The sequence below is a fragment of the Ambystoma mexicanum genome, chromosome 5p, assembly GCF_040938575.1.
Source record: "Ambystoma mexicanum isolate Mex_15411 chromosome 5p, UKY_AmexF1_1, whole genome shotgun sequence".
Taxonomy (NCBI): domain Eukaryota; kingdom Metazoa; phylum Chordata; class Amphibia; order Caudata; family Ambystomatidae; genus Ambystoma; species Ambystoma mexicanum.
In genome coordinates this window covers 257,109,790-257,181,878 of record NC_090930.1, presented here as the reverse complement: position 1 = coordinate 257,181,878, position 72,089 = coordinate 257,109,790, and positions in this window count along the sequence as shown.

Genomic DNA, 72,089 nt, shown 5'->3' with positions numbered 1-72,089 from the left:
TGATGACCACGCTGTGGAAAACCTGAAAATCAGCACAATACATAATATTGACTTGAACAAGCCTCAGCACCCACGAAGTGATGATCAGGCCAGTGTGTTTGGAACCTGATTGATTTGGCTGAGTTTACACTAACTAGTTTGACCTACTAGTATAAGGTCTTGGGCTTACCAAGGTTTATTCAGCCATTTTCATCTGAGTTAGACATGGCTGTGGAGGAAGGAGAATGTGTGTGTAGGGTGATTGAGTAATGACAGTCGATCAGGCAAATGTCTTCTGGTAAAAGGACTGCACCAGGGCCCAGAGGGGGGAGCAATGACAGATTACTAGTATCAACATGCCTAAGCTGCCCGGTGTCCGAGACTCGGAACCGTTTCTCTGACTTGCTGCCCTCATCCGCGTATTGGCGACATGGGCCAAGTCTAGTGTCTATAAACCTTGCTCCATCTGCTCGTCAAGGTAAAAACCATGCTGTTTCTGAAAAAGAGCAGGGTGCATTATATAAGCTGATAGCAATTGCATTTATTTACAATATCTATGTTATTTATATGTACGCTATTATGATGAAAGTCGCACTTAACTACAGAAACTGCAGCTTTACGTTTTAGGGACACATGTACATTATTAACATATTTAGGTTAATCATCTTAGATGGATGTTTGCAGTGTGTGCCTTGAAGCTGCTCTTCCCATTATGGAATTTTAAATGCTTAAGGCATGGTGAGAGTAATCAAGGGATATTGCGGAGGATGATACATTAAGGCCCCTTGAGAACTCATAATCTGATTCCTGTCTGGAAGGTGTGGAATTATGCAATGCCCACACTATTGTTGGTTAATGGGTTCCACAGTTATGAGGCTAGCACTTAGAGGGGTGTTCCTCACATATGTCTTTTCTCTTAGAGCAGAATGTCTACCGGACACTCAAGATATTGCCAACACTCAGATGTCCCACCACTTCACTTGTGACCTATAATGATTAATGCTGCTCACTTTTCAGGAACCCAATACCCCTTCTCAGTGAACTGTATTTTTTCACAAAACTGTTATCGGGACCTCAAATGATATAAAAATTGTGTCTCCAAAACCAGGAACTAAGAGATGCAATCAGATAACAAAATAGCTTTATTTTCTTTCTTTTTTTTTAATTGGTTCATTCAAACCTTTAAAAAAACAAGAACGACATTTTCATCCCTCCCATTTACATATTCAAATCATAGTTCCGCAGTTAGATCACAGTGCTCAATTGATCCAATAATCTCCTGTGAACAAGTTTCTCTACTTTTAATTGAGCACTAGATTCTCATTCTCAGCATCTAAGTGGACTTTTAGCACTCAGAGAAAGTCTGTTAATGCAAATAGTACTGTTCTATTTGACCCATCAAACAATACTTTCCACCACTCTTCGACACTCATGGTTTGATGTTCGATGATCACTGGACCAAAGATGATTCCTCTTTGCTGCTGAAATGCAGGGCAACACATCATCAAGTGTTTTAGAGTCTCTTTGTAAGCACTGCAGAAACGGCACGTACGGTCCAGGTCAGCGAACTTAGTCCAAGTGCTTAGACGTTCTTTAGTTGCCAATATATTTAGCCCGAAGTGCATATATAATGAACTTGCATACTGGTCCGGAAGCCGAGTTAAATAGGTGTGATGCATATGCTTTCGCTTCACCCGGGACCTCGTGCATCAGTTTCGATTTAGATCTTAAGTCGCAGGTGCTAATCTAATCTGATCTCCATAACTTCCTCTTGGCCAGGTCTGGATTTTCAATTAACGTGAAAAGAGTAATCTCATGCTCTTTTAGTAAATCTTGAGATAGGCCGTTCCATTTGGAGAGGATGGTATATGCTTTGTCTGTATCTGGCTTGTGCAGTATTTGAACTTGGGCCGCTGGTACCTCTAACATCGTTTTTCTGAACAAGCTCAGTAGATTCCATGAAACTCTTGCATGAATTGAAATAAGGCCCAGTTCATACCGTAGACAAGCAGTTGAGGTGCCCTTAGGTAGCTGTAACACTCGAGTCCAGAATATATTTCCGAGCGAGTTCCACAGGTCGTCTGGGCCTCTAAAAGCGTTTTTACCTCCGTAGATCAGTACCGGAACAACTTTTTGCTCGAAGAACATGATGGTTGGTTTTAATGAGAATTTCCCGTATTTTTTTATTAATCAGTGAGGCTTGGCATGCCAACTGTCGACACTTGCTCTTGGTGACTTCAGCCCATGGGCATCGTTTCTACTGGCGCTGATCCTCATGCCTAAGTATGTGGTGTTTTTTACGATCTTAAGTTGTTCTTTTGCAAGGCACCAGTTAAACTTCCTTCTTCTCTTGCTAATTCTTGATCATTTCTCAAAGATTAGAATTTCACATTTTTGTTTATTGATGTGAAGCCCATTGGTTGTTGTACAGGCGTCGAGGAGTTTGAGTTTGCGCTGAAGTCCTATAGGTATCAAGTCTATCAAGATAAGGTCATCCGCATAGACCAAGTAATCAATGGGAGACATGTGGATTTTTGGAGAAAACATGGCAGCACCATTAAATGCCTCATTTACATCGGATATGAACAGATTAAAGATAATGGCTGCCAGGGGGCATCCTTGTTTTCACACCCTTGTGTGTACTAATTGAGGCAGATAGCGTACCTTTCACGTCTAGACGGATCTTGATTGTAGTATCTGTATGTAGCTCACAGATTGCGTCCAATAGACTAGGAGGACAGTTCCACATGGACAGTTTTTTCCACAACATCTCTCTATTGATACTATCAAAAGCATGTGAGAGGTCTATTAGTGCCAGGTAGATCTTGGAGTTTTTCTAAGTTCAAAAGTAGCAGGTTTAGGCCACATCCAGCCCCTCTAACAAAGCCAGCTTGTCTAGAGTCTACATGATTGGATTATTTACCCCATTTTAAGAGTTTTTGTTGGAGGAGGGTGTCATATATCTTCCCTAAGACATCGAGGAGCTCTATGGGTCTATAGTTTTTTGAATTAGTTTGGTCCCCCTTTTTAAAGATTGGGACAACCACAGCACTCTTCCAAGATTTAGGGGTAGTTTGACTCTTGACAATTCTGTCAAATAAAGTTACACAGAGGTTTGCCCATAGTTCTGGATTACGCTTGATCGTATAGTTCATTAATCCGTCTGGCCCAAGGGCTCTAGAGTCAAACACGTTTTTGATTGCATGTAAGATATCTTCTCTCTCGAACACACAATCCCATTGGTTCACGACTGGAGCTTTACAGTCTAGAGTTGTTGCATCTTTACAAAACAGCTTTGTGTAGAACTGGGCACACTCTGCTTCTGTGACTGAATTGGCCTGTAGAGCGTGGTGAGGCGCCAAGTTGTTGTTTATCAGCCTCCAGTAATCAGCAGAGTTTTTGCCTCCCATTTTTGACAACATGTCTTCTGAGTCGTTTTGGAACATAGTGGCCAAGTGCTTTTTAAGCCAGTTCTTGTATTTTTTTTTAATCAGCCTTTTGCGCTCTCGAGTGGTTTCATTGTTTAACTCTTTTAATTTCCGTATTTCTTGTTGCATGGATCTTTTCCGTTGTTGAACAGCCACTTCGAATTTGTGCTTTACATAAAACTCAACGTGTTTCAAAGTGTGTTTACGTTCTTCAAATTTGGTCAAGAGATGTTGATATTCCAAGGACTCTGATTTTTGCTGGAAGTTAGCTGTAATGAGAGTTACTTCAGCATCTAAGAGGTTTAGACGTATCCTACTGGCTCCAGTGCTCACCACATGCAGCCAGATCACTTGATCTCGAGAAGTGTAGTAGTAAAGTGTGAGTTTCACCATGCGTGATAACTGAGGGTCATTTTGATGACATCTAAATGGGTTGACCTCTTGTGAATATTTTCGGACCCAAATATGTAATCCAGGACCGAATTTTGAGCTGGGATGTCACCTGCTGTATTACCATGTAACATGGTCAACCCACGAAGATCCATTTCCAGGCACCACTGGAAAACGATCTGCTCTTGTTGACTCGTACCCCTCTTACTGCCGCCAGAGGATTCTGTATTTATGGTTCAGTCGATGTTTAAATCTCCACATATAATTAACTCCATTGGGTTTTCCTTTTCAAGTAAATCGTCGCTCACAGCTGTTACTTGATCGATATAGGCCATAGCTTCGTTAGACAGGTGATTCCAATATAAGTTAATAATATGTAAGGGCGTACCCTTACTCTTTCCTCTATGTAGGGCACTAATAGTGGACACCTGAATAAATGTCTATATGTTACAGGATTTCAGGATCCTGTATCCAGATGCCTTTTTTACCGCCAAGAGAAGGCCTGCCATAGGTCTACCCTTTTGCTGCTTTATTGCTGGATTAATTGCTAGTTTGAAACCTTCTAAAAGGGGACTTTTATTTAGCCATGTTTCTTGTAAGCACAAGAGGTCAAGGTCGTTTTCCCACGCTGTTGTGAACATGTGCATACAACCTCTAATGTTCCAGGAGCCCATGGTGTGGACACTGTTGCCTCCCTGTGCCTGGCATTACTCGTTCTGTTCCATGTTTAGTGGGGCAGCCAGCCAGGACCAGTCATCCGCCTTATGGCTCAAATTGTCTTTAGGCTCCACATCATCTTGATTGGCAGTTGAGCACTCGTTCCGTTAACTGTTATCCTTATAAATTCTCCCATCTGGAAAGTCTTGGAGGGATCAAAATTGGAAGGACTTGTGGACAACGGCGCATATATAGGTTCCACGAAGGCTCTGCTTTCTGTTTCCTGTACTTGATTCAAGCTCACTGCGTGGTATATCCTGTTGGTTACTCCGCTTTCGGGAGATTTAGGACGGACGCCTTCAGCTGCTATAGAGATGTCGAAACCAAGGGACATCAACACCGGCCTGGCGTCAAGCAGAGTATTGGCTATGAGTTTGTACAAGTGCAGGTCGCCACTAGTTTCGTCGACACAGGTCTGGAAACTTCTGGAGTTAACTTTCTTTCAGTGATTTTGTCTTTTACAATAATACCGTTGACTGCTACATTTACTGTTTTAATATTACGCAGGAATTTTCGAGAGTCATTTCCACGTCTCACTTTCCTTCCTTTTTTTGCAGGTACATTCGTTACTTGATGCTTGGCAGAAGTCGCCTTTTGATTATCCACCGGATCTTTAAAAATGTCGTACAAAGCGGGAGCATTGACCTGCACGGCTGGTTTTGCAAGCGCGGTGCTGTGGCCAACCGGCTCATGGTTGATGTTTTCCTTTGAAGTTGAAGCCTTTTGTGGATTTTGTAGGGCCAGATTAGTGCGGCCTGGCTCTCTTTTACAAACGCTGTGAATCGACTGCTTGGCTGGTTGTCCTCCAAAGTTGTGCTGTTTAGATGATGTGAGTGAGTGGTGGAACAGCCCTCTTTATCTGTGCTTTCAGGCGGCAAAAGGGGATCTCGATGGTTAATTGCATCTGGAGGTGGCACACCAGACACAGCGATCTTCTCGTTTTGGGGCAGGACTTCAGCTCGCACAGGTTTGAATCCAGAGTCTTTGGGAGTCTCCAGTGTGCCGTTGAATGTCCTTGACTCTCTCCTATTTAAATTGGACGTAGACAGCACTGTGGGTCTGATAGAGGGCGAGACCCCATCAGTGAGAGTTGTGAGTTGTCACTTTGGATAGTTGGATTCTGCGATTGAGCAGCTGGGCTCCTTTTTATGTTTAAAGAGATTCAGGGCTTCTTTGGCTACTTCTGCCAATAGTTTTATGTCCAAATTTGCATTTTTGGCATGTTCAATCATAGCTTCAAAGGCCCAATCTGTCTTCTTATGCATCTCGTGTAGGACTTCCTTACAGTAAGTGTTTCCGTTTTCCATGGTCAGTAGTTTGTTGTTCATTGTAGCGACTACAGTTGAAAGTTCTTTGATGTTATCGTTGAGGTGTTTGTACATTTTGATAAAAGGAGCAGTAGTTTTTGCCATGGATGACATTATCGTGGCTTGCAGATCTTTCATATGCTGAGCGTTTCCTACTGCATCCACATCTTTGCCTCCATAACGAGAGCCACCCCTCCAATGATTTGTCGGGCGTCTAATCTTCGGAAATGGACGTTCCATTAATGAAGAATCCGAAGAGGATTGGTCAGAAGAGGAGTCATTTGTCGGTAAACGAGCATCAAAGTGACCTCGACCCGGTAGCAGATGCACAGTTGGAGAGAACAAGGGCTTTTTTAAGGAAGTGTTAACCATTTGACCTTTTTATTCTGGGACAGCTAATACTAGGTGAGATGCTTGAATCAAGTCTCCTTCGTTTAGTTAAGCACCTTTACCTAGCAGATTTTACCTGTTGCTGCTTTGTAAGGGGCTGCTTTCTGCAGCAGGTAACCCGTTCACAGGCTCCAGCACAACAGATCCCCCGTTTATTGTGTTTTTACAAGTTCTCAAGGTATTTCTTTATTGAGGCGAGTGAGGTCTATTAACAGTTTATTCACAATGTCTAATGAGTTTCTTCTCTCGTGTCCATGTGAAGTTTTATGGTCGACTAAGTTCCAAGAGGGTTGAGGCAGTGGACAATCTTGACTTTTGTGTCCCCCCAATACCACACGTTCTTGTAGGGGGCAGAACACTGCAACCTCATCTCCGCTAATAGAAGCAGCTTCACAGGGAAGGGGTGACATAGCACCTAAGTTGCCCATGTTGTCAAGCGCACTATAGAAACGGTTGCGCGGTGACTCCAGATTTAAAGTTTTAGCCTGCTCAAAGCACGGGCCAGAGCAACTTGGCGTGGGAGTAGCTCCATCCAAACCAAGCACGGCCTCAGTGGGAAGCCGCTCCCTGACACCCGCCAGCGTGGTGTGGCCATGCTCGGCAAGCGAACACTACATCGAGTCACGTAGAGGGGAAACAACACTGGAGACCGGCACTGTCTGCTGCTGCAGCCAGTCAAGGTGTCGGCAGACTCGTCAGGCATGGAGACCGCCCACACCACCGCCCTCATTCACAGCCGACACCGCAGGAAACACACAGCGCTTCCAACGGCTCTTCCAACGAACAGGTACCAACTTTTTCTTTGTTTAAGATACAACTGTTATTTGTTAAAGAGTCTCCCTCCGCACTAGCACTTACTTGTTGCGGGAATGGTGGTGGCGGTGAAGCAGGCGAAGAAACAGACGGTGAAAGCAGCACCGCAGTACATGCATCAAGGTCCCGATTTCGGTCCTGATCACAGTCGTGATCTTGGTCCATAGACGCCGCTGCTTCGAGCCTACGTTGTGCGCAGGTTTTGGGAAATGAGACAGCCTTCAGGCCGTCGCGCATTGCTCAACATTTCAACAGTTCAGTTCAGCGAAGGGCTCAGTCTCCGACTGCGACAACTGCGTAGGACGGAGGGCAGAGGGCGGGGGCCAGGTCGGGTCTGGCAGAACAAGACAAGGACAACAGGGGAGAGGAGAATGAGGGGAGAGGAAGGGCGGCAAATCCGAGCACAGTCCAGTCCACCAATTCCACGAACTTCCTCGGACTCCTCAGACTCTGCCAGACACCGCGCCCGCTCCGCGGGGAAGGCTGTGTTTTATGGATAGACCCGCCTTTCAGTGTAGACAGAGTAGAGTTCAGACAGCTCAGTAGAGGAAAGCAGACTCCACTCCTTCACTCCTCAGACTCTGCCAGACTCTGCGCCCGCTCTGCGGGGAAGGCAGTGTTTTATGGATAGACACGCCTTTCAGTGTAGACAGAGTAGAGTTCAGACAGCACAGCAGAGGAAAGCAAACTCCACTCCTTCACTCCTTGCCAAGGCTATCTTATGGCAGATTGTTACAAAACATAAGTCAATGTGTAAACAAACATATAAGTACATGGGTCATTAGTGGACTTTGATCTGTGATAGGATATCTAGACTCTTTGATGGATCCTTAAGGATGATTGGTTTCATATGGATGATGGCATCTTGCTATCGTGCAATATGTACATTATTGAGTTCTAGAATTAGATAAGATGACATGTTAGTGTACCCCCAGCCATGCCCCTCATTCTGCATCTGAAGCCAACAATCCTATGAATCCATCACAGAGTCGAGAAATCCTATCACATTGATTGAAAAGGTCAAAAATCATACTTAGGAACACCAACATAAAGGGAGCAATAATAATTATGGCGGGAAAGTACCAAGGTTTAGATTAAACCATTGATACCAGCAAGAGTAACAAATGGAATTTGTTTCTGAAAAGAGACATCATGGTCAAAAACAAAATGCGAGAACCGAGTCAGAGTCAGATGTAGGAAGATTTACAGAATGACACAGGATTGAAAAAGGAATAACAACAGAAGAAGAACTGGTAAAAAAATAAAACGTCAGGGATTAGGCATAAAAAAATAAAAATCTGTATCCAGGATTCAATAGAAGAGACACATTATGAAAGACACAGACAACCGATGAAAGAAGGAAGCAAAAATAAGCTATTTACTTCTAAGCATCCATGGTCACTTTCTGATGCTGATCCATTTTGCTGAGCAGATCATGTGGGCCTGAAAGATTCAAAATACACTAAATCCCCTCTGATTCTATTGGTCTATAGTTATGGGAGACACTTTTAGAAAGACACTCTGGCACTTAAGCAGTGCACCCAGAAGTAGGCGCAGCACTCCAGAATAGGGACCTCTCCAGGCAAAAACAAATCCCAAGCTAGAAAACACTGGATGGATCCTTTTTTATAGTTGCTCGGTGCATACTTGCAGGTGCTAAAGACTGGCATAAAAGTGTTACACCATTTTTTTACTCTTTTTTCTGTTCCATCATATTGTTACTTTTGCATGGAGAGCGCGAGCAGGGAACAGGATTACCATTGCTACCATGTATTTCGTCCGCACCTCCAAAAAAAGTGTTTGGTGTTAAATCATCGTGATTGTGAATTACCAGCATTCTTTTTTTTTTTTTTTTTTTTTACAGATGAGTGAAGGAGTTGTATCAAAAAATCCCTTAATTTCAGAGAAACACGTTTTGTGAACTGTCCCCAACGTGTTATTGTTATCAATAATTTTAAGGAAAATGCATAATCAAATTTTAAGAGCAATTAGGAAATGACCCACTAAAAAGTGATTTGTGTCTTTTTCTCTAAACAGAACGGTGGGTCTGCAACCGTAATTGCCCACAATGGGCCTGAGAGAAATGACACATTAAGCAATAGATTTGATTATTTAGGGTATCGACTTTTAATCGCCTTGCCTAATTCACAGACGCGTTTTATAATGGCAAAACCCCATTGGAAAACAATCTGTGAATAAGGGAGGTCTTGATACTGAGCTGCCCTCATGCACGCAATAATACAATATATCCCACTATCTATTACAATTCATATGTATTTTCTTTAAATGCATTTCGTCCTTCTGACAAGACATGGTCTGCCTATCATTTGTAAATGTTAAGGACCCTAAGCTTAGCCGCAGGCTTTTAAATGTACTCAGTGCGTCTTTTCATGGGGACTATTCATTAGTTCAAAACATAGCTAGACGCTTTGTTTAACTGTCACAGGCGATTGCCACTGATATGCAAAATACACGGGGGAACCACTGGAACAGCAGTGAGAGAAGCACGGGCCTGTCTTCCGCGTGGCAGGCGTTCTCATGCAGCCTCCTCGATTCATATGTGAATTCAGAGCTTTTTAATTGGTTCGTAAGTGTATTACCGCGGGGTGACAAGTCAGCGCGTCTTAAGAGTTTCTCCAAAGCGATCACTTTCACCTTATAGCAGAGAGAGTAGAAAGCTCGCCTGAGGTCTTAGTCTTGTCTGCATAATGGCACCTACTCACCTCTTGTCAAAAAACCTATGGGTTTGCTTGTTGCAACCAAAGGACTGACAAAAATATCAGAGACCATTTCCGAAATATCGTTTGTAGTAACAATTTAGATCTTGTCATATATAAATATTGTCCAGAAATGTCCCGATGTACAAAAACCTGGCTCAACATGTTTTTTTAAAGAATTGGCAACTTGATGATGAAAGGGTGTTGGAAGGCAGAAGTGTGCATAGGGAGCAATACATTGCATTTCTAGTGAAAGGATAGTAGCCCAAAACCTATCCAAAAGAAAAAAATATTCACTGCACCTCTTTGCAAGGGAAAAAAGGGTTTATTACATGCAAAACAGGTCCCAGATGGTCCGGTAGAACCAGACTGACATGGAGATTATTTTATCTCAAAGGGTTACATTTTATATAGCAGAAAATTCAGCAAATTAAAAATGTTATGCATAATAAGGAGAACAACATAATCCCACCACCCTCATTGGCTACCAACTATGGAACATGCTAACACCCCTATAGTGCCTTAACTGATTAGCCACATCTATGCTACACCCCATTCCCCTAGACATGTGGTCCCTGACATCATCACTGTCGAATCTAGCAACATATTTGGTGGGCTCTTATCCATAGGTACGTACATTTGGGACTGTCACATGATGTGCACCCTCCTAATCCAGACGTGAAGTAACTTGGCACTCTGCTTTGATAAGGCAATAGGCTTCCTCAATGACCCAGATGGCATGGAGCACACAAGCTGCACCCCCGACCTTACACTACATTTATTGGCATCACCTCTGCTCCTTCTATCCAAAATCACAAGACGTTCCAGAACCCCATTCTTAGGTCTGAACTTCCAAGATTTTTTGCTTATGTTGTGTGTCTGGGTATAATTCATATGGGGTGGCTGCTGTGGGATGTATTGAACCGGTCCGCTATCTTATGCAGCATCACTCTGATAGTTATGGTGCAAGGAACAGCAACAATGGCGGCAAAACTCTTGTGCACGCCAAAAACCTCCAAAATCGCATGTTAAATGCACAAAAAGATGGATGCTCAACCTGTCACCCATGGTGCATAGGAGGTAGGATAGCGCACACACTGCAGAAAATGTGCCAGTGGGCTCCATGACCAGCAAACAGAGTGCAGAGGGAGAAGCAGCACTTTGCAAATGAAACTCCAAAATGTGCCTATAAATGACATTTGCTTTGTTGCTAAAAACTCCAAAATGCCTATAAACAACACTTCTCAACATTCAGAATCTTGCTTGGCCCTAAAATTCATGTAATCTAATGACACAGGGCGAATATACAAAGTCCTAAAGTGTAAAGAGCAAAACATTTTCTGAGACAAACTGGATTGTCTGTAAACTGACAGCTTCTGTCAAAATCGGTGTGCAGTACAATGGGCTACCTGTGGCTGACAGTTGTCAGATGAGCTCCTGATGAAACTTCAAAGCATCTAAACTAAAAGTCTGCCGGGTTAGCAAACATAAAAGGATTGTGGCCAAAAGGAATACAGATCTCAGTTGGGATTTTGATCCCACAGATTTAAGGCTAAGGAAGTAATGTATAAAGTTTGGTTTCAGCTGGCCTTTAAGGAATTAAGAATAAATTAGCCTGGCTGAGCTGCAAGAGTGGAAAAACAGGTTTCTCCCAAGGGGAAGGAAATTCTCTCAGCAGAAACTCACTAATAGATGATAATTGTGGGTTAGGCCAGACACTTGTCTACAGAAAGAGAATGAACAATGACAGATCCTTCATCCCAGGAAACAGAGGTGTGAAAGGGTTGTAAACTGCTCCTGGAAGGAAATCCCAAAGGAAGGGGCTGTTTCTGGACTCCAGAGACAGACAAAAGGCTGACCATTTGCTGTTAAGAATGAACAATGAACATTTTTTAGAGACTTGTGATTCAAAGTGGTGAAAAATATATAAAGGGCAGATCTGTTAGTCTAATTTTTGGCTGCACGTTTCAAGAGACGATAGAACTGTATAACATATTCTGGACAGTAATGCCAATATATGTGGTTTTATGTGAACTGTGTTAATGCTAGAATTGTACAACTTTATACACACATCCCGATGGTAAGCACACACATTTGTGGAAATTTGCAGAACATTTGGAAAATGTGTTCATGACGAAAAGGACAAAATTCTGTAGAAAGGTGAAACAAGATCCCACAGTTGTGGGATTTTGATGAGCAGATGCTACATAAAATATGGAATCTTTGTGTGTGATTTGTGTAAAGTTGAACAATGTAGAAATATCTATTTAGGATCAAATCTGATTTCGCTACTAGTGGCTACGGGGAGGTTTCTAAGGATTATAAAGCTAAACCATAAATCTGACATCATCCGGCCTTGATCCAATCACTCAAATGCAAGGCAGAGATGAGGTCTTGATCCGATCCCAGCTCAAAGGGGCAGGCTTAGTTAAGCCGGCCCATCCACCCATTTTGTGATGTCAATTGAAAGGATAAATAGAGACAGCTGACAACAAATTGAAACTCACTGATTCACTAATTTTCCTGATTATGGTGAAGCACTTTAATCCAGCATTCTACATCCAGTTTTAACATCCTTCCAGATCCAGATCCAGATGCCAAGACTCTTGAAAGCAGGAGAGAACTATGGACTTTCATCAAGGCCTAAATCCTCAAACATATTCTCACAACCCAGTGTAGCGCTGTGGTGTGGGAAGGCCTTCTGAACTAATATCCTGAAAATCTCTGGCTTGCTACCTCGAGGCTTGGCTGAGGAACTCGCCATCCAGCTGATTTGAAATACCCACACACAAGAAGGGCAGATCCTGTGCAAATCTTGTGACCAGCCTAGCTGATCCAGTTCAGTGCCTGATTTGCTGTCCTTCATTGACAGACCCAATCCATGACCAGAAATGACGGTCCAATTTAATAACTTATTCTATAAGTATTGATAGGAAGAACTGTGACCCATAATATATCTACATTGTATGATCCCAATATCAAACCCACCCCATCTTTTATTCAGAACCATAGTATTGCTAGAACTATCTTTGCACTGACTTTTCTCTCATCTGTGTTACTAAACCCTAACTTCTTATTGATCTGATTACGAAATGTAATTCCCAAACCAAACAGAAAATAGAGTATCACACATGAATTGTTATGAGCGGCCGTGAATGATTGATTCCTGTGTGGCATTCTCTTTTCTGTAGTCCTTGATATAGTATGAGAAAACCTATCTGTCATTTCCAAATCCAAATTTCTGTTTTTCATTCTCGCGCCTATTTTTGCAAAAACGACTTTTACTAAAAACCCCTATAACTCCCTAAGTGTTTATGATAGAAGCGAAATTTGTACCCCCACTTGTCCCTAACATCCTTAGCTATCCACAGAACCCTAAATCACAGTTTTGCCAGTGTGATTGGTCCGTTACAGCAAAAATCCCATAAGGAAAAGTTTGCCGCGATTTGACATTCTGAGAAATTTTACACGTTTGAATTAGCTCTAAATTATTTACTGCTTTGACTTTGAGATTTGAAATGTTTTCTTCTGACTAAATCATTGCTTGTGATTGTTTGCATCTGTTCAAATCGGCTCCCATAGGAATTTATAACAATTTAAGTATTGTTGACCACATTTGGTGTGTTTGCTTGGCCAATTCCAAAGACAATGTCCAAGCCATTCTGACAGTTGGAAAGTCTATTCTGTTTTTCTCTTGCGTTTCAAGGGGAAAGGTGGGAGTAACATTCTGTTTGATTTGTGTTATTCCTGAATAGCTGCTCTCTCCTCACATCTAGTTAATTTGCCTATTGGGGGGTTGAGGGGTGTTGTAGGGGGAACCTCTAACCATAGTGCTATCTGTTCCAAACCAACACAACAGTATTCTTTTCTGTGCTGCATTTGTTTTTGTGTTCATTATTTGATTCCTAGTGCATTAAAGATATTATTCAGTGTTCTGTCACCCCATTGGTGATTGTTGTTACCTATTAAAATATATTTTGATTTAAATTCTAAATACATAAATAAATATTTATCTTTGCAAACTAGGCTGATTCCTGGTTCAGTGTCACTGGGGGGGGGGTCTAAGGAGAAGGGTGTGATATGAGTTGTATATCGTTCAGAATATTGAACTTATAGATACAAATAAATAAGGGTTTAATTTGTGCACTACATGCTGGGCGAGACTTGTGTTTGTGCCAAATTGAAATCACTTACACCGCCCAGAGGTGAGGTCAGTAGTGTTCTAAATCTTTGCCTGGCTTATTGGCATCACCAACCCTCATGCCCTATTCTCATACATTTTGTCCTTCAAAGGGAGCCTCCTTTCCTGCTCTTCTACCAACTAACAATCCATTCCCAATATAGGCCCAATAGCTCTATGAAATTTGTGCTAAACTGCGCACCATGGGTGTCTCTAACCTCAGCTTCACTCCTGGGGAACGGGAAACAGGATTTGTTTTTTAGCTGAACTACCAGAGCCACAGCTCCACACCAAGGCCTTTGTTCTCTTCAGTTCATTGTGTGCTAGGCCTTAACAACAGAAATAGCAATGCTTCTGCCAAGTTAACACACCAAATTTGCTTGTACCACACTGCCTTGCTGACTCCATCTTCCGCTCATTTAAATCCTTCCTGCACAGCACCCTACCCTACATCACTAAAGTTACATCGACTAGAACACTGAACCTATCATGTTACCCTATCTCTTACCTCTGCAACCGCAACTTTAATACATTTGTTGCTCTTTCTGTGTTGCTGTATGTTCGTATCTACTGTCTATCAAACCTAACTAAAACAACATATGCGCTGTCTGTGGCACAAACTTCACTCAGCTGCTGCGATGTGCATTCTAATAGATTTTCCTCAACCTGAACCTTTTTGCCTGACTGGGACACTATGTACATCCCAACAATCCTACCTTTTATACTCCATTAACTAACCATTCTTCGATCCCTCTATACTTCTCATCCGTAGGTACCCATGCTCTGCACATGTCATGTAAACCTCAAACCCCCTTGGGTATATTCTTCCAGGGTGCCAGTCATAGAAACATCACCCTTCATCTACTGCTATATCGGGCCAACGTTCAATATAATTCTCTCGGTCTGGTGGGATTGTGGTAACCGTCCTCAGGGGTTCGAAAGGCTGCTCCATTTTTACCATTCTTGGCCTGACAACCCCATCCCACCTATCAGTCTGGTTGTACTTGTGTTTTGTGAGAGAAGGAGCGTTACCCACCATTATTGAAATCATCATCACAGCACTCTTCGGCAAGTTCTGCGCGCAGCACCTCAGGTTCATTTGACATGAACAAAAAATGACGAGCAAAAAACTAAGTTGGGAACCAGCATTGTTATAGCTATCTCTAACCATGATGGGGTCCATATAAACATGGTGTCAAACCAGCTTCTTTCTCCATGGCAATCCTCATATTTTGATGGGCCCTATCACATAGGATAACGATCCGTTGTCTGTGTCATTTGGGGATATGTAGGTGCAGGAAGACAGTCCAATTTATTTGCAGACACCTCCATCCATAGCTGTTAGTAAATCCAGAACATATCGGTTCCAGAGGTCATAAGCCTAATTGCTCTCAGCTCACTCTATTGAATTAATGCCCTGCTCTGTTTGGTTTGCCATCTGAAGCATCTCCCATCTAGTCATCTGGAGCCACTTTGTGTTGGCTGCAGTCTGGATACCTGGCATCAGAAGGGAGGCAAAACATGCTTCTGTCTTAGTAAGCAACCGGTATTGATCCGGAATTTCATTGAGTTTATCTGAGGAGTCTTTGGACAGGTAGTTAGATCTCTTCTGACTAAAACGTCTTAGTGAGCGAAATACTTGCTTAATGGTTGGCAGCTTAGTTAGTTCTGGAGCCGACACATTTACAACTGATAGATCATAATCAGGAACTAACAAAACTACGGACTGTAAGGTGGTCAGGGAGCATACACCCCTCCATGATTGTAGGAGGTGTAAATATGCATATTGTCCACACACCAAGTACACATCCATTAATGCTTCGGTGCCCACAGTTAGGTCAGGGACCAACAAGGTCTTATTGCAATGGCTGTTCTTTCCTATGGGTACAGTGCCATTTCCTTGAAAGCTAAAAGAATCTGCTGGCCTTTTTACATTGGCTGGTGTTTCGCTTAACTCAATCCATGTCAATTTCGAACGTAATTAACCCACAGTTCTGATTCACGTGGGCCATGTCATCTTCTGGGAACATCAGTAAGCCCCCCTCTGCACACCTCACTACCCCTGCCACCTATCTATTGTTGGAAAACACAGCTCCTTACATCTTCAACAATGGTCGGACCTTGCACCGCACCTTTTCTTTCCTCTTGGCACAATCTTCATCATCTCTCTCCATAATCACTGCTTGGACTATGTGTCCTTAGAAAAGACTCTGTACTCTACACATGGTTAAATGTACCAGGCATTGGGCTATAAGAGGCAACATTTATTGAGGGATAAACAACTTGGGTGCGCCCGTCACATGAGGTTTCAAAGAGCATACATAGGAGCTCTCGTTTGACCTCTCCTTCCCACTTTGCCCATGTTTTTGTACCACATGCTGTCTGATTTGGGGTGGTGCATATTGGCCAGTGTCAAATATAATGCCTGTTTTATGTTGAATCATTCTCTGTTTATTTTCCGGATCGTTTTTTTCTGAATTATTTTTATTATATTTTTTGGGTTTCCCCTGAAACTCCCCTCCCCTATTATATACTCCCTATCCATCCCTACCCATTACACACCCTTACCCGCCACTGATATTTTTTTAATCATTTTTCATTGAAGCATTTTTGGCAAAACACTAAAAATATACTGGCGATGAAACAACTGTATACCATAAGACCCTTATACTGATGGTATTCTATCTTCTCCTTAGTTTCCCTCCCAAGTCATGTTCTCCCCAAGTGTGTGTTCGTTCTCAAAAAGATTCCATAATCTCCCTTAGCCCCTCCTTTCTTGGCACCCACCATATAAAACAGTCACACAAAAAAAATATATAACCTGCAAGGAAAAACCAACATATGCAACATAACATATTTATTCCACAACATGCCTCATTATAAGAGTGGCGGTGACGGTATGACAGGTGCCGGTATGGCACTGGCACCGTTCATACCGTCCCACCCCATTACGAGTTCTGCTCGTGGGTTCCTGACAGGCCGCCAGGTTTTACCTGATGGGATGTGCGGCACCCACGAGCAGAACTTGTGATTGCACCGGCACCGTTATCAATGGTGCCGGTGCAACCATGCTCCCCACCGCCATTCTGCCCTATGAGGCAGAATGGGGACCGGTAGCCCGGTAATACCGCCACCCGCGAATGGGCAATTACCGGCCCATTCATCTTGTAATGGGCCGGTTATTGCCCAATCGCGGGAGGCGGTGCCGGTAGCAAGCATGGCGGTAGCCGTGCCTGCCATACAGGCACGGCTACCGCCATGCTCGTAATGGGGCCCAACATCTCTATTATTGCACCTGCAGAGGGAGATAAAAAGCAGACAGGCATGCAAACAAATGCAAATCCTTCATCATGGAAAAGGTACCGGAATCGGCTGTACTATGAAAAAAAGGGACTCTGATAGCTTTTGTACTTTAATACGGAGGATAGCACAGGGGCAAAGTGCTATTCTTGGAAGCAAGAACACGCAGAGCAACATATGTTCGAATCCTGGATCCGCGCTTAAAAAACCAACACAGTTACGTATTAGGCGCGTTATAAAAAAAACAATTAAATCAATGAGATAAATAAATCCTAATGAACAACTGGGTCAAAAAGGCAACGTGGTCCACAATACACTTTAACAGATCAATAGGGAATTTAATGCATGATGCAATTCATAACGGATCAATAATTGGGTCAGTTCAAAACTATCAGGAACATAGTACAATATGCAAATTAGTCTGGGTCAATACTTAGGTCTATATTCATGGGAAGGTGGAGCAGTGTTGGGTGCCTTCCAAACGTTGGATAGGTGAACTCCTTCATCTTACTAGCAAATGTTGTTACAAATACAATGGTGTACAGCCTCTGCAACCACTGCTGCTTCCAGCAACGAACAGAATTTTGAATATGCATTGGTGGCTGATGTTACAGATGCATCTTCTATTCTAGGGAGTGAATGTCGAGAGAGCACTTCAATACATTTGGTTAATTCACGCAAGTAGCCATGAAACCTCTCCCCCAAAACTCATGCTGTTCTGTGAGCATCTGATGCTGTGCGTGCAGGAGTTAGAGGTGTGTGCATCCTTCTCCCATCACCATCTGATGCAGGGACAAGTGGTGTTCTTTGCTGGGCTGCGTTCTTAGGCTGAAAAAAGTCAAAGGGAGACATTGCACTCAGTTCCTCCCCAATGTTACATATAACTTAGACAATTTGCTCTTTAAAGGCCTGTTCACCTTCTCTACAATCCCATTGGCTTCAGGGTCGAATATGGAGCCCAACGTATGCCTAATTCCCAATAGGGATGCGATCTTCTTAAATAAATCATTGAAAAAGTAAGTTATATTATCAGATTTTAAGACGTTACACTACCCCAATGAGGAAATACCTCACGTACTGGAAATTTTGCTGCAGATTCTATGTCAAGACCGGAGGCTCCCATTATGCTTCTCTTTCTTTATTTACATATTTAAAGAAAGGCTCAGCAGCAAGGTATTTTTGTGCACCAAGTGTCGTATGAGTAAACATAGAAAAAGGGGGGTGCACTAAATATACAATATAACAAGTAAACATAATATAACAGTAGTATTTCCAGAGTTCTGAATGAAACAAACTCCATTTCCCAGAGTTCCCTAGTGTCACCAAAGAAACATCAACATGTGACTTAGTCCTCCAATGGGTGTCCTGATCCCTTCATAAACAGTCCTAAACATGATGCGACTTCCTCTTTCTTTGCTGCTCACAGCAAGAGATAAGTACCTTCATGTTTACCACTGTTTATGACACGTTATTAAGTGAAGTAATCATGCACTTCATCTCCTTCCTCAACAGGTAGAGCAATAAACGTTGCATGGCTCTGCGTTACTGAATCTAAAATACCACTATGCTAAGGGCTTGTGTCTCAGGGATGTTTGATGAGTCAATACAGCAGTAAATACTTGCCCATTAGAATGGAGAATAAATCAAATTATTTCATGGAATTAGGGGTTGCTAGTACTGGAGCATTACTTATAGCATGTTTCAATTCTGCAAAATATGTCACCATTTTGCTTGTCCATGTCAGTAACCCAATTCTCTTCTATGCTTCTTTGAGTCCCTGCAGGAGAGGTTTTGGGTAACTAGAATAGTCAAAATTCCATGCTCTACAGTAGTTGCACAAACCCAGAAATGTTTGCATCTCTTTAACTGCAGTAGGGTGTGGTGTATTCTGCACTACTATATCACAATAGAGACAGAACAATTTTATTAAAAAGTTATTCCTAATTCCTAATTCTAAGTTCCCAACAACTGACTACATGTCCCTATAAAGAGTCGTTCAGTCCTTCAAGGACTATTCTGTCCCTAGAAAGTGCTGTGTGTAACGCCTGACTAGTGTGCAGGATAGAAGAGAGATTTACCCTAACTCTCTCACTAATTTCACTGTGCTAAAAATGTGCACACTTACTGGGAGTCAATGTTCTGACTTTATGTATATTGCTTCCAGTATGTGTGTCTTAATTCTATTAAATGTATAACAGAGGAATTAATTTCTTTTCAATTCTACTCCACAACATACCGCATCCAATGTTGATAATGTGTGCCTCTAATTTTCCTAAAGAGTCTGCTGGAGATAAATTATCACCAAGCTCACAATTAATTATGCACTACATCAGCTCTTTCCGGAGTTACTCTTTTCCCTGCTGATGATATTATCTGTCCCAAATACACAACCTTTTTCTGGCAATCCTGCATTTTCTCTTTGTCTTCTTTGTATCTTTGTCTTCAAGCAGTGCCAATAGTGTAATCAAAGCTGCTCTGCACATCTCTTGTGTGGTGCTACATACTAGAAGATTGTTTACATACTCAATGATTGTGCTTGGTACATGCATATCACCCAAATCCATGTGTAATACTGCGTTAAAAATACTCAAGGACTCATAGTTCCCCTGTGGATTCTATTGTGTTGAAATGTGAGACAAGGTGTATGAGTCAAGGACTGGTTGGTGAATGGATATAAATGTGACAATGTATGTTTGAATATTCTGGATGGGTAGGTGCATGACTGTTTGGAGTATGCAATGTGAGTGGATGGGAGAGAAGATTTAGAAGCACATGAGTGGTGGGTGAATGAGTAGGAATGTGCTAGTGTGTGTTTGAATATTCTGGATGGGTTGGGGTGTTCCTGTGTGGAGAATTCAGTGTGAGTGGATGTGAGAGAAGGTGTATGAGTCAGTGACTGGTGGGTGAATGGATATGAATGTGATAGTGTGTGTTTGAATGTTCTGGGTGGGTGTGTGACTGTGTGGAGAATGTAGTGTGAGTTGTGAGAAACCAGAATGTGTCTCACCCACTAGTCCCTGTGGATCTGTCATCCAGATGGCCAGGACACGGCTTTTGGATCCAGTTCTTGGGGGTGGACCAGTCCTGGAGTATCACCTGGGTGAGGGGTCTTCTGGGAATGGAAGTGGGACACCGGATGGTGAGATGCAGTATCCCCTTCACTGTAACACCTTTACTCCATCGTTCCAGATAGGATATTTAGGAACTCTACCCCCCACCCCCTTTTACAACATGGATTCTTTCTCATGGACAGCCCACACTCCCCAGACGAGGTTTCTAGACAAGTCCGATCTATGAAAGTCTCGTCAAAACAGGTTCACCCCTGTTCCTCCAAAACTATCAAGGACCATATCGACTCCCTGGCTCCTGCCCTGGCTAATTTCTGCAACCACTCCTTTGTCACCGGAGTCTTCCCAACCCCCCTGAAGCACTCCCTTGTGCACTCTCTTCTTAAGAAACCTTCTGCCGACCCCTCCTGCCAGGCTAACTATCGCCCAATTTCCATTACTCCCTTCTTGGGTAAGCTCCTAGAGAAACTGGCCATCACCCAGCTTAATCTTCACACTGAAGCTGTCGGTTGTCTTCATGACCATCAGTCTGGCTTCAGAGCTTCCAGAAGCATGGAAACTGCTCTCCTGAACATCCGGGAAGGCCTGCTCTCCAATCTTGACTCTAACACCCCTTGTGTCCTCATCTTGCTTGATCTCTCTTCTACCTTTGACACTGTCAACCATGCCATCCTGCTCAACCGCCTCCATGATAACCTGGGAGTCACTGGTCAGGCTCTGGCATGGCTGACTACTTTTCTCTCCGACCGACCCTCCCAGGTCCAACTTGGGTCCTTCCTCTCTGATACCTTTTTCTCTACCTGTGGTGTCCCCCAGGAATCTAACCTTTCTCCCTGGCTGTTCAACCAATATCTGGCACTCCTTGCCCACCGCATCACTGCTCTCTGCCCAAATTTCCAGTGCTATGCGGATGATACCCAGCTCATTTTCAGGCTCCACTCAGCCTCCTCCTCTCCTTCCCTCATCTCTGACTGTCTTTCTGCTATCCAGGAATGGTGTCCCGCCAATGACCTCTGCCTTAATGCCAGTAAGACTGAGATTCTACTCATCGGCACACCCACTCCCTCCTGCCCTGCAGCTCTCTGGCTGGCCTCTCTTGGCCCTCTTCCTGCTCCCACCTACAAGGCTAAAAACCTCGGGGTCATCTTCGATTCCACTCTCTCCTTCTCACCTCACATTTCTGATGTCTCTAAGAAGTCATACTACCAGTTGCACCTCCTCAGAGGTATTCTTCCTTTCCTCTCCTTCCCCCAGAAGCTCACTGTCTCCAGAGCCCTGGTTCTCTCTAGGCTGGACTATTGTAACAGCCTCTATCTTAATCTGCCTGCCTCTACTCTCCGCCCTCTTCAACTTATCCAGAACAGGACTGCGAGACTTATCCTTGGCCTCAAGCCCGGGGACAGTATCTCTCCATGACTGAAATCCCTGCACTGGTTCCCAGTGGCCGCGAGGATTAAGTTCAAAACCCTCTGCATTGTCCACAAGGCTTTCTGGGGCCTGGGGCCGCATTACCTTCAACTCTCTCTTCCCAAATATCTTCCTTCTCAAACCCTTTGATCCTCTGCCTCGAGCTCCGTCAGGGTCAGTCGCTTCTCCAAGCAATGTGTTGGTGGTAGATCTCTCTCTTCAGCAGGGGCCTCCCTCTGGAACAGCCCTCCTGCCTCTCTGAAACTTGAGGAGAACCATCTCTGGTTCCGGAAGCACCTCAAAACCCTCCTCTTTGCCTCTATTTTCTCTCCCTCTCTCCCCTGCTGAACCCCTAGTTGAAACTGCACTGGTTTACCTGGCCACCCCTTTCTGTTCTTGGACCCAGGCCCTGCCAGCTGCACACCTGCACTGCCTCCCTGGCAACCCCATACCCCATGGACTGTTTTCTGCATCCCTACAGTCCCCCTACCAGCACTTATGTCTGCACTTACCCCGCACTTGCCACCAGCTGGCTGTTTTATTATCTATTTATTCTACTATCCTTGTACTACTCTTTCCCCTCTGACCTTCCCCATGCACTTTCCCTCTCCCTCCTTCCCTGCACCTGTGCAATTTGAATGACAGCTGGCCTAGTAAGGTCGTTGTCTGTCCTCCCTTGTTCCCCCTCCCTGGCCTCGTCACGCCTTGAAACACTTGTGTATAGGCGCGTTATAAATGCCATATCATATCATATCATATCACTATGAGAGAAAAAATTAAACCCGAGCAGTATACCTGACATGTCCCAATACAATGGTCAGGTAAGGTCAGGCAATTACTGACCATCACACACACCTGACTTCCATTAAGCTTCTCCACACGGATAAAAGGCAGAGCATGAGAGCACACTCTGGGAGAGGCAAAGCACATGAGGAAACATCAGTTCCAAGATGGCAGCTGAACGAGAGAGAAAAGACAACAAAAACAGAAGGAGATTACAAGGAGGGAAGTTCCCTTGACCTGTTTGACAAGGAAGCATGTTTTTACTGAGCCCTCGAGAATAGAAAGCGTAAGATGAAGAAAGCAATCTGGAGAATCCTGCATTGTGTGTCGGAGATACCCGTGGCCCTCCTGTGTCAATAATCATGGCAGGAGAATCACCAGCTGCTGTGGAACCGTCCTTGGCTCCAAAAACAAAGCAGCATCAGTGAAATCAACACAGCCATTGAGTTGGGGAGACCAATCCAAGACCGGTCTGTTTTGAACCCAAGCTTGCAAGCATCAACATTGTATGGTGAGCGCTGGAAAGAACATTGTTATAACGTGTGTGATAAGAAGAGTAAAGTTGAATTGCTGATGAGTGACTGAACTTTAAAACCAAGATACAATACCTTTGACAGAGTGGTCCGGCATCATGTGAGTGCTCAATCGAAAGTCTCTGTGAGGTATCCAGCTGAGGAGTGGTAAAAGTGACAGTGAGAAAATGTCAAGGAGAGCACGAGTAATTGTAAATAAAAGTGGTCCTGCAACGGGTAAAGCAAAAGCCTGCACAAATTTGAACATTTTTGATTTTGATGACAAAGATCCATTTGGTCTGACTGAGGGCAATTGAACATTTTGTGTTAAAGTGGGTCTGAGCCCAGCAGAGGATGACCGGGAGTGAACAGTAAACCACCTGAGAAGATGTATATTTGGTCCAAGCCTGGAGGGAGACTAATTGAAGATTTTGTGTCAGAGAAGGTCTGAGCCCAGCAGAGGGGCACCGGGTGAACAGTAAATCACCCGAGAAGTTGTCATGTTGCTTCAGGCTCTCTGAAATAAGAGACTTTTGAATGATGTAGAGACTTTGGCACAGAAGGCCCTGATGTTGAAGTTTTGAACTGCATTCTTGTGCTAGAGAAGCCAGAGAGTGTGCTAAGCTCGAGTGTGCCACCTTGTCTGTGCGGAAAACATGGGAAGGGAAGCCATCGGATTGAATATCCTGACATATTATTTCTTGAACACTTTTCTTTTACATAACATTGGTCCTCATTACGAGTCCGGCGGTAGCCGTGCCGGTAAAACTGGCGCCTGGCTTGCCAGTAACAGTGGAGGATTCTAACCCTGTAGGTCTGGGAACTCAGATGCCGGAAAAATTGTATTCCCCATTCCCATTTGAATCCCATAGGACTCAATGGGAATGGAGAACACGGAGGCACCGGCACTGTAAATAACAGTGCCGGTGCCTCCGTAAAAGTCTGCGAGTGGCTGCCATTCCACCCGCCAGGTCAGACCTGGCGGGCGGGATGGCAGCCGCACTCAGACTTGTAGTATGTCGGTCTTGTAACAACAGTGTTGGTAGGCTTACGGCATTGTTGTTACCGGACTGGCATGCTCGTAATGAGACCCATTGTTTCCCACACTATTTGTATTTAGAAGTAATGATTGGCAATAGGTTTATTAGTATGGGCCCCTTTTATTTTGACAGACTTGGCTAGGACTGTGTAATTATTATTTGATGGTCTTAGCTCGCTACAATCTTTAGATTTAGGGTAAGATAGGTGTTTTACAATCCCAATTGAAGTTCAATGAACACCCTTGAACTATGATAACTTGTGTCTATCTTACTGTTTGATACCATGCCTTCCTTACAGAGTGGATGTGAGATAAGGTTTATGTGTGAGTGAATGGTAGGTGAATGAGTAGGAATCTAACAATTTGTGATTGAATGCTCTGTGTGGGTGGGTGCAGGCCTGTGTAGAGACTGCTTTGTGAGCAGATTGAGAGAAGGTTTATGGGCGAATGAATGGTGGGTGAATGCGTAGGAATGTGCTAGTGTGTGTTTGAATGCTCTGGGTGAGTGAGTGTATTCCTGTGTGAAGAATGCAGTGTGCGTGGGTCTGAGAGAAGGTGTATGAGTGAGCGACTGCAGTGTGGGTGGATGTGAGAGAAGGATTCTAGGTGAATGCGTAGTAATGTGTTAGTGCGTGTGTTAATGTTATGGGTGAGTGGATGTGAGCAAAGCTGTATGAGTGAGTGACTGGTGGGTGAATGGATATGAATGTGATAGTGTGTGTTTGAATGTTTTGAGTGGGTCGGTGGGTGCATGCCTGTTTGGAGAATGCTGTGTAAGTGGATGTGAGAGAAGGTATATGGGTGAGTGACTGGTGGGCGAATGAGTATGAATGTGACTGTGTGTGTGGGTGCATGGGGAGATGTGTTCAGTAGGGTCTCACCAACCCCACTCTCTGGGCCTTGGCATTTCTGGGGTGAAGAAGAGACTCTGGATCACATCATCAGGCAGAGGCAGGTTTTTCAAAAATACAAGTTCTTTTCATTTCTTCCAGGCAAGACAAATCATACAGCAAGGACATTCTCAGGAACTCTGCTAAAAGTTTGAAAATGTCCCTTCTTATATACACTCTAGGGAGGTGAGGGAATGGCCTGATAAAAGGATCAACCCCTTTCCTATCTGCGATTCCCTGATTTATATGGCATGATATGGCATGATCAATGTGCTGTACCTCTTTCTTACTTGTGATTCACCAACCCTTCTGCCTCTCAGACATAGTCTAGACCGTTCTACTCACTTATCACCCCACCATTGTCCCCTGCATGAACTCGTTATAAAAAAAACTGTCCACTGAGCTCATAATGAGTTAGCACAAAGCGACCATTTTGTCTGCTTAAGCAAGTATCCATTTTAAAGTGCTTGACCGTGTCACAAAACCCAAAATGGCAGATTACTTATGAAATACCTGACCAACCCAAATTTTGCCTAAACCTTGGGACCCGCTCCGATTTGGTTCTAGATTCTTTGATAATATATCATAACATTTACTACCTGACACATTCTCTATGGTTCATGACATTCTGAGTCCATAAACTAAATCATCCCTTACTTTTCTGTAAGGCACTATTATTCTAATTTCTGTAACATTTGAAGGCATTGATCACCCTAATAAGTTGTCAACAATTGGTTTGAAGTAGAGGCGGTCTATCTCCACTACATTCAGTTTGAGGGGGAAGGGCGACTCATCCCTTTACAGATGTATGGGTTAGTGACTGGCAGGTGACATGGGATGAATGTGAGTGTGTGTGTGTGCGTATGTGTGTAAGCCCTGGGAGGCTGGGGATTGATGGAGCATTTTTGACACATCCTTAATTAACTTGGCATGTTTAACTGGTGTTTTCTGGCAAAGCCAGGTTCATGTGTGTTATTACGTGGCTAGACTGGCATTTTGGTGCAACCAGTCGAGGCATCGCTTACTATGGAGTTACATATATTACTGGGCATCTTTGATAAAGCAAACATGATAGGTAATATTACATTGCTAGATTGATATTGTGGTGTAGCGGCCTAGCTATTTCTTACTGTAGCATGACTTTGTATTAACAGTATCCAGTGAAAAAGTTGGCGCAAAAAGGTTGTGGCTGAAAAGCCATTTTTAAAATACTGCATTTATATGTGTGGGGTGGGTAAGGGTGATAAGTTACATTAACGGCAGTATGATGGACTGCAGGGGTCTCCCCTGCATATCAATGCTGTCACAAATTCACAAAAAAAGACAGATTTCGGCAGTGACTTTATTCGCAGTAACTTTTTCACATAGAACCGTATTAACTGAGCATCTATGATGAGGCAAGTGTGATAAGTGTTCTTATGCGTCTAGCCTGGTCTACATTGGAACCAGCTTGGACATGTTTTCTTATTGTGGCATAGCACGTTTAATGATCAAACTAACTGGAGTATGTTTACAGAGGAGTATTGGCAGAACCAGCTTTAGGCATAATGCTAGCAATGTTACTATAAAAAAACATGTAAAAGTGAACATGAGTATGCTCTTATATGGGAATACTGGCATATGCATGTAGATCCAGCATAGAAATGCATGGGCACAGCCAGCATGAACATGTTTTTAATACCAACATATATTCCAGGGGAATGCATAAACATGCATTGGGAAATGTGTCTGTGCAAATTTGGTGGCATGCACCTACAGAATATTTTCATGCGTTACTCTACAAAACCATTTGCAAACTGTCTGGCCTTTCACCCAATGTTTCACATAAGGTGTGCTGTATAATGCACCATTTTAACCCATTATTCAAAAACAATTTTCAGGGAGGAGGGAAGAGTCCCCCTCGACCCTCCAAACCCATTTTCTTTGATTCAGGATCTCTCGCTACACTCAGTCGCAGTACTTCTGGCAAATATTTACACCCTTCAATAAAACAACTCTCCAGCCACCACTGGTGGCTGGCATATTTGGGGAACAGTATGCTAGTTGAAAAATGTAAGCTTTAGTTAAAAAACATACTTACATCTTTCACCTGGAGTAGTGTGTTCCCATGCAGCGGCATAATCATCATGAACATTGAGTACACATGGTGGTCCGGGCCGGCACGTGGCACGCACTTTGCTTTTTTAAGGAGCATGGGGGGTGGAGGGCACGGCATGGTTCACAAAAGTGACCTCTCTTATTGTGCTATGCCACTGAACAGTATCCTAATACAAGACTAGAATAACATTGGGAAGACACCCTGCTTCATTTTGGAAACACTGTCCTTCGTACATCTTTCTATTGTGCTACTGCATAAAATGCCAAGTTCAATGCTGGTACCCACTTTTTGTTAAGCGTGCCACTGCTTTTCGGGTAGGTTTGCCATATGCAATCAAATTAAATACTAGTATTGTAGTAGGTTTTTCAGACTGTCTGGTTTATCTTAAATCTTGGAAACGTGATTGCAAATAATACGTGATGTATTTACAGGCTCAGGTTTTGGCAGCCAATAATTCAGACTTTGCCAAAACATGATTCACAGAAGACATGCTTTGTTAAGGCAAGGCACATATCGAACAATCTAATATTATACCTTCAGCTCTGAATTTATATTATGCATCATAGATATGCTTCTTTGACAATATTGCTCGACACTAATAACCTTTACATACAAAAGAAGAATAGTTTAATTGATGCAGATCATTAAACAAGAATTGCAACATATATATTCAGTTTCTAATGGATGTCACCATTACACAGAGAATTAACTAATTATAACTTATTTTTGCACAGTGAGATGTTCAATTGTATTTAGTCTGAAATTGCATTACACTTAAAGCAGAAAGAAGCTACCATTGCATTCAAAGAGATAATCAGAATCTCGTAATTTCTCATCTAGTTTAACAGTGTAATTCCAAAGATAATGTCAGGTAGAGGAGAAATGCTGGCTCCCCACCTGGCTATGCTTGTCAACAGTTCCTTCACTATGCATTTGAAAGGTTGGCACTGCCACAGGAAACTGTACCTCCTGACAATAGCACACACATCTTCTCTTTCTGTTTATAATGTATCCTGTGCCTTTCTGTACTGTTCTTGACTCATCCATGTATGTGCCGAGCAAACCTTCTGTAACAGCGCCACGATGCCTCAGGGCCGTTGTGTGCTATACAAATTCAAATAAATAAAAATAAATAAAATAAGATCCACCTAAAGAAAACCTGCACCACTCCTCTGCTGATGAAGCCATTTGATGATCCTGCCATTCTGGCAAAATATTGCCCCCCAGCTGACATTCAATTCCTGGGCACAATTGTGGACAGAATGACCACCTAACAACCAGTGTCTTATAATGAGGTCTATAACCTGCTGCCTGAGCATGGGACAGGCTTATGTCTTGCCAGAATGATAGAATCTGCATTGCTTTTCATAAAAGGGTGGGGTGCGGATATCACTGAAAACTGCACCCCTAGAAATCCTCATCCTCCTTGACTCTACTGCCAATTTTGATATCGTTAACTATACTACCTTACTCAAAAACTTGAATTACCTCATGGGCATGCAGTATTTAGCTCGTGATTGAGTTGCTTCCTTCATCCAAAACACGGAGATGTAGGTAGCATCATGCCCCTTCCTTTGAAACCCACCATCACTGTCCTGCATTGTCCCCCAGGGATCTATGTTATCACTTTGGGCTTTAATGCTGATGTCAACCTGTTAGCTGACCTCATAGCCCAACGCTTCCAGAACTATGACAATTGCCCCGAGATCACTTTCATAGTCAGCATCTCCCTGCATAATGCAGCGTCTATATATGCTTGCTTGTCCTATATCAGTGACTGAATTATTAACAATTGTCTGAACATTATCACATCACAAAGGGGGATTATTTACATAAGGGTCTCTTTACCTTTCGATTTCAATACCACCATCATGGGGCCGGACCTACATCGTGTTCATTCACAAAAAATCTAGGCATCACTTTCAAAGGCATGCTGTCCTTGTCCCCTTCACCCAGAGCATCAGCAAGAAGTCATGATTCCTTTCAGCTACCCAAGTTAAAATGCATCCACTACATACGTCACATATCATGAAGACCACTAGGACTAGAGGGCTCACATGCTGGTATTAGTGCAATATCCTTTTCCTGGATCTATCCAAAGACCTGGCATATCAACCAAAGTGATTCAAAATCAGGTTGGCAGACGGATCTTGGGTCTGAACCTCAGAGACCATACCATCCCAGGACTCATCTCACTGCATGGGCTTCCTGTTGACAAATGACTGCTCAAAACGGTATGTACATTTCACTGGGTGCACCTGGGAGCAGTTCCTGCATTTCTCCAGCACAACATCGCCAAGCACTGCCTCGCAAGACCCTTAAAACCAGTTTCTTCTTTCTCCCTCTGCCTGACACACTCAAGAAAAAAGAAGCTTGGTGGCAGAGTTCTTAACAGAGTAGGAACATCCCTACAGAACAACCTCCCTGTGGCACTGAGAGCTCTGTACAACCACTTATTCCCAAGAAATGGCTAAAACTTGTTTTTACAAGCTCTCATTTGGCCCTGATTCCTAAGCCAGGAGCACTTACAGGACTCCAGCTGCCAGGGGTTTGCGTTATGCATTTAGTCTTCGCTCCCCCAGGAGGTATGTAGTGTGTTTGTTTTTTCCTGCACTTACTGGTATAGAGCACTACACTTGTAATGACATGTTATTCCTTGTGTTTGCCCACACTTACTGGTATCTAACACTTATCATGTAATGCCATCGTTTTTGCCTATACTGCACCCATCTTCCGTTCCTTGCCAAGAAAGAAAGAAAGAAAGAAAGAAAGAAAGAAAGAAAGAAAGAAAGAAAGAAAGAAAGAAAATAATTGAAGAGATTGTGAACAAAGCATGATGTGACCGGATAGCTTAATTCCCCCCTTACACATCCCTTTGTTCACCGTGGTTACCCAAAGTTCAACCCTAATCTCCCTGCAGTTTCACGTATATGTTAGATCACTGATGGATTTTTTAATAGAACGGCCCCTACTTCAAATCCTATATTAATCATATGTAGATGTATCTAAGTGTCTTTGGGAGAGATTACTGATTCTCTCCTGGTACCAATTGATTGGAAGTCATTGACGACTGGATGAGTGTTGAAGCGTGATACCCAAAGGGACAACCACTAGATCGCTGGAAATGCACCCAAATATCTCTTGGAAGAATTCACACACTCCACTCAGCAACCACGTTCTGTGGAGAAAAAGTACAAACTCAGGCCAACAAAGGAGACCATGGGTTATTGTGGAGTGCCACCATGAACATTGAAAACCAATTTAACTTGGAGATTAAAAATGGTGTTATTTAAAAACGTGTTTTCTCTACTTCCACGACGGTAACTGCTACATGAGCGACATAGTGCTACAGAATTTAGCACTTTAGGCAACACCCTAAAGGCAGGTCTCCCAGCTCACCAATCACATCAGATCCAACATGTTTAGAATGCAGCTGACTACAGACTAAAATGACATAACCTAAACCTAAAAGACCATTGACAACAGGCAATCCATTTAAGGAGTAAACCTGTTTTGTCCAGGTTTCCTGTGTTATGTCAGCATTTCCTGTGATCATGTAGTTAATGGTCTCATTGGAAATAACAATATGTAGAATACAAAAACAGGGTTTCAGTCACCAGTGACCTAACAACAACAATCTTGATGAAACCCCTGATCATAAAATGAAAGGTTTGCCTGATAAGGCCTCATTACCCCCTTTGATGACAACTGTAAGTTATCAGTGGAAGATGTATGGGCCTTGCCAACTGAGGATATTATTTGAAAAAATAAACAATTGTGCCAGTATCACTAACAATATACAGACTATTTAGTTTAAATATCTTCCTTTTGGAACGATCATTATGTAGATGCCGTCTGACTTCGAACAGAAAGCTATTCACCAGGTGGGTTCGAAATGTCCATTTCAAAATCAAGATAACTCCAAAAAGAAATATCTGATGTCCATGAATATGCTGGAAAGGATTGTCATTTACAGTGTGCATTATTGCTTTCTAATCAAGTTGGTTCAATACATCTTTTAAAAATGTATGTCACCTTTGGTTATGTTGTATATGCAGAAAGAGTAATGGCCGCTCAGACAGTGACTGGATGACTCGCTGGTGTATCTGCATTCACCATTTCAGGCTTCCAGGATCTTCTTGAGGGTCTGTGCACTGTTGGGAGGATTCAGAATGAGAATTATTGTCAGAAATCACATCTAATTGGGTGGTTCTGGGCCAATCTTAAGTTCAAAGACAGAGAAGCCAAAGGTAAAATGTATGTGATGAGAAAAGGAAACACTCCTTTATTGAGCTGGACACATCAAAGGAAATGCAAAGTGAAATTAAATCTCAATGCTCACTGTAGGAAGTTTGAACAGTGAAGAGAAGAAATACTCTGTCTATGTGGATGTGTGCACAAAATAAAAAAATGATTACAAACCAGTAGCATAGAAACTGCGCAGCATCCCTCTATAGATGAGAGATGGTCAAATTGGAATAGATGGAATTAGAAAGTCAAGGCGTCATAGAAAAGATAGATGTGACAGAATGGTTTCTCCGTTAGTAGTTTTGAGGAAGAAGACTGGGCAACTCAGAATCTGGGTAGAAATTAGAGAACTTAATAAATGTGTTGTACCAGAGAGACATCTATTACCCAAAATACAGGAAATTATATCAACAATAGGCCTAGCTAAATATGTATCCACTAGATCTTGCATCTGCATACCATCAAGTGAAATTGTATGAAGAGTCCAAATGTTTGACAGCTTTCATCACACCTGAAGGACTATTTCAATACAGGAGAATGCCATTTGGCCTAATATCCGCTGCCTCAGTTTTCCCAAAAATCATGCACAAACTATTTAGTGAGGATAAAGGAATCCTGTGTTTCCAGGACAATATTTTAGTGTATGCAGACAGTTTCAAACATCACAACGAGAGATTGTATGGTGTTTTTCAAGAAATTACACACTGCAGGAATGACTCAGTGTAAAGAAAAATGCAAAATTAATAGACAAGAAATTGAATATCTAGGGCATGCAATATCATCAGAAGGTATAAGTCCCAAAAGACAACTCGCTGAGGCAAGCAAACGCATGCCTAGACTTGTTTCTCATGACTAAATTCGAACATTCCTAGGAATGGTGGCGTACTACTCAAAATGTATTTGAGATTTTGTAAAACACACTGTTTCTATGTGTGAGCTTAACAAAGGGAAGGGCAAATTCATTTGGAGCAGAGCATGGGAAAAAGGGTTTGAATTCATCAGTGAAGCCTTGGGTAGAGCCCCGACAATACAGAATTTCAGGAGCAACAGAAAGACTGTAATAACGACCAATGCTAGCAACATTGGTCTGGGCGAAGTAATGATACAACGTGAAGGAATTTCTCAGAGTGTTGACCTTCAGGCTATTTAAGGAGCAGAAAAGTCATATGCCACCATTGAGTAAGAGGCCTTAGCAATCAAGTAGGCTGCAGACAAGTTTAGGAATTTCATCTGTGGCACACTTTTTGAGTTTCGCACTGATCACAAGCCCCTGGTGGAAATAATTATGTCAAAAGATCTAGATAAAGTGTCGGTCCATATCAGAAGATGGGTTTCTCAACTTCAGGAATACAATTGCACAGTGAAATACATAGCAGGTGTGAAGCATTTTGCAGCGGACTGTCTGTCAAGGTTGACAACTGTTGTAGAACCCAATGATGAGGAGGAGGATCATGAAGTAGTCCTGGCAATAACCTCTTTACATTACAGCGAGAAGAAAGGGAGGAAGCCATGAGTCAAGACACTAGTTTGAGCAGACTCAAGCAGGAATTGACAATCCTCGCAAGAAAAAAAGTTATTTAGAGGTATCGGGACTATTACCTTTTTGGAATGTAATAGATGATCTGTGCGTCCAATATACAATGCGAGGTGGCAAAATTATTCCGCCAGTTAAAGTTTGTGAGCATCTTAAAGTTCTTGCCCATGAAGGTCACCAAGGCATCATCAAAACAAAACAGAGAATAAGAAGTGACTACTGGTGGCCAGGATGTGATTTACGAATTGAAAAGGCTGTCAGAGATCGTATCCTTTGCAATAAGCGTGACAAAGTGTGTCTATGTTCCAATTATCCCATGGTTATCACAGACATTCCAGAACAACCATAGTAGTATACAATCATTTTATTTTGTTGTCATTGATTTGTTAACCAGGTGGTTTGAGATTTTGATCAAACCAAACATAACTGTAAAGTTTGTTATTGAGTTTTCGGAAGAGATTTATTGTGACTGACAATGGGTCATAATTTAGATCGAAGGAGATGGAAGAATACTGTCAAAAGAACTCCATTGAGCATAGCAAAAGTGCTATCCAAACCAATGGAGTTGTAGAACACTTTAATACATTTCTAAAGGAGGCCATTAGGTGGGAATGGGTTAATGGTAGAAGATTGGGAGAAAACCGTGAGGGAAGTGATTGTTGTGCACAGATGTACCCCTCATGGCACCACAGGAGTATCTCCTTTCGAAATCAGTAGAGTAGGAAAACGAATACAAAATGTGTGCCAGACTGGATGTGTAAGGATACCGTAGTGGGTTGTAAGTTGGACAAGGCTGTGAGTAACATCAGGTGTAGTTATTTGAGAAACAAAGAAGTACATGATTGAGTTGGGGTTAAGAGGGACAGCATTTTTCCTACTAGAGGGGAAAGAGTGAGAATCACTCAGAGACGGATATTGTCGGTGGTACAAGACAAATGTAGTGACAGAAGTATTCAAGCCTAGCATCAGATTGGATGATGGGAGAGTGTGGAACATGGAGAGAGTGTTGTTAGTAAGGAGGATGGATAGAGGAGAAAGTGAAAATGTTGTTGAGAGAGAAAATAGTACAGAGAAGTTACAAATGTGCTGGAGAAGGGAAAGCAGGGGTGACTGAGCAGAAGACAGTAGTGGTTGAATAACGCAGGAGTACATTTTCCTTGCCTGATCATACAGCTGGGAATTCTCACCTGTCGATGTCAGGGAGAACCTATCAAAGATCTAAACATTTGACAGAATATGTGTAGGAGTTTGACTGCACATAGTCTATCCAGTCAACCCTGGCAACACTGTAAATAGTTTGAGAACAGTTCATTCATTCAGTTTGTTAAGAGAGGGGATGTGTAGTATGTCAGCCTGGAGTCATACTATGTCACTCATGAGCCCCAGTGGCTGGATATGTGATGAGCGTTCCAGGAGGGACACGCAACGCACGGTTGGAGAGTGGAGAGAGAAGGGTTAAGAGACTGGCAGGGCTCGTTATGCACTTATCATTCTAGGAAGAAAGCAGAAAGAGAGTATTTTGTTTTATATAGTTGTGTTAGAGTTCTTGAGTGAACACCTACACAGAAAGCCTATAGGAGAATTTTCAAAAAATTAAGAAAATTGAGGAGGAGGAGGATGCTGAGGTTATGCCAGCTTGAGAAGGTTCGAGATTGAGTGGATTATTTCTGTTTATTGTTGAGCGGAGCAGGGCTCTAGCAGGCTGTTCTGGCTATCATAAGGTGCAGGGCAGAGCAGGGAGAAGTGTCACATTCAACTTCCTTCTTCTTAATTGAGCCCCCGGGCCAAAGCGGAGCAGGGCTTGAGCGGGCTGTTCCTACTGTTCCTGCTGGCCTGTTTCCGTGCTCTGTGTTGTGCCTGAGCATCTTCCCATGCTTGTGTGTCAGATTGGTACTGGCACTGCCGGGCGATTCCTGGCTGCCTACACCTGGCTATGTTTTAGTGAGATTGGATCTCACTGAATGGGAGTCTGCCTCTTTGCTGACTAGGATTTCCACAAGGTGCATGCATTGCGGAGATGTGGAGACTTGCTTTGCTTTGTACACCATTTTAAGTGCTTTCTTTCTTACTGCTTCGTCGCCTGCTAACTCATCTGTACTATTACTGGATAGGGCTCTGGGTACCAAACAGATCTGAAGAAATTCTCCCATCTTAGTTGAACCAGAAACCAATATCCCAATTGATCAGTGTTGTGCCTGAAACCATTCTGCCGTGAATTATTGAACGTTCTAGACTATGATGAATCATATGCACAAATAAAGATTTGGAAATCAATCTTCCATAGAATTGGAACTACGAGAATCCTTTACTGTCATTTATGATATGATATGATATGATGTGGCATTTATACTGTGCCTGTTCACAAGTGTTTCTAAGCACAAGACAAGGAGGTGGAAACAAAGGCAGGACACAATAACGATTTTACTAGGCCTTGTGTCATTCAGATCACGCAAGTGCAGGGAAGAGGGAAGGGGAGGAGTGCCAGGGGGGAGAGGAAGGGAGTAGTGCAATTAACGAACTAGTGCAGCCAGCGGGTGGCTCATCAGTGAACTGAGAAGAGACTGTAGGCTTGCAGATACAGACCCAAAAGTGCTGGGGAGCCCAGAGGCAGTGCAAAGGCAACTGGACATGCAGGAGCCTGGGCCCAAGTTCATAAGGTGACCAGGTAACCAGTGCGCCAAGCAGTCAAGTGCATCAGCAGGGGAGAGGAAGAGAGAAATCAGAAGATAAAAGGAAGGTCTTGAGGTTCTGCTCAAGTTTAAGAGAGTGAGGGAGGCTGTTCCAGACAGAGGCCCAAGTCGAGGAGATAGATCTGCCCCCAACTTTCTGCTTGGAGAAGCATCTGACTGTCAGAGATTTGGTAGTGGATGAGGGGAGAGATTGAGAAGGAAGATGTTTTGAAAGAGAGCGCTGGAGTTAGATTAGTCCCAGGCCCCAGTAAGCCTTGTGGACGATGCAGAGGGTCTTGAAGTAGATCCTTGCAGCCATGGGGAACCAGTGAAGAGATTTCACAGCTGGAGAGATACGATCCCTAGGCTTGAGGCCAAGGACAAGTCTCATAGTCCTGTTCTGGATAAGCTGTAAGTCTTGGCTTGACGCCAAGGACAAGTCTCATGGTCCTGTTCGGGATAAGTTGTAAAGGTCGACGAGTAGAGGCAGGAAGATTTAGAAAGAAGCTGGTGCAATAGTCCAGCCTAGACGGGACCAGAGCTCTGCAGACAGTGAGCTTCTGGGGGAAAGTGAGAAAAGAAGAATACCTCTGAGGAGGTGCAGATGATAGTTTGAATTCTTAGAGATTTCAGAGATGTGAGGAGAGAAGGAGAGGGTGGAGTCGAAGATGATACCAAGGTTCTTAGCCTCACAGGAAGGAGCAGGAAGAGAGCCCAGAATGGGTGGCCAGAGAGAGAGAGGAGAGGAGGGAGTGGGTGTCCCAATGAGGAGGATCGCAGTCCTACTGGCATAAAAGGCAGAGATCTTGGGTGGCACACCATTCCTGAATTGCGGCCTGACAGTCTGGTATGAGAGAAGAAGCAGAGGTGGCTGAGGGGAGCCTGAAAGAGAGCTGAGTGTCATCCGCATAACATTGAAAGTTGGAGTAGAAAGTAGCGATGCAGTGAGCAAGAGGTGCCAGATAGTGGTTGAAGAGCCAGGTTTGAGAGATGAGATCCCTGGGGAACATCACAAGTAGAGAGAGATATAGAGGAGAGGAAAGACCCCAATTGGACCTGCGAGGGTCGGTTGTTGAGAAATGAGGTATGAAAGGTCTGTTGCAAGATGTCCAGGCAATGTCCACTAAGCTTAATGGGAAACTGCAGCTAATCACTGACTTTCTGTCCAACTTTAAGAATGTGGTACTCAAAAATGATAGTCCAGGAGAAAGATGGAATAAGCCAGCAACTAAATATCCGAGATATGATCACAACATCCAAATTGCTAAAAATGGAATGAGAAAAAAATAACAAAGGTGATTAATAATAAAAGTGCAAATATTACATGGATTGATATCCCTAGCAGGGTAAAAACAGGTTCCAAAGTTTCTTAAGGAAATACAAAAAGAAGAAACAATATGAGTCTTGGCTAGCTTTGGCATGACATGCAAGAAATAAAAATAATATGGGTGTTTGGGCTACTATAAGAGGGGCTACAAACAGAAATGTACCCATCAATAGTGTCCTTGAAGAGAGCTGGCGTGCCCATATTGATGACACATTAGGAGCCACTATACCATGTGATGAACTGCATATAAAGCAAAAAGTTAAGTGGTCCTGTACTCAATCCATTGGACAGATCTCACAAATAATCACCAAATTGCCAAATTCCAGTGCAATTGGACTGGACATGACTACTAATGCCCTGCTCAAGTTATCTCCTGATGCTTGGGCAAAAGCCTTGCATCCGTTATTCAATGTCATAGGGAGTAGTAGTAAAATACTGGACACATGGAGAGAAAGTACAATTCTCCCGGTCCATGAAAAAGGCACGTGGAAATCATCTATGAATTATAGAATGTTGGCAATGCTTGGCATCCCTGCCAAAATGTTTGTACAAGTCCTAGTAAAAGACCTGACTCAATGGATTGACCAAAATCAAGTCCTCCCCATCAATCAAACGGGCTTTCGGACAAAATCTAGCACTAATCACAATCTGATTTGCTTAACATCGACCAATGCATATGCTTGGGAACGACGCCAGTATATGCAGCTTTTGTTGACTTTAGAGCTGCATTTGACATGGTCATGAGGAATAACCTATGGAACAAGTTAGTGAAATGGAATATTCCTCATGGCCTGTTAGCCATGATCCAGCTTCTATACACTGACACTAAGGTCAGAGTTAGAACTGATAATATGGGCCACGTAACAGATTTTTTTCAAACAACGCACGGAGTCAAGCAGGGCTGTATATTGGCAGCGACACAGTTTAACTTACACCTGGCAGATTTGGCGGCATTGTTGAATCTATCAGAAGCCCGTCCAGTAAAATGTTGACCATTAAACTACAGTTGGCTGGGTTATGCTAATGACTTCTTGGTGATTGATTAGACACAAGGGGCCTCCTAGATGCCCTTGGGGAGTATGCCCTTAGTAATGGTGTACGTATCTACACAGAGAAAACCAAGAGTGCCATTTAAAGGTATGATACAACTGAGTGTGAAATGGAAACTAGATGGGAAGGAAATAGAACAGGTTAAATGCTACAGCTATCTGGGCATTATAATAGATAACAGGCTGAGGCAGGACCAACAATGAAAAACTAATGAAACTAAATGCATGAAAATCGCATATGCTTTCAGCAATTTGATTGGCAGACAAAGTGGTATCTAAATCAAAATAATTCTATTGCTCTATACTTCCAAGGTTGTGCTCTGCATGCTAAATGGAGTTGAAGTGTGGGGGCACAAACTGAACAGTGAACTTGCGAAGCTAGAAGCTAAGATTTTGAGATTACTTTTCCGTATGCCATCATCCCTCCCAATAGAATTTCTCCTGTTAGAATTTGAAATTGTTAAAATCACAGGTATGTTTGAACATAAATTAACGATGACTTATGAGAAATTGGACCTCATTCTAAGTGTGCTGGTTCGCTAACAAAGGTGTCGGTAAGCTTACCTGCACCGTTGTTGCTGGAGCGATACACTATGACTATGCGGGTGGTGCCTTCCCACCAGCCAGGGACTGGCCTGGCGGGTGGAACGGCACCCGCCCGCAGAATTTAACGTAAGCACTGGCATCGTTGCAAATGGTGCCGGTGCTTCCGTGGTCCCCATTCCCATGGAGTCCTACACAATTACCGACGTCTGACTTCCCGGCCACCAGGGTTGTAATACCTCGATGTTACCAGGAAGTCAGGCACCAGTAATATTTTTTCAAGTCTGGTGGCAAGCCGTCGGTTTCCTCGGTAGGCTTACCGCCAGACTCAAAATGAGGACCATTGTTAAGACTAAATAATGGAACCATTACAAACCTACTCATGCAAGTATTTTCTATAATTGAAAACCATACACAGTTGGGGACCCAAGGTAGGTTGTATGTGAAACATTAGAAATGAATAAAAGAACATTTGAGAATAAAAGCTCTTTCTACCCTGCCCCACATAAAACAGTGCTGTAAGGAGAAAATAAAAGATCACTTCTGCGAACAAGATGTGGTTAATCTAGCATCACTGGGTAATAGTGGTCAATTTATAGTCTATTTGCTTGAACGAACAAATCGAGGCACAAACATTGAAGCATACATTAATAGTGAAAGTCTGCAAAATTATTTGTTATGCAAATTTAATCAGGCAGACGTGCTTGAAATAGTGGGAGCACGTATCCATCTAAATCGCCAAGAACTAAACTGTTGCCTATGTGGAAACAATTGAATCCGTGGAAAATATGTTGTGTAGATGTGCGTCACAATGCGTGCATACTCGAATAAGGAAACAGAGGTCACCCGGACAGAAATGTGGGTGCTTTGATGGAAGGAAATGATGCTAACTAGATGTATCATGTGATGCGCTTCTATATAGATATTATGAAGATTTTAGAATTGTTAACGGAATAACATAGTTGAAGGATGGCTGAAGGTTTTGTAAATGGACAGACACAATTATTCTATGCACTAATTTGAGTTAAATTATTGATGTAATATGTCTTGCGTTTTAATTGATGTGTTCGTTTTGTACAAAGCCCTTTGTGGTTATATGTATAAATACACAAAACAAAAAAAGAATGTGCTACTGGATTAATTCCTTATTTTGGATGAGTAAGGATACACAGGACTTTGGAGTGTGTTATCCATACGGTTTATTTTCCAAATATACAGAACACCTTGTATCTTATTTAACTAATCTTAGAATTATGCATAAACACTAGGATTAAGGGGGATTCGCAAGGCTGTGTACCATTCACAAACACAGTTGAGATACATAATGAACTAATAACCAATGGAAACAATGTTAATCACATTAGTATCTTGGTTAACATGGCACAGAGTGGTATACAAAATTCTCAAGAAGTTCTTCATCTCCCACCTGCTTCACGTTCGCTGGTGGGGGCTATTGTCAAGGTTGAACCTCTATGTAAAGGGATTGAAGAATCTGCTGATTCCCTAATTAACAAAACAAGACATTAGATTAATATTAAGCTAAGGGGCCTGCAAGTCAATTCACAAGATATCCTGAAGGAAACAAGAGTATGCTGGGTTGGGCCAACACCAAAAACAATAAAAGAGAATGTATTGTGGTATTCTTTAGCAACACCATTCTGGCAAATTATGTTATCTCAAATTTGGGAGTATAATACCATGATCAGCGGTCCAAACTACTATATTTACTGCATGTCTATCCATCAGACCTATATTCCCAGAATAACAGCCTACATAATAGATATTTTCAAGACAACCAACTGAAGGGTACAGAGCTACCAAAACAATCCCCACATGCACTGCTGAGTGGCACTCTTCGGGATTTGCTACTGAGAACCATATTGAGACTAACACCTCAAAACCAGTGGAATCTATTGTTACTCAGAATAGATTGAACGTGTTGTCAACTTTTGATGACGTTGAATGACTGATAGACCTTACTATCGATCCCCCTTGTGCAGTAGAAGTACAACTGACTCCACCTACTTTTATGCAAATGAGAACAATATGTTGTAACTCATCACTGACAATGATTGAGGAAACTGTTGAGGCCACTTTATGTTTTTATCATGGAACATCGCAGGGGCCAGAGAGAAAATAGGCATGGACGATGTGTCAAACCGCTTAAAATGATTTGACCTAATTTTATCTCAAGGAACCTGGGCCAGGGTGAGATCGTGTTGGATGGCTATTACCGCCACCCATTAAAAATATCCTGGGGTTAAAATTTGGTGGCCTGGATATTCTAATAAAGACATCACTGGGTTGCTTGTCTATTCTTATCTACACTGATTTAAACTATCAATGCTTTTTAAAATGATGTTTTAGCAATGGAAACACATTATAATAGCCCACATAAATACAATGAAAAAGGAATTATTTTGGTCTTTAAACAAATTATTGAGCAAGAGATTCTACATGGATGGTCCACTCAAGATTGATGATACTGGGTAGGGACCTCCGCCTGAAACTTGGTAATGGGCCCCTTTAGTTTGTTGCATGTGAAGATGGTCTGCTTGGCATTCCAGAGCTGTGTATGACAGGGGATTGTGCTCCATTAATGGCAGAGTATCAAGTGACCAGTTAAAGGTAGTCAAGGTAACTCTACGATTGATTATTTTTGCATCCCGCATCGAAATGTTCAAGTACCACTATTTTCAAGCAGTAGATTTATACAATGATCGTCATCTGATTATGTTACTTATACACTGGCTTGGTGGCTCATTTGTTTCCAAGGACTTACTACATTTGGCTTTGGTGCTATTAACACATAAGAATACATCTGCCATCGATTATAAAGTATGTAACTCTAACATTGACCTTTTTACCCAATTTTGGTATTTGGAGATATTGGACTCCACAGCCTTAACTGGTATTAAGCATAAATGTCCAATGGGTTTAACTCTTTCTTTGCTAGGACTTCATATCAAGTAAAGTCCAACAAAAGGGAATGTTTTAATAGAGAGCGTTGTGTGGCTAAAGGCAATCTTCTTTCTGTATTGAAAAATGCAAAAAAATAACAAGAAAGGTATGCTTCTACCATCTACAAGTCTGCTAATAGAGAACGCAAGCTTGAACTGTGCAATGACGTATGGTCTGAATTGTTGCTGGCTTGTGCAGAGTGCGACTCAGATACGTTTTGGGACCTGGTTTCAGATGGGCCAAGGTATAGTAAAAAGTGTAATGGCAAGGACACTAATGTTAATTCAAGGCCTGTCTAAGACATTGTAGGTCTCTGTATAGTACCATTTTGAGCCCTGATCAAGAAATAATGTTGTTAAACTTAAACCGATCTGGCAAGAAGATTCTGTCAGCGATCACCTTGATTCCCTCACATTATTGTTGCAGCCATCAATGCTTATGCGCCTGAGCATTTTGCTGGACCTGAGGTCATTCCTGCTGATTTTTTTTAGGCTCCTGTTCTGACAAAAAACATGCATAGCACCAGCCAGTTGGATAAAGCAGTAATTAACCCCAATTTCTAAAAAAGGCTGTAGGAGTAGCCCAACAGGCCTATCTTTTAAACTCGAAATTCAAAATTTCTGTTAGGGCACTACTAAATAAATGGGATCTCTGGTCTAGTGAGGATAACATCCTGACCAACATTCAGCAGGGCTTTCACTCCAGTGTTGGGACCAGAGAACAAACTCTGAACCTATGCCTAATTCTATCACATTCTGCACATCAACAAATAAACCATATTTATGTCCCTTATCTATTTGAGCACAACCTTTGACAACGTCAATAGGGCCAACCTCTGTGGTGTGCTCAAGTCATTGAACTGTCCAGGCGATATGCTAAACATCCTTATAGATATACACCAAGACTCCAAGGCACATGTGAGGATTGGGGACAAGGGCATATGCACGTCCTAGCTCCCTGTTGATAAAGGAGATCGGCAGGGGTGCATTCGGTCACCCTCTTATTCCCGTATATATTAACGATAGTTTCTGATTTTCTAATTAAAAGAAAAGTTGACATCCTAAAAATTGGAAATATGGCATTACCTGTTTTGGCATATATGCGGACAATTCCGTTTTGTTAGAAGCTTGTATGCTCATTCATGAATAAGAGGAGTAAAAAGATGTATAGCATGTATAGATGTATAGCAACAATAATGTAATACGTAGAGTGACAACTATCGACTATCTAGGAATACGATTCTCTATTCATGGAACAAATGTGCTCCGGAAATCCTGGCACAAGCCGGCTCAAGTGTGAAAAAGCAAGCGCACACGCACGTGTGTGATTCATGGAAGGGCCTGCGTGTGTTTACTGCGGGATGTGCGCCACATCCGAGCGTGGGGCGCACAGGCACACATGTCACAGCAACATCCCGAACGCTGTGCGCAAAGCGCACAGCTAAAGCCCACAACAACGGCACACACACCAAAAAGAGGGTGGGACACGGGCCGTAACACGCGGAATGGGGAACAACGTGTGAAAAAGAAGGCATAACTGGGGAAGTACTGCAGGAAAATACACGGAACACCCACACGCCCAGAACAACACGTATTCATGGAATGGAATATGGGAAACCCGCGCATGCTAAAATACGGACACAGGCATCAACACGTCCGCCACATGAAGGCAGGCGGAAGCGTCCCTGCGCGCAATATAAAAGTGCACACAAAAAACAAACACGTATATACAGCTACGATGAATGCCCCATTTGTCGCAGCACTGATCGTGGGACACCGCAGGAGGAGGAGAATAGGCAGGCCCTGCATTTTTTTGCCCCGGACCAGCCTTTTTGGGATGCCTGACGACCAGGTCTAACGCAGGTATAGGTTTACAGTAATATTGGACATAGGAGGTAGTTAGCTCTTATCAACAACTTACAGTCGACATTCATTAAATTTGCGTTGTAAAAATAGCTCTTCAATCATTTTTTAATAATCATTTCTATGAAAAAACACACAATAGCTTAAAAAAAGCGATGGGTCAGTCCCTTTCGCTTTACATAAAACAATCATACGTTGTTTCAAAAACAGACAACTTTGTCGTGACACTTTGACTTTAACACAATCTTGTGGCATCTGTCTAGTTGACGGATAGTTGGTTCAGTGATCAGTGCAGGGAGCAATTGCTGTCTTACACTGTTCATAGGACCCAAGTTAAGGTTGCTAAATCGTCAATCTAGTGTTTATTCTAGATGGGGGAACTCGACATGTTTCAGTTCTTACAACAATTTACAGAAATTTCTTCAGGAGTAGTGTCATATTCTAAAAAACAACAACTTTGACAACATTAGAGCGTGCTATCATTGCGCATCTCTTGAGTTGATAGTTCCTGTTGCCTGTTTAATATCGAACTTGAATGTTCTTGCTGTAGCTGTTGATAACAAGAAGATATATAATAAGATATAGGCTTTAAGTGCTAATTAAATCTTATTGATGAATATAATTTATCAGACATCACTAGGTTGAATAATTACCTAGTTTTGTCGGGGCGAATGGTTCTTTGAGAGGAATGTTCCTGTATAAGGCAGGCAATAGTCCTCTTGGTCCGTAGTGGGCTATTCAATGAGACTAGTAGGACCTGCAAGTTTAATTTGCATTAATTAATATTTACTGTCAGTATAGACTGGCTTAGTCTCTCATAACACATGTAGTAAAATAGATAGTGACTTACCTCTTGTTAGTGAGAGGTTCTCTAGAGCTTTGGCATTAGTTAAACAGAGGTTCTGTAGTAATCAGTCCTTAGTGTTGTCCAAGCAGTCTGTATAGGGGAGAGCGCTCGGATGAGTCTAAAGAGATATATATGCTAAGATTACTATGTGTGAATCAGGCTTTATTAGATTATCATAGGCATGTAGCTGTCATCATAGTATTGGGGCTCACCTTATTGATTTCCTGTAATAGCCCGAGCAGTGGGAGAGCGTAAGTTGCTTTTCTTAATTAAGTCTTCTTTAGTGAAAACGAATTTGGAAGCCGTAATGAGGTTCTGGAAGAGACAGTCGAATAACACAAGTGATGACTGTTAGTTATATGGTAATTCTCGTTCAGGAGCCTATTTAGTCAGCATCTCGTGACACAGTGCACCTCTAATTACTATTAACAGATCTGAAATCTAAAAAGGAGGTAAAATTACCTTATTTCATTAGTCTCCGTGCATTCGTCTCTGCTGGCTCCGATCGTGCGAAGCCTTGAGAGGCCGTTTCGGTGTATGTAGCAGTCACCATATTGACTGAGGGCTGCTATATAGGATCCTAAATCCCTTTTCAGTGTCTATTGAAGTAGTCTATTATAGTAGCGGTAAACAACCGCGAAGCTGACTGAGTGGCATCGAATTGATGTTAAAAAGGGTATAAACATCAGAGGAATATTCTTCTGGTTGTAGATGTTCATTACTTACATCACCAGATCTAAAATAATAATTTAGTATTGACGTACGGCCGCGAAGGTAGAGCCATGTTATTTAAGTATGCCCAAGTAAATTCAGTTGTCTTTAGTGATGTGCATTATTATTCATTAGTGTATCTTAAAGGACTTTTGGGTGGCTATATTTTTGAGTATACATTCTGGGGGAGGCTAATACGCAGCATATGGGTTGGACTGAAAGCCTTAATTCTTAGGTAGAGTCAATACAGTGTATACCTAGTAGGTGAGTATGATTAGTTGGTACCTATTTAGAAAGGCAGAGTAATCCAATTATATTTTATGCCATTATATTGCTTCGTTGAGCCCTCTTTTGTCACTTTGGATCTGGAAAATGAGCCTTTGCTCTTTTTCTAGTAATATTTTTTTCTTTTTAAGGCGGTCCATTCCTTTGATCGTTAATAGAAGGGTCCATTTAAGGTCTTCGCTAGATTGATTATGTTCTAAATAGTGTTTGACCATTGGTGCCATTATAGTTTTATTTCTGATGCAGCTTCTGTGTTCTATAATTCGGGTTTTTACTTTCCGAATTATTTTACCTATATAGTTTAGGCCACATGGACATGTTATCATGTATACGACATAGTCAGAATTGCAATTGGTCAGTTGCATCTGTTTCCAGGGTGTGGTGAGACCTATCTCACCTTCTTTGGATTTTTTGGTAAATTTACATACTGAGCATTCTCCGCATGGGTAGTGACCAATTGTTGGGCTCATCCCCCATGTCTTAGTTAAATATTCTAGCTCTGGTAGTTTACCTCTGAATTTGCTACTGCTTACCCTATTTCCAATAGTGGTAGATTTTCTGTAAGCAAAAAGTGGACAATGGAGTTTGTTAATGGATTGATCAAAAATCTTCCATTGTTTATGCACTATGTTTGTTATAGATAAATTCAGGTAGGTAAATGTATTTACACTGACTATTCTATCATCTGGAGGTTTTGTCACTTGTCTTCAAGTAAAGATTCCCGATTATTATTGTAAGCTCTTTTTGCTGCTTTTCTTATACGTTTTTTAGTGTACTCTCGGTCTCTTAATTTTTTAGAGAAAGTGTCTGCTTCTTGTTCATAGGATTCTTTTGTACTGCTGTTTCTTTTCAAACGCAGGAATTGACCATATGGAAGATTATTTTTCAGGTGTTTGACATGATGACTATGGTAATGGAGGAGAGAGTTCTTGTCAGTGATTTTATGATAGGGTCGTACTAATAGAGTTCCCAGTTGGTGGAAGATGGTTAAGTCTAGGAAGTTAATTTCCTTTCTTTCAATCGTCATCGTAAATTGTAAATTGCAATTGCATTGATTAAGCAATATTACAAAATTTTCGGCCTCTTCTTTAGTTCCTTTCCAAATGACTATAATATCATCCATATACCTCGCCCATGATTGTAAATGAATTTTGAACGGGTTGTTGGAGTAAATATGTTTTTTCTCAAAGAATTCAACATATGAATTCACCACGCTCTGGGCCATAGTGGCTCCCATGGCGGTCCCTTCTATCTGCTGGTAAAACTGGCCTTGGAATTCGAAGATGTTTTTAGTTAATGCAACTTCTATGCACCAAAGAATGAAAGACTTAGGGACAGGGTCCTCGTCTAGCCTTGTTAGTAATATTTCCTCTAGTGTTTCGATGGTTTCTTGTTGAGGAATATTGATATACAAAGAGACGATATCCAAAGTAATTAGATATTGTGTATTGATTTTGTATGGATGGTTTTCATGACGTTTGATAACATCTTTTGTATCTTTTAGGGATGATTCCATTTTGGTAACATAATTTTTCAAGTAGTGGTCAACAAATTTAGAGAGGGGTTCTAAGATGGAATATATACCAGCTACGATAGGTCGTCCAGGGGGTTTAATTAAGGTCTTATGAATCTTAGGTAGACAATAGAACAATAGACAAGGACACAATATACAATGAGGATGCAACAACTGATGGGTAGTGTCACAGCTCCGGTCTCCAGGCGCAGGAGTGGCACGCACCAACCACCCCTCCGTGGTCTGGGCACCTGCAAGGTAAAACGTACACAGCCCTCCGAGACCCCGGCGGGGAAAGAGGATCAGGGACCAATTGTTTGGACAAGTATTGGTATTCAGGATAACCGGAAAGAGGGGCAGGAGAGGGGAGTTGGATTGGCAAGGGAAAGCAGGCAAAAGACAAAATTAAACTATTGGCAATAACACTTACTCAATCAGAGAAATCATGTTCTTCATGCACATTGTACTAAATGAGTCAAATGCAAGCCAAAGAGAGACTTATCTCTCGGGTCAGTGCTGGCCTCCTGCCTGCGCACTCTCAGGTCCGGTAACAGGAGCAGTTCAATGCTGCAAAGAGAGCGTGAGGTACTAATCTGTGTGTGTCTACAACACACACACAACACCATTCATGCCCCAAACTAAGTGACTTCTCCACAAACAAACACTCTTTTTTGATGCTTTGCATGTTTAGGTTAGCTTGCCCCCATGATGGTTCATACACTGTCAATGTAGTAGGGCAGGCACACGTGGGAGTGCGGTAAATGGAAGACCAATGTGTCAAGAATCACACATGATAGAATGGTCCCTGGGTGAGCTTCTAGACACGTATAGCGAGGTGCGACTTCAGTACAAGTCGTGTTCTGGCAGCCATGGATTTCAATAGGTAGTGGACATGGCAATTTGCACATGAAAATGATATGCACTGCATTCGAGTCTGTGCCTTGCTGGGTGTCCCTGTGCACTGTATTAGTTTCTGGCTAGGAACACTACTCCGCCAATAATATGGCTAGGTTTCAGTAGTACTTGTCCCCCGTGTCTGCTGGGAAAGGTAGTCTGGAGGCTCATTTTCTTGCAGAAAGGGCATAAAAGATATTAATAAGGCTGGAAAGTTCCCTGTTTGGGTGTCTTCATGCTGGTTGTCACTGGGCCATGTTTCAGACCTACATCTGAACTCCTCCCACCATCAGTGTGACTTTGACAGCCAAAGAGTGCAGGCTACTGTCTACACCATGAAGTGCATCTAGCACATATACAGGCAAGAAAAAAACATACATCACAATCCACATCAATTAATGGAGACATCAATCATGTACTCACCCAAAGTGATTGCAGACATGCCGTGGAGAAAACCCACTTAATCCCCACTAGGGGTGTTAACACATGTAGTACAGCAGCAGAAAGGCCACAGATATAAAGAAAGTCCAATGTCCTTGTGTTAATGGTTATTACACTGAACCATCCTTGCGAGCCCAGTGGCCTATGTGAGTCAGGACTCCAAGCTGCAAACACATACACAAGACAAGCTTGAAGGGCCCAGCTGGAACAGACAGTAGATGCTTTCAAAAGCCACAAAGCACCATACCATCACATGAATGCACAATAGACAAGCAATTTTATTAACTAATTAAACTAACTATAAAAAACCTATATTAAAACCATATTAACTAATTAAAATAAGTATAAACATCAAAAATGCCCACATACGACCCGGGGGGGAGGCACCCAGGAGGGGGAGGTACAGGGTGCACCTCAACACTCACATGCGATGATGTTGAGACAAAAGAAAACCTCCATAGGCTCAACACCTGCACAGCCCCACCTGTGTCCTCTTGCTGAAAAGGTTGACGTGGCACAGTGCCCTGAACATGCCTAGGCCCAGCTTGCCCCTCGTCGGCAGCAAGTCTGCGGGATGGGTGAGCCTGGTTCTGTGCGGCGATGACACGTAGGTCAGCATTTAGAACCTTGCGTGATACGCATGCTTCCTCTTGCAAGGTAACAAGTGTAACACAGAGTTCTTCCTGCATGGCCTGGATGGACAACTGGTACACCTCCCGGCAAGCACGTAGCTCAGCCGAGATGGTATTCTCTAGCTGCTCCAACCTCTCCTCTGACCGTGTCCTCTGGGACATCAAGAGCACAGCCAGAGTAGATTTGAGGGATTCATAGTCAACCCTCATGGCCTCCATGTGTGCCTCTGCGTGAGTAGCAATTGCTTGACGCAAAGACACCATTTCAGCCCGGCGTGCCCTGTCTGAGGCCACCATGCCCGCTGCTGGAGTTCCACCTGCCTAGCAGGGCGGAGCATGGATTGGGCCACACGTTCCATGCTCTCAGCGATGTTATCAATTGCTGCCCCCTGGTGTTCTGAATTGGCAACCACGGCTTTCTCCCAATCAGTATACCCCAGTGGTGCGTGGCCACTGCGTTGCTGGGCTTGACGCCTGCTGACATCCTTGTTGGGTTGACACCACCCGCGGCTGCAGGACTTCATTCCTCCATTGACGTGATGCCCCAGGCATATCAGCAACTGGTGTGGAGGGTGACCCTGTGTCCCGATCCACCACAGGCGGAGGTCCCACCACTGTCTGGACTCTCAGTGCAGGTGTCGCAGACAGAGGAGCGTCCACATCAGAATCAATCACCCCTGATGAATGGACCCAATGCACATCCAACTCGACATTGTCATCAGAGTGGCCATCCGGGCTAGACTCATTGCCAGCCATAGACAAGATGGTCTGTAACACAAGTGGGTTCACGTGGTCTACCACCCCACAACCCCCACTTGTGCTGGGTTGCTGCTGTGATGGCAACTCTGTGCCTGGCATGACAACACCATCCTCTGGCTCCATTGCATCATCATCTGAAAAGTGGAGAAAAATTAACATTAGTACACATGTCAGAAGCACATAACACACACACCCATAGACATCACATAGACAGCCAACACATGAAACAGACATGTCACACACAAATGAGAACCTGGCATGCATCCAGTGGCCTTGATATGCAAACACAGCCCAAAAGCAGAAATGGATATGTCTAAATTGCAAAGCCTACACAAATTCAAAACTCCATCAGACACCACCTCTGTCAGGCACATGTCACAGGCAGAAAAGACAGATGGGAACTAAGAGATGCAACACACCAGAAGTATTTCTGAACTGCAAATTGACCAAACCTCCAAGTGAATCCAAACACACAATGACACAGGTAACATGCATGTAGACATGCATCACTAAAGCATCATCATCAATATAGATCCATCCATCTGCAGCTCGGCCCAAAACCGGGTGGCATGGGGCATGTAGATATAGTGAATGTCTCAAGCAAAGCAAGTGCCTGCAACCAGACATGAGGGACCATAACGCCCAGTACCGTCTGAGCTGCAGGACATGAGGCCTCCACAATACCCCTCAGGGCCTGATTGAGCACATTGGGCTATGAATGTGCCCTATTACATCGTTTCTTGGGGAAATCTCCACGCCCAGGACCCACCATAGTAGCAAAGTGGGCCTGGGCATATTGATACTGCACAACAGTGAACCTTCGGGATCATGCCAGTTCCACATAACGTGCGCAATGCAGAAATCTAACCAGCATAAACGTCAATCAACGTCATATTAGTCAGTCAACAAAAAATCTGTGGAAGACACATGTGTAAATGAACACTTTCACAAACACATAAGTGAGTACTCGCAATGTTGGACTACACAATATTGAAGCTGCTTGCATATGTACATGTGAAAGTGTTCAAAAACACCCATTTCCCCATACACCTATATTGTGAACATGACCAGCATCCAATACACCAAAGCAAGCAGCTACAACGCTGCTTGCTTTGATGTATGGGGAAGTGCACACATACACACGTGAAGGAAGCTCCACAGTCATTACAACCTGATTGGCAGGCTACATTCAATCATTGCCCTATGCCAGTTGGTATAGGCCGCAGATTGATCAATCAACTCATCTAAACAACCACTAGGGAGTTCCAATACTGAGTACATGGGCCTCATTACGACCCAGGCGGTAAGTTACCGCCTGGGTCGTACCCTTACCACCATGGTGTAAACTATGTTTACACCATGGTGGATGGCGGATTTACCGCCCCATTCCAAGGTGAGTGGGGCGGTAAATCCCCATTTCCCATTTTACCCTTCCCCATTCCCATTTTTGCCCCATAGGTCATAATGGGAGTGGGGAATGCGCTAATTACGACACCGTAAATTACGGTGGCGTAATTAGCACCATGGTCCTTTAGCGCCATGGATTTTAACGCCTGCAAAAAGCAGGCGTTAATATCACCATGGCGCTAAGGGACTTTATAATCAGGCATTAAGGGTCGGCGCCGTTTATGGCGCCGTTAACCCCTTAATGCCTGATTCGTAATGAGGCCCCATGTGTCACAGGATGCACCTGTGCCCATCACATTCATGACAGAGAAGGGATGAAAAACTGGCCATACATGCCAGGTCACTTTGACATTGCATCAGTGAGTAGGCATGTAGAACGGTGTAACATGGCTCAGAAGTGGGTTGATGCAGTGCATAACATGTGCACGTTTCCCACTATCTACAAGTACATTATGATGTCTATCAATAAACGTGAAGGCAGTGCAAGGGCAAGTTCAGGCATCACGTGCAATGTGCATGCAATGGGTTGCATGGCAACAAGCAACCCCCCCACCCCTCTTAGTGAAAATGCAGGGAGGCATTGCATGGCAGTGAAAGGGTGAGCAGAGACCTGTGTATTGGCAGACAGTGTTGACTAGTGTCAATTACATCATCTGAGTCAACTGACAACACAGCAGATGATAATGGGACAGTGAGCAGGACACGTGATGAACCCTCAGTAGTACACCCATGTGTGCAGAAGCCACTACACCAGTTGAACAGAGTCAGTGGGCCTCAAACAGGGGGAGGCCTGTGTACCACACAGACTGTGACACCCTAAACCTGGGTGTGATGCTGGACTGAGCCAGAAGGGGCATGGAATGGATGATCAAAAGCCATGAAATGTACGTCATCCTGGACACACACTACAATGATCATCCAGTCAAGAACACATAGGGGCATGCATGGAATGCACATGGAGCATGAATGGGCATTCATGTCCTTGCACAGCATCTGCCATCTGCACAGTCCAAGTGAGACACCCTGCATCAAGGACAAAGGATGTACCCCACTGTATGTGTCTGGCAGGTTGGCTTTTGGAAGTTTACATGTACACAGGAGCCTTGAACAGGCCATTGCAGTACGCCAACATGATGCACACCAGTGCCATGGTGAAATTGGGGTGCAGGGGTGGTAGAGGGGCAAGGGAGGATGCCTACGTGGAGTACCTGCATACAGGCAGCAGACACATGCACGTCAGTCATGCAATGACATAGTCCCAGTGCTGAGAGGAAAGACACCGCAGGCTACATGTAGAAGGGCCCATGAGCTGGAACATGGACCTGAGGGGCAGCCGGGTGAGTAGCATGTGAGTAGGGTGCAAGTGTGGCGATGAGGACAGTCCCCGTCTGCTCTACATGTCCAGCATCCTGCACAGCAGGCATGCATCAGTGAAGCATTGCATGACTTGCAAATGAGAACCATGTACACATGACATGTAGTGGCAGTCAAGCACAACATATCACACAAGCAAACCACACAGGGCCTTGACAAACACGCAACAACACTCACTGGATGGGGCATCAGAGTCTAGCATCTCTCCCACTCCTTCGACCATTCCTGCCGGTATGAACCCAGCAACGACTGACTCGTGCAAAGTGAGGTCTTCCTCCTCAGGTGGTGGCCCACTGCCAGTCACCAGAGTCATGTTGTAATTAGAGGCACACTTTGCAGTAGTACTGCGTTTGAGGTCCTCCCAACACTTTTTGCACTCTTGAGGTCTGCACACCTCATGGCCGAATGCACTCACACAATCCGCAACTTGCTTCCAGTGGGACATACGATGAGCAGCCGTAGTTTGACAATTCGGCCCCAATAGCATATCACGGTTTTAGTCCGCACGTAGTCCACAAGGAAGTGCAGTTCCTGCACGCAGAAAGGCTTCTTCCGCGACGTGCCTCAACGTGACGGAGGCCGGAGCTGTGTCTGAGGTCCCAGCCTCTACTGCAGGTGCAACCTTCCTCCTCTTGGACAGTGGTCCGGACCCTGGCTGGCAAATGCCACCCTGATCAGTATGGGCAGTGGTGCTGGTGGATTGAACCGAGGGAGTGGCAGGTGGAACAAGGTGGAACAAGGACTTGCATCAGTGGCTGCTGGGTGCCCTGGAATGGACCCTGCGTAGCAACATCCGCTGTGCCAGAGTCATTGACCGGGACTGTCCTGGATGGTAGACTCACAACCGGGGTGGTGTCGGCTGCATTCTGCCCATGCAATTGACAACACCCGGCTGGTTGGGGCAGCAGATGACATTACTGCCCCAGGGACACGTGCCTCGGTCAGGGAAGCCCTGTGTGCATTTACGGTGTGCCTCCTGACCTCATAGAAATCTTCCTGGAACTCTTCAGGTGCCAACGCAGCCTGCGCTGGCAGACCCTGATCCTGGGTGGCCCGTGGCAGTCGATGAAACGGACTGCCGGGACACATGGGCACCAGTGCCAGATGCAAGAAATGCATCTCGCAGAGCCGCATGGGGTGGTGGCATGACTGCACCAACATGTGGCACAACATCGTCCAGAAGTGGTGCACCCCTGCCTCTTCTCCCTCTGCAGCCACCCTGGACACCCTGGAGTCCCCGTACTCCCTGGTCACTCCGGTCACGTCCCTGACCATGCCCGCCACGTGGAGTATGCCCAGCTGAGGCTCCCCTCACCTTTTGTGGCCTCCCAGCCATGGCAAAGATGTAGTAGTGCCAATGGGAGGTGTACACAACAAATGTCCTGGGCAATTGGGGTGAAGGGGGTCGGATACAAGATGTTAACAGCACCCCTGCACCTGCAAGGCTGTCTGTGACCCCGGTGATAAAGTAACGGGTCACGCAATGCTCAGGCACCCCAAAACTGCAGTAAAACCGTGCATGCAAACCCGTGTAGCCCACGTGTGGGGAATTAACCTCCTGCAGTACGCAGTGGCACCCAGGAACACGAATAACACGTATGTGTGGGACACGCAGGCTACTATGACCTTGAAAACGGGTACTCGATACACAGGGGCACCCGCAGTGGGAAAAATAGCATGCGCGAATCACCGTCAGTCTACCGTGAAAATTAAAAACACGCATAACCAATACCCCCGCCAAAAGGAGAGATACGTCCTTGATCTGCTTTGAAGTTGTGATGGTGCTCAAAACAACACGAAGTAGCAACACACACGTCGGTCTCCTCAAAAGGCACGTACAGCGAACTGCTGGCCCTGCTCACCTTTAACCCGTGCTGAGGGAAAGGCCCATGTGTATCACTTCTCTTACGCGCTTATGCCCTTTCCTCGGATTACATGCATTAACACGCATATGTGATTTTTTTGCATGTGCGGATGCACCCGTGCTCAGGGAAACGCCCGTGCGTACCACGTCACATACGCGCTTACGCGCTAAGAGCCTTTCCTCGAATTACACGCTGACGTGCAGTTTTTTCACATGCCAAATCACTCCGTATCATGCTGGCCACGCGACAACACACGGAAGACCACGCTCCTGCACAGAAGGCCATTTTCCTGCCCCCCAGACCCTGCGCACGCTCCCACCTGCCATCTGATGCTGCCTGCCTGCCTGCCTGCTGGCCACATGCCCTGCTATTTGGTGCTACACGTCAGCCATCTGCAGGGGTCCAGTTGCTGTGACCACCCCTGCTGGATCAGAAGACTCCTGACTGGTATTCCATCGGTCCACAGTCCAGACTCAGGAACCAGTTGCCCTCCCACACCTGCCATGTCCAACACAACACCATCTGGCACCAGTGACAACCCCCCAGCAGAGAGGCAGTGGGCTGCCAGCTTCACTGCCAATGAAGTTGGCATCCTGGTGGAGCAAGTCCTGGGGCATTATGATGCCCTCTTTGGAAGTTCACGCGCCGACAATGAAGGACAGAAGAGGATCTGGAAGGACATTGTGGCTGCCATCAACGTGGAGGGGGTGGCAGCCCACGACATGCAACACGTCCGGAAGCGCTCGGAGGACTTCAGGTCCAGGACCCTCAGCAAGGCCTGGCGCCTCTTGAAGGCAAAGCATGCAAAGGGGTGCCGGGTCTGCCTTACCAACATCCAGATGAGGGTCCTGGAATGCATACACCCAGCGCTCCACCTCCAGATCCTTCAGAGGCAGACCCGTCCGGAGTCGAGTGGTAAGTGACCATGCGTCTTGATTGGGTGCTGTGCATGTTGAGGTGTGGCAGGAGTGTGCAGGTTGGACATATGTCTTGGAAGGGCCATGTATGGATGTGTATGTACAGGGACATGAGCCTGCCGCATGTGAGTCCAGTCACGTGTGAGGCACATCAATGGTGTATGTGTTCAAATGCATATGTGGGTGCGCACATGTTTAGATTTTTACTTTGGATTAGTTACAGGATTCATTTTTTTTCTCCATTTTTTGGACTTCCGGAATTGGAATATTTCTTATTTTATTATTGTCTGCTTTTGTTTTATTCATTTGTTTTATTCTTCAATACACTTTTGTTCTATACTTTACTTGGGTGGTCTTCTCTCATGTGTTTTGTGCATGTCACAATGTGGTTTTTCACAGTCATATTTCGACATTGTGTGGGTCAGAGGGGTAGGCCTCTTCCGAGGGGTGCGTGGGGAGTTTTACATGCATTTTTGCTAGCGCGGGTGGGGTAGGCATATTCTGAGGGGTGCGCGTGGACTTTTACACGCGCATTGCCAGTGTGGGCCCTCGGGTGTGCCCTTTCCCCTCCCCATGCCCTGCAGGCAGCCCACAACACAGGGGACTACCCTACATCCCTGATCATGCCCCGTAGGCAGACCACATGGTGCCATGCAATTGTGAGCCCCAACACATGTACCCCACCCATCATTGACAGACACCTGCCAGAAGGCCCCGACTCATGTCTGCCACCCACCCACCATTGACAGGCACCGGCCAGGAGGCCCCAACTCATGTCCCCCTGCACCCCCACCCACCCACCCACCATTGATGGGCACCTGCCAGCATGCCACGACTCATGTCCCCCTGCACAGTTGATGGGCACCTGCCAGCAGGCCCCTACTCATGTCCCCCACCCACCATTGACAGGCACCTGCCAGCAGGCCCCAACTCAAGTCCCCCTGGACCCCCACCCACCCACCATTGACGGGCACCTGCCAGCAGGCCCCGACTTATGTCCCCCTGCGCCACCACCCACCCACCATTGATGGGCACCTGCCAGCAGGCTCCGACTCATGTCCCTCACCCACCCGCCAGTGACGGGCACCTGCCAGCAGGCCCCAACTGATGTCCCCATGCACTAGACGGGCACCTGCCAGCAGGCCCTGACTCATGTCGCCCTGCACCACCACCCACCCACCATTGACGGGCACCTTCCAGCAGGCCCCGACTCATGTCCCTCATCCACCCACCATTGACAGGCACCTGCCAGCAGGCCCCGACACATGGCCCACCAAACAACATGTCCTGACAAAACAGACCCATGTCCCTGATGCCAACCCTACTCCCCTTTGCCCCCAGTACAAGCATGCAACCATCCACAGAACCCACTCCCAAATTACCCATGCCATGACAGTCTTAAATGGACCATCATGCCCATGCAGGAATGCCCAACGGAGCCACACAGTGGCAACACATGACAGAGGCAATGTTCATTGAGACATGCACAAAACCAATGATAGAACACAACACCAATCTTGAAGTTATCTAAAATGTATTACAACATTATGAACTGACATTGAAGAAATGAAACTTGAAAATCAATGTCCAATGAGAGAAATAGAAAAAAGAAAATGTTGATCCAATGAAGAAAAAATAAAATATGTCATGTTCGATGAAAAAGTGGTCCATTGCAAATGTCTATTAGAAAAACATAATCCAAATTAAAGAAAACCATTGATCCTTGGGAAAATTTAAAAAGAAAGTATATACAAGTCTGTAACTATATACAATGGAAGTCCAAATGATTCATCATCCACAAACAAAAGGAAACCTACAAAAAAGTCCTATGAAGAATGAACTATATTCACGAAGTGGAGAAATGTCCAGGAACTCCAAAATAAAAGTAAGAACAAAGGAAACCTAACCCTAATGAACTATGTACAATGGCGGCGGGCAAGTCCAACGGCTCACTGGTTGATGTTTGGGGCCAGGGCATCATCAAACTCCACGTTGATGTCCCGGAGTCGGGCCTCTTCCGTGGCCTCGCGGTCTCGCAGGGATGCAGTCATGGCCTGTTCCAACTCCCTGCAAATTCCTCGAGGCCCTCAGCCCGCCTCAATGCCCTGCGCATGGAGTTCTCCACCTTGACCATAGTGAGCCGTGCCTCCTCTGTCTGCCTGCCGCCGCTCCGCATCTATCCGCTGACCCAACCGCTGCCACGCAGAAGACACTCCCAATCTAGGGTCCTCTTGCCTTCCGGCGGATGCCTGCCCCTCTGATGTTGATGGCCCTGAGCCATGATGCCTCCCACGTAGAGCCTGCCGATGCCTCCCACGCAACTGCCGCTGTCAGCACGACAGCATCCGGGATGATGGAATCCACTGGCGCCGTCGTGCACGTGCCCTGCCTGATGACCCTGGCACATTCTCCATCCTCTGGGGTCCAGTTGTTGGGGTGTCCACCCCTGCTGGACCTCCAACTTGTAAAGACTGGAGGGGGGTGTCTGTACTTCCGCTCTCTATATGGTAGAGGAGAGGCACAGAGGACCCCAGGCAAGATTCTCTATTATTGGTAACGTAATCGAGCAATCAAGGCCTAGCTTCTCAGGAGGTGATGCAGGCTGGTTAAGTACAGTGTAGTCCCCAAACCCCACAAAGGAATGTCCACACACTGTATTACTGAAAACACAGTCTTTATATAATTAATATTCAAAGGTATGTACACGATCACAATAACGCACTTTGTACTCGGAAATCAACAATGATAAATATATACAATTCTAAAGTGGTACCACCAATGTTATCGAATCTCATTAAAGTGCATCAACTGTACGGTTAAAATGTCACACAGATCAATAACGCGGAAACCATCAATAGAGATAGGAAGGAAAGCAAGATGGTTGACACGGTAGGGAGACTACTGACCCCTGCCACTAGGTGCAGTTCTGTGTGGAGATCCCCCCACCTGGGCAACCTGTAAAATAAAGATATATAGCACAAGCCCAGTCCATATATTGTTCAATAGCCTTGTTTCCTACTATTAAGGTTTTACCCCCCAATTTACCTGGTGGAGTAGAGTTCTTCGAAGACGCGTCAAAGGATCCTTCTTGAGTGACTCCCTTTAAAGCAGGACCCACGGATCGTCGAGAGGCGTCTAAGATGGTGAACTTGTCCTCGACGGCGGCGATGAGAAGTTCAAGAGTGCCGAGACCCCGATGTCGATCCAGGCGGTGCTCGTCAGCGACATCCTGCAAGGATGAGGTGTGCGGGGCACCTCGGCGATGGATTGTTCAGGACCGCAAAGCTTTTAAGAAGAACTGTGGCCCAACATGGGCGTCGAGTCGTCGAAGTCTTTGTGGCCTTCAGGTGGCAGGAAACCCACCAGCGGATTCTCCTCGGCGCATTGGTCATCCTCGACTTTCTCAAGGGAGTCCTTAGATTCAAACGTTCTTAGGCAAAGGAGCGGGTGGCTCCGGTCGTCGGCAGCACAGCGTCAAGTTGTCCCCACGGCTGGGCAACACAACTTCGACGGCCTCCAGCGGTTACACAAACCTGCGAACCTGGTTGACGGTAATAGACTTCGACAGCGGCGAAGTCTGGGTGCTTTACTTCGTTCTCCTCAGTGGTCCCTTCTCGGGTCGGCAGCCTTTCGAGGGTCTGACTTCCAGGGAGCTTCGGCGAAGGTTAGCGGTGCTCGATGGTCCCTCGGAGCACGGGAAGAGGGCGCCTTACCTCGTCCTCTCTCGGATCAATCCTTGACGAGTTCGGCAGCTTTCAGATCAGGTCGTAGCAAATGCAACAGCAAGTCTTCTTCCAGCTGGGAGTCGAGGATCAGCAGTTCCAGTTACTCTTAAAGTGTAGACACAGCTTCTGAACAATTTCCAGTGGTGAGAGGTCCCCAGATATTCTATCCTGTCTCTCATCCACACTGCTGGGTCACTCTCAGCAGCCAATCATACAGAAGGGCATTCATGCAGTCAGTCAGCCAATCAGGCACACAGTGCATTTAGGCCATCCTCCTCCCTCTCAGACACTCACAACAAGGAATGTGGATTGGGATAAGTACCCAGCCATTCAACACTACACACTGCATTCAGGCCAGTTTCGGGCAGGGCTGTCTCAGTCTTTGTCTCTCATACCAGAAACCAGACAGCCACAACAAGAAGTGCATATTGGTCACACACTCCATTCACCCAGGTCCCACCCACAGGGTGTACCCACAACATACAGTCACTGGGAAGGCTCCAGTCAGTCTTCACTGGGCTTCACAACAACACCATATATGGAACTTCCACCCAACAGCCAGTCAGGGGGAAGGGACAGAGTCAGGGCTTCCCAGGACTTTGGGAAAACAAGGTAACAGGTAATAGATAGCAAGAGGCCACAGGGGCCATCTTGTTTTCCATCAGGAATCAACTGATTCCAATGGCAGGGCCTGGAAATCCCAAAATGGAGGATACTCAGCGCACCTGTCAAAGTCAGCATGGAGCTGCCACCAGCCAATACCCTGCTCTGCAGGCCACTCTCATCCCCTCTTGCTCTGAAGCCAGCAAGAGACATGAGACTTTGGCTCGCCTGTGGAAAGGCTTGAGCCTATTAACATGGAATACCTGAGGGGCTACCCCGGGGATTCCCATGTCAACCAGATAATTGACCTCGCCCATCTTGGAGATTATCCTGAAGGGTCCAGTCCACTTATCTGCCAATGCCCAAGGCTTGGTAGGCTCCATCACGAGGATCTCCTGTCCCGGAGTCCAATCCACTTGCGATGCTTTAAGGTCATGCCAGTATTTGTTCAAGTCCTGGCTGGCCTTGCGATTCGCTGTTGCCTGACCCATCATCTGTGTCATCCTCCATCTGAGGCCTAACACATAGTCCCCCATTTGCATGGCGGGACCTGAAGGGGTGGCTTCTAAACCTTCCCTGATCAAGGAAAGGGGCCCCCACACGGGATGTCCAAAGTGTAAGTCAAAGGGGCTGAAACCAACATCCTCTTGAGGTACCTCTCTGTAAGCAAACAGCAGGCATGGCAGGAGGAGATCCCATTTCCTCCTTAGGGGCTCTTCCAAAGCACCTATCATGCCCTTTAGAGTTTTATTAAATCTCTCAACCAGACCATTGGTCTGGGGATGGTGAGAGGTGGAGAACATATAGGTTACTCCGCACTCTTTCCACATGGTCTTCATGTAACTAGACATGAAGTTGGATCCTCTGTCAGAGACAACCTCCTTGGGGAATCCAACACGGGTGAAAATGCCCAGGAGAGCCCTGGCAACCACCTTGGCAGTTACAGTCCAACGGGGTATTGCCTCAGGGTACCTGGTGACATGATCTACCAAAACCAGGATGAACTGATGTCCACCTGAAGTGGGAGGGTCCAGGGGACCGACAATGTCGATGCCCACCCTCTCAAATGGTGTGCCAACCACCGGCAATGGGTGCAGTGGGGCAATGACTTTGCCTCCAGTCTTGCCAGACAACTGACAAGTTGGGCAAGTCCTGTAGTGGGACTCCACTTCTACTCCCATCCGAGGCCATTAGAAATGGGCAGAGAGCCTCTGCTTAGTCTTCTCTGTACCAAGATGACCAGCCAAGGGCACCTCATGTGCCAACTGCAGTAGGAAGGGCCTGTAAACCTGGGGTACCACCAACCTCTTAAGGGAACCATGTTCAGGCTTAGTGGGCTCACTAACAAGGAGCTCACCCTCCCAATACATCCAGAATGTCCTAGGCACTTCTCCTTGTGCCTGGGACAGGGCCTGTTTCCTCAGACCCTCGAGAGAGTGGCACTCTCTCTGTCCTTTACAGAAGTTGCCCGGGAGGGTCCCCCTTCAGCTAACAAGCATTGAAGATCGGTATGATCCTCCGGGTTGAGAACCTCTCTCACAGGAGAGTCTTCTGGCTCTTCTACCACAGGAGTTGAGACGGGGTTTACCACTGGACCCAGCCTGTCCGGAGAATGGATCCCAATGGGTGCTGTAGGAACAGCAGGAAGAGAAGGAGGAAGAGAAGGAGCTCCATCCACAGAGGTGGCCTTCTTGCTCTTCTTGTTCTTCTTCACCTGTGACCTAGTCTGGACTGGACTTCACAACAAAACCATATATGGAACTTCCACCCAACAGCCAGTCAGGGGGAAGGGACAGAGTCAGGGCTTCCCAGGACTTTGGGAAAACAAGGTAACAGGTAATAGAAAGCAAGAGGCCATAGGGGCCATCTTGTTTTCCATCAGGAATCAACTGATTCCAATGGCAGGGCCTGGGGATACCAAAATGGAGGATACTCAGCGCACCAGTCAAAGTCAGCATGGAGCTGCCACCAGCCCATACCCTGCTCTGCGGGCCACCCACAGGTGCCCAAAACATACACAAGGGGCACAGGGTTGTACACCCCACCCATGGGTGCCGTAAGGGTATCCCATGGGTCTGTTCACCAAACCAAAAGAGAGAGAGCTGCACCGCCAGGAGTCTCACATGAACTCCTGCGTGGAAAATATGACAGAACCCATGAAGAAAAGGCAGTAAAGGACAAGGATACAGAGGCCCTGTCCCTCCGATGCATTTCCAGCATCAAACAACTCCCGACTGTGGCAGGGATGGGATCTGCACCAGGCTGGATGCGTTCGTTTGGGCAGATCCACAGGGGGCCCTAGTGGCACCTGGGCCAGAAGACGGCACAGAAAACGGCTGGCGTATGGTGTGCACAAAGGAGGAGAGGGCTGCAAGTGTGACCGACACATGGAGGAAACCCCCGACCATGGACCCTCCCAACTGGGCCACATTGGCACACAGCTCTTCGTGATGACGTGCTTCGTCCCCCCGGGAACCACGCATGTCATCATGAATGTCACGTGTGCGCAACACGACACCAATCAGGATGGACTCCATCCAGTCACGGGTCCCCTCGTCCACAGGTAGAGGAGTGCCATATGACATGGACCCCCCCCTACCTGCGGACGGGCCTGGGACAGGGCATTCCTGCTGGTGCATGGTGATGCAGTCACAGTGTCAGGGACAAAGACATGCACAGGCACCTCCGCGGCAACCTGTGCTGTCTCCTTCCCCTGGACTGCATCACTTGCACCAGTGGTACCACCCCCACCAGGCCCCATGTGCGGCTCTGTAGCAGCCTCCTCCTCTATGCCCTTCTCCAACCTGGATGGCTCTGCACCGTCTTCTGCCGTTGCAGGCCCTATGGGGGCTCATCCGCCCCTTCCACTGCACCAGTCCCCTCGCTCCCAGATGATGGTATTTCCTGGAGGGTGATTGGGACTCGCGACGCTGGCCGGTGAGGCATCCCTGTCACTTTCCTCCACAGCACAGTCTCCGCCGTCTTCTTCACTCACCGCTGTGTAAAGGGAGACACACAAGCATCAGAGTACTGAACTATAGTCCCCTAGACACAAAGCGCTGTCAAATGTCACTTCCATCATGTCCCTCCACAACACATGGGTCAGGGCAGGCAACACACATGCAGGAATAGGCATGGCACATGCAACATACATTGGCATCCATGCCCAAGGCACCGTAGTTGCATCCGATGGTGGGCTGGTTCTCACATGCATCATGGGACATGATGTCACAGGCACACGCATCACTGGAGGGTCATGCATTTGGCCCGGTATACCCCCGGACACAGTGGATATAGGGATGACTAGGCTGTATCAGTGAATCAACACATTGTCACCAACATGTGTCATGCATCCATGGCGCACACACTACTCAAACACACGGACATGTACATCATGCATGTCCATGACAACAGCACACATCTCTCACACTCCAAACATGTCAAATTACAGACACAGGCATGCATACATATGTGTGTTTCACATGCTGCTCTGCATGATGCATTGTTACACATGCACCATCCATGTGGGTCACGCCTGACTGGACTCACATGTGGCACCATCATGTCCCTGCACGCACACATCCAAACATGACCCATTTCACACATGCAGCCAAGTAGCTAACTACCAGCACACTGCAACATGCCCTTTTTTTTTACATAAGTGCATGGCCACTTACCACTCGACTCCAGACGGGCCTGCATCCTGAGGATCTGGTGGTGAAGCACTGGGCGAATGCGCTTCAGGACCCTCATTTGCTGGTTGGTAAGCTGGCCCTGGTGCCCCACTGCATCCTCTACTTCCAAGAGGCACCAGGCCTTCTTGAGGGTCCTGGACTTGTAGTCCTCCCATAGCTTCTCCGGGTTGATGGCACCCACTATGCCCTTCCAGATCCTCTTCCGTCCTTCCTTGTTGACGCGCAATGGTGTGAAGAGGGCATAATAATGCCCCAGAACTTGCTCCACCAGGCTACCAACTTCCTTTTCACTGAAGCTGGTAGCCCTCTACCTCTCTGGCTGGGGGTTGCCACTGGTGCCGGAAGGTGTTGTGTCTGACATGGCAACCCCTGAGACAGGTGTGGGGGAGCAACTGGGTCCTGGGGCTGGGCTGTGGAGTGATGGTACTTCAGTCGGGAATCTTCTGTTCCAGCAGGGGTGGTCACTGCAATTGGACCCCTTCAGATGGCAGATGTGCAGGCACCAAATGGCAGGGCACGGTGGCAGCAGGCAGGCAGGTAGCAGCAGATGGCTCGTGGGAGGCTGCTCGGGGCTCTCGGGAGCAGTAATTTGCCTTCTGGGCAGGAGCGTGGTCCTCTGTGTGTTGTCGCGTGGCCAGCTTAATACGGAGTGATTTGGCACGTGAAAAACAGCACGTCAGCGTGTAATTTGAGGAAAGGCCCTTAGCGCGTAAGTGCATCTGTGACGTAACATGTGCGGGTGTTTCCCTTGCAACGGGTTGAAGGTCCCACGTGGGTTTCCATAGCTCTGTACGTGCTCTTCGTGGGATGCGGTACGTGAATTCCGAGGGGTGCTCGTGGACTTTTACACATGTTTTCGATAGCGCGAGCGGGGTACATGTATTCCGAGGGGTGCGCATGGCCTTTTATACACGTTTTCGTGGTTGGGAGCCTGTATGCTGGTCCCCTGGCCTTTGTACCATGTAGGAGACTTGTGCAATGTTTTTGGTGCACGGGGTGGGATTGGGGGTGTTACTGGCGCTGCTGCAGGGTCGCTGTGCCACTCTGCGCCACGGCTGGTTATGGATGTTGAAATCCATGAATACGCTGTGCGCTGAAATGGGTTTTGGCACACGCGGCTGGAGCAGACTGCCGCACACGGACACTGTGCGCCAGCCGCGTGCGCCACTTGTGCGCCAATTTCTATGAATTACCCCCTTAACTGTTACTGATCACATAAAAATAAGCAAGCTATCAGAATCAGACACGAGTGGATGGTGTTACTCACTTTACCAACATATGTAAAGCCCAACCAATTGACATGATGTTAAAGCTGTACAGTGCTGAAACTAAATTAATTGCAAAATATGGAGCTAATAGGTACGGAATAGACAGTTTCAGAGTGTGTGTCCTCAAAAACTAGTACATCATGAGCAGGATCAGTGCAGGCCCTTTATATGTAAGTATTGGTACTGAATTCTGCGGCCAGAGCACGTTTCCCTTTCTGCATAAGTAGAGCATTGGCAGGGCAACTGTCTGCAAAGGCCTGTGCACAATTCTCTCAGAAATGGCTACAAGAATAACACAAACAGGACCGGTACAATCGACCAGCACACACTGGTACAGATACAGCATACGCAATGCCAGTGCAGGATTCCCTTATACATGGTTATAGTTGCTGCAGGATCAGGCCACTGCAACTTTCAGATGTAAGCTTCCCTCATAAACATTGCATGGAAATTGCAAGTTCGGGTTTCATTTGCAAAGAACGGTTTTAGCATGTGTGCTTCCCCCATTCAACCTGCAATCTTCCATTGATATGGAACTGTCGTTCGCATACCCTGTTCCTCCAATCAGAAGATAGCCGGAGAGGTACAGACGGCACATTAGGCAAACATGCCTGATTTCTGTGCTCTTTCAGCAATAATGCACTTTTCAACCTACATCTTGTTTGGAAGTTAAAGAGACGATTAATCATGGGGTGGTAAGCACAGCTGTACACTGAAACATACGCACTTCTGGCCTCATGGAGAACAAGTGCACTGAAGGGAACGTTCTGTCAGGGTCCCCTTCGTTTATTGTCAACCTCTGTGGCCTATTATTTGCTGCAACTTCAGCTGAATAGTCCGACCATTTTTAGCATCAGATTCCCAGTATTTTGTAATGAAATGTTGAAATAGTGTAATGCCTTAAATTGTACGATTACTATATTGAGTGCATACATATATCCCCAACTTCTTCTCATGCAGCATGCATATCTTAGTATTATAAATTGCACTAGAAAAAAACACACTGGCACATGTGCACATGAACCTAGGATATAGGCACAATTCTTTTGTCCTTTTCTGAGATTGGGAGGAAATGGCTATTCAGCATCCTGTTGTCGCCGTGTCTGCTTCAGCTGGACCACGCTCAGCCTCTAGAAGTTCTTGGTGTGAGCTACCATGACTCTGATCTTCCTTAAGGGAGTTGCCTGCTACTGACCATGTTGTTTGTCAATTTATTTTCCTGCTAGACCCCTATCGTTTACTTTTAAGCCATACCATGTGGCATGCAGCCCAGTCATAGTTTTCAATAGGAAATAGCCCTGCTTTATTTATATATTTTATTTATTTTTGAATGTATTAATTGCTTGAAACCTGAAGGCATCAAGGCGCTGGTTACAAAATATTTGGCGTTGACTGCCAAATGAGCGACTCCTACACCTGTGAAGTCAGTGGTTTGCAGAAGGGCATCAGAGGGGCACTTTAGCTCTGATTGGTTTTCTTCTCTAGTAATTCATGATAACAGAGGGGAAAACCTGCTGTTTGACGCATCCTGCTGGTAATCTCCCCAGGGAACTACTTAGGTTGCAAGTGTTGCACTAACTCTGGCCCACCAAGAGAGTTCCCCCTCTACTCAGCATTGATATATATCTGTATATCTTTATTTTTCTTTATGGCACCACTCGCCCAAAGGCCTAAGCGCACAGCATGTTAGAGGAATGAAGTGAGGAAATAGGTCAAGAACAGGAAATCCAAAAGAAGAGATAAAGCTACCCATCCGCAACACAAAGATGCGTTTAAGAGTTTTTTTAATAATGATAGTTCATCACAGATGCAAAGATGGGCAGGAAGGAGATTCCGCAGGCGAGGCGCAATGGAATCAAAGCAGGTACCAACATAGTGCTGAAGCTTAAATGTTGGAGAGATTAGTTTCAGAGTGTGATTGAACCGGAGTGCATTGGAGAGGGAAAACACACCCAATCTGATTCTTAAGATAAATGGGTGCTTTCTCATGGAGACATTTATATGTAAGCAGTAAAAGCTTGTATGATACTTGGTGTGTCACTGGGAGCCAGTGTAAAGCCTTTCGTGCCTCAGTCACATGTTGTCTTCTGGAGAGACCACAGACTGCACACACTGCGTTATTCTGGCCGACCTGTAGCATATTCAGATTGGATTTAGAAGTGCCTGCCAAAAGACTGCCAAAAGACAGATCCCAAAGTTAAATTTAAAATTGACAAGGGCAACTACGAGAGAGGCGGCATTAGCATCAGAAAGAAAGGGTTTGATCTGTCGAATGAGACCGGTTGTATAGACACATGAGGATTTCACCTGAGTGGCATGTTTATTCATAGAAATTGTGGAGTCAAGATAGACACCTAATGTCTTGACCCAAGGACTAGTCTTGATATGAGATCCAGCAATATCAAAATCAGAGTATTTAGGAACAATTTTCAACAACCGTTGAGGAAAGGCAACCAACATAAGCTCAGCTTTACCACCGTTAACAGCCAGGGAGTTCTTTACCATCCAGTTTTCTATCAGTCCAAAGATATAATTAAGATACAGTAGATCTTTTTCGTAGTTGCCAGAAAGTTTAATGCTGATCTGAGTGCCATTGTCGTGAATGGTATAATTCACGTCGCAACTGTCCAGAAGTTTGAAAAAAGGACATATAGACAGATTAAAAAGTGAAAAGTGTAGGCGAGAGACAAGCATCCTGTGGCACACCACAGGTAAGAGTTCTGGGGAAGACTTAAGGCCATCAGAGGCAACCCGGGTGGATCTAGGTCCCAGAAAGGAAGACAGCCACTGAAGCGCACAGCTAGAACAATTGGCAATACTCCCCAATCTCTCAAGCAGCAGGGAGTGATCCATAAGGTCGAAGGCTGCCGAGAGATCGAGGAGCATAAGGGCAACCGGGCCAGAATCAATTATTTGACATAGGTTGGCCTTAAGGTCAATCAGGGCAGTCTCAGTACTGTGAAGGGCACGGCAACCAGACTAAAGAGGGTCAAGCAAGTTATTGGTTTCAATATGTGCTTGAATTTGAGAATAGGCAACCCTATCCAGAATCTTCATGAGAAAGGTAGTGTTGGTTATTGAACGGTAATTGTAGATAGAGAATGGGCCCAAAGAGGCTTTTTTTTATCACTGGATGTATCCATGCCTTCTTAAGATGGCTAGGAACTGTTGAGGTAGCGAGCGAGGTGTTGACAAGGTGTGTAACTAGTCGAATCATAAAAGCAAATGATTCTTTAATTTTAGAAGATGGACAGGTGTCATCAGGACACGAAGATGGTTTTAAGTGAGAGGTAATCTTAGAAAGTTCATCCTCACTGATCGATTCAAAATTAAAGGGAGGAGTGCAAGGAGAGAGTTGAAAGATATTAAAAGATTAGACGGGGTGAGACTGTTGAAGCAAGGGAGGTATGATCGCAAAGAGTCAATCTTACTGCAGTGTTAGGTCAATTTTATCTCTAAAGCCCAGATGAAATTCAGAGCACCATTGGTTACTTTTAACTGGGGGAGGTGTTATCTTTCTCCTCAAAGTCTCTAAGAATGATAAACAATTATTTGTGGGAGGGGTGGGCAGAATTAATGTGCTTATCATAGAACTCATGTTTGGCTTTCATTATAGCAAGCTTATAGTTGGATGCTGCAAGTTGTCAGGAAGAAGCAATGGTTGAGGCATTGATATTTTTCTACCAGGCCTGCTGCATCTGCCTTTTGGTTGTTCTTAGAGTAAGAATGTCTTCATGGTGACAATCTGGTTATACTGGCAACAAGAGTGTCAGGACAGTTAGAAAGGTGAAGATTAGCTAGAAGGGGGGCGGCAAGTTTTTAAACAGCTTCAGGAGTCATTTTACGATAATTCCTAACTGGCGATTGGATTCGCGGGTTGGTATTAAGCATGGCTGGTTTGCAGAGCCAGTCTAAGATGAAAGATATGAGACTATGATCAGACCAGGGACAGGTCATGGTGTCAAAATAATGCAAGTACAAGCGGTGTTAAAGGACCCAGTCAAGAATATGACCTTCTCTGTGAGTAGGAGTAGTTATTTGTTGTTGAAGCCCATAGGCATCTAATGAAGCAGTAAGAGTAATAGCTTGGTGATTTTCAGTGTGTGAGACACAAAGGTTAAAATCACCTAGAACAACAACATAGGAGTTCATTTTAATAATGTCACCAAGAAGCATGAGGAGTCGTTCCTCAAAAAGAGGCATAGATATAGGAGGCCGATAGATATTTACCAGACAAATGTTAGCATTAGGGTCAATGGCAATTTTTATAACATTAAGTTCACAATCATCAATAAGGATAGTATAGTATTTGTGAGCAGCAAGCACATCCTTATTAAAAATGGCAGCACCCCCACCCCTGCCATGGTTCCAGTCAGTAGGGAACATTTGATAGGCATGTGGTGCAGCAGACTCAGCTGCATGGTTGAAGGCGTTGGAGAGCCAAGTTTCTGAGATGCATAAAATATCCAGAGCTTGGGTGCAAATCAAGGTTGCGACCTCATCGCCATGTTTAACCAACAAGCGTATATTCAGTAAGCCCACGTGCAAATGTGAGCTAGGGCAGTGCATCGCTGTAGAGGACATAGCTAGGCAGGGAGCAGACTAGCAAGGGAACAGAAATCGAATAGGCAACCAGAGGCAGGTATAAACGAAGCACAGGACAAAAAGGAGCAGCAAAAGGTAAATTTACCAGCTGCTGGCCAGCAGAGTGTACAGAACCGAGGCGCGGACCAGCCACGGACCAGCACATACCGGCCTCCCTCACGCACCGGCGCTCACGCGCCTTGTTGCGGCTAAAGAGAGAGGAAGAACGATAATTACATAATACAAATACAAAGCGTATGATCTATGTATACGTACCAGGTGCAAAACAGGACTGTGCCTCCTCCTACCGCCTTTCCGGGTTGAGTGGATCGCCTTGATAAAGTATCTCTCTTTCCTCCCTCGTCTCCACTCCCCGACCGCCTGACCCCTCTTCCACCCCGTCTCCCATGCCCCCGAAGATCCCTCCCTCAGTCTGTGGCATCCTAAAACCTTGTCGGATGTAGAGCGTTTCAAAACTGGAGTAAATGAATTAAAAAGAATGAAAAGACACAGCAGATAAAGACACGTAATCGGGAACTTAACGACGATGGATGCTCACGACTGTAAAATATCGATTGGTCTTTAGAAAAGCAAATTTTTAATTGAACAGCTAATTGTTTCACTATGAGGAATCCTTTTCTTTCAGATGGCTTTACCACTGACTGGGCGGAGGATGACTGTTTTCCAAAACAGCCTGGCTATCCTAACATTCTTGATAAGCATTCGCCCCTTGGTCATGTTTAAATGCCGAATTTTCCAAAATGACAAAAGAATACAACCCTGAGATGTGCGCTGCACTTAGACATGCCGTGCTAATTTAGGGTGATTTCGGTTTAGAGTTCTTTCAAGAAATGACAGTTCAAAAGTGTTAATGTATACTTGCATTCTCTATTTTGTAAAAACAACATTTCGTTATGGAATTGGAGTCAGGTCCCTAAAGTGAGTATTTTAGAAAGGTGCAAAATGGCCCTCCTACTGAAGGAAAACAGTTATGTGACTTGTTCATCTGTCAATACCATCTGTCCTGTGTGAGCATGCTGCGTGCACAGCATGAGTCTGTGGACTGAAATGGACACGAACAGCTTGATGAAATCTCGCTTACCTATGAACAGCCCCCTAGAGACCATATTGAAATTAGTGTTGTTTCCACTTTCCTTTATAACTTCCAGTTGGCATTCTGTTTAAAAGTCTTATTTTCCAATACTGATTTTTCTGACATTCCATATGCTCCTGGATTGAATAACCTACATCATGAGCATATGAATGTGTTCCGAATTATTTTCCTATGCATCACGGTATTAAGGGATGCTCGATTGTACTTTGCCTTGTGTACACTTTCATTATTTTGTAGATGTGATCATGCAGTTGAATATCAAATTAAAACTAGCCTGGTTCCGGGGGCAATTCTGCACAGCTGCCTTGAAGGCCAGCACGAATGTTACGCCCAATCGAATCGCTGGAGAAGTTCAAGAAGGCAATTCGAGGCAGTCACAAAACATATGGTGATATCCTGCCCAGTTTTTCTGCAGTTGATCTGCTGATGTTATTGTCATCTAATTATTTTAATTAGGACCAATAGAAGAATTTATGTGTGTCAGGAAAACTAAACTTCCATTTGGATTAACCACTCCCTTGCAATGCGTCTAGATTTGATGTAGCGCCAACTGATGCCACCATGATGATGGCATCCTAAGCCATAGAACTATTCAAAGAACTTCCCACAGTGACTGATGTATAGATGTGGGTCACCCCAGCAAAAAAAATGATGATGATCCGCAAATCGCCACGTGTCACATGGGAGCAGCGCAGAAAAAGGGCCGGAACAAGACAGAGCAACGCTCTGGCAAGACAGGTCTTAGAGGAGCGCTGCCCTGTCCCCAGACGAAGGGGCCTGCCCACAACACTCATGGAGTGGCGGCCCATGCTTCAACGAGTAGGCGGCTTTCAGAAGACGGTTTGATTGTGCGTGTGGTAACTGCCCTTCAGAGCAGGATACTCCCAGTGAGATCTGCCCTGAGGCCGAGTTTTTACTTGTACGCGCAAGCCACGATTAAACAAGCAAACACTTTCAGTAGACTAGGCATTGGAAACTGAACACAGAAACAGCCAAAGCCTCACATACTTGGTTTAGCTGTACAAACTAGTATGTATGTCCTGCAGGGTGAGTAGTGCCACCAATAAAAACAGCCAACTTCAATTATTCGCTCAAAAGGATTTCTTACTGAATCACAATGAGATATGTTTCAAATGAAAAATTGTGGACATTCTTTTGATCCCATAGTGCTTTTGTTTTTATGCAAAAACGAGGATTGGGTACTATGAAGAGATAAAGTATTGTGTGACCTGGCCTGGGTCACGCACCTCAGTCCGCCCCCTCCTCCCCACAGCCCTGCCCCTGCAAGGATGAGAGGGTTCCACTAGTAAATTATTTCTATTCCATCACTACACGAGAGGCAGTCATATCACTGTCACCCTATGCCCTTTCATTCAACAAAGACTGGCACGTTTGCTTTGGCAATATATATATATATATATATATATATACATATATATATATATATATATATATCACATCACTGATGACATCACTAATTGAATGTTGTATGGAAATACTGAGGACATTACAAATCACATCACTGGTGACAACACTAATTGCATTGTATATAACTGATTACATCAATAATGGAATTAGACATAACATCATGTATAAGGTAGCTCATGAAAACTTTGATTACCTTAATAACAATTTAGGCCGTGGACTCAGCCATGACAAAGGCTGTGGTTACTGGCCAGCAGCAAAGGCCATAGCTAGTGGTTGCTGAGTGTTCAAAAATACCAATGTGCTTGGTTAAAAGCCATGCTTAGTAGCACGTCCCTGTTTTAAAATATACAGTGGGCAACGTTAAAAGCTGGCGTCAGGCCATAGCTAGTGCAGTCGAAGGCCATAGCTAGTGGCTGCTTAGTGTTGTGTAATACGCAGTGGGCACGACCGATGGCCATCGCTTATTGCATTTTATTAGTTGAACATTTACAGTGGACATGGCCATAAGATGTACAAACTGATCAAGGTCAAAGGCCATGGCTAGTGGCCCATGTATATGTTGGAATATATATTGGACACAGTCAAAGAATGTGGCCACTGGCCAGTATTGTGCTAAAGTTCACGGCTAGTGCCTGTTCAGTGTATATAATATACAGTGGACACTGTTGAAAGCTGTATCCAGTGGCTAAGGACAACATCTATGGTTGGTAGCTTGTTAGTGTTTTAAAATATTCAGTGCACTTGGGTGAAAGTTTTGACCACTGTCCATATCGAAGGCCATGACTAGTACCATTCATGTGTTAAAATGTATTTGGC